At 39.8% G+C, this 72,089-nt stretch overlaps 1 long non-coding RNA gene and 1 pseudogene across 1 annotated transcript; one reads left to right on the plus strand and one right to left on the minus strand.

Moving 5' to 3' along the window:
- Window positions 1-4,790: 4,790 nt before the first annotated feature.
- LOC129658537 (uncharacterized) lies at window positions 4,791-46,762 on the minus strand. Its single transcript, XR_008717395.1, has 4 exons — window positions 46,597-46,762; window positions 36,825-36,910; window positions 21,050-21,151; window positions 4,791-4,954 (listed from the first exon to the last, which is right to left on the minus strand). It is a non-coding gene; the product is annotated as an uncharacterized LOC129658537 (long non-coding RNA).
- LOC129658536 (transcription factor BTF3-like) lies at window positions 19,338-20,190 on the plus strand (annotated as a pseudogene).
- Window positions 46,763-72,089: the final 25,327 nt, after the last annotated feature.

Raw genomic sequence — 72,089 nt, forward strand, 5'->3', positions numbered from 1 at the left:
CCATACGACCTGTGGTGAACTTTTCAAAACGTGAACTTTTAAACTATTTTGATAGAAACAGTTGACAATACCTAGATTCTAAACCTGAAAGAATTGTCTATTTATATGTGAAAAATGTTTTTATTTTTGGAGAAAGATGACACGTAGTTTTCATGAATTCAAAGTTCATATTAAGATTAGATTCCCTATGAGCATTTAGAAATACATTTGTTTTATTAGGAGCGCATTTAAAACAAAGACTAATTCTGTTTTCTCATGCAAATACAGGATAGTTACAGAGATGTAACTAAGGATTTTGAAAAATTGCTCTCTGTAAATTCATACTGAGCACGATCACTTGAGATGACATAAACATAAAGGATGAGTGATGAGAACATCTGACCATGTATTAGCACTTAATGAACAGGTGCCCAGGGCTGCAGAGCTTATCAAACAGAGAGTTTTCAGGTTGGCAGAAGAATCAAAGGAATTTAGTTCTTCCTTCCTCCTGCCTTAAGACAGTTAAGTTTCAATGTATAATATATAGTTAACTTTGATTCATTGAACTCAGTGCAGAGAAACTTGATGAATTGTACAAGCTCTTTGATTTTTTTTTACTCCTCTCATGCTTATGGGATACATGATTTCCATTTTAAATTTTATTCTGAATTATTTTCAAACTTTCATAACCTTCTGTCTCTAGGATGTTTTTTAATCCCAGATCATACTTTAAAATTTTTGTCTCTTTTATATATGCATTTTTTCCCCTAGAAAAAGAGACAGTGAGACATAAGGAAGCAGTTAAGTATTATGTTCTGAATATTGCAACTCAACTAATTTACCTGCACATATGAAAAACTGAAATAAATAACAGTGATAGAACTTTTATCAACTTGGACCTAAAACTGGAGTTAATTAAAAAATCATTTATGTCCTGGCTATTGTAAATAGTGCTGCAATGAACATTGGGGTACATGTGTCTTTTTGATTTATGGTTTTCTCAGGGTATATGTCCAGTAGTGGCATTGCTGGGTCATATGGTAGTTTTATTCCTAGATTTTTAAGGAATCTTCATGCTGTTCTTAAAGTGGCTATATCAATACACACACTCAATGAAATACTACTCAGCCTTAAAAAGGAATGAAGTTGAGTGAGTTGGACTAAGGTGGATAAACCTAGAGCCTGTTATACAGGGTGAAGCAAGTCAGAAAGGGAAACACAATTATATATTACCATACATATATGGAATCTAGAAAAATGGTACTGATGGAGCTATTAGCAGGGCAGGAATAGAACCGCAGAGATAGAGAACAAACTTGTGGACACAATATGGGAAGAAGAGGGTGAGACAAATTGAGAGAATAGTATTGAAACATATACAGTACATATATAAAACAGATTGCTAGTGGAAAGTTGCTGTATAACAAAGGGAGCTTGACATGGTGCGCTCTGACAGTCTAGAGGGGTGGGGTGCAGAATGAAGTGGGAGGGAGGTTCAAGAAGGAGGGGATATATATGTATATGTATATATACTTATGTCTGATTCATGTTGTTGTATGGCAGAAACAAATACAATGCTGTAAAGCAATTATCCTCCAATGAAAAATAAATTTTAAAAAGTCTAGTTTTCAGATAATCAATGTTCTGTAAATCTGAAAAGTTCACTTTAAACTAGCTTTTGGATATTTAAAATATAAATGTGTAATATTATCTACTTTCCCCTCCACCTTAACTGAAGTATAATTGACAAATAAAAATTACATATATTTAAGATGTACAACTTGATGTTTTGATATACATACATGTGGCAAAATAGTCACCATGATCAGTTACTGAAGGACAGGGGAGCCTGGTGTGCTGCAGTCCATGAGGTCGCAAAGAGTTGGATATGACTTAGCAGCTGAGTAACAACAACAAATCACCTCACATACTTAGCGTTTTCTTTTCTTTTTTTCCCTAGTGTGGGGAGAACACTTAAGATTTACTCTCTTAGTACATTTCAAGTATACAATATATTAATAGTACTGCTAACCAGAGTCATGTTTCTGTACATTAATCAACTCTCTTGAATAACTGAAATTCTGTACCCTTGACCCAAATTTCCTCATTACCCCCTCTACCGGTCTATACTCTCTGCTTCTACAAGTTTGATTATTTTCAATTTCACATGTATCAGTAAGTGAGATCATGCAATATTTGTCTTTTTGTGCCTGGCTTATTTCACTTAATATAGTGTCCTTTAGGTTCATTCATGGTGTTGTAAATGTCAGAATTTCCTTTTTTGAAAGGCTGAATATATATATATATATATATATATATAGTTTATTACATTTTGTTAATTCATTGATCTTTTCCATACAGCTAAGCTGTATTCCTAAGACACTCATGTTAGGAAACATGTGGCTAAGCTCCGGCAAATGCTAGATGATATGAAGGCAGGAAATTATGTACGTAAGTTCTAGGAGGCCTAGCAATAAAAATTTCCATAGAGATTCTCCATCCTTCTTCCATGGCACACTTGGAGGGAAGCCTCATGTTGAAGATGGTGACATTAAACAAAATAATTCTGGGTCTCTGAATAGTCATGCACAGAAGAGAATTCTCCCCTGCCACAGACAATCACAAAGGTACGTAATAAATTTTAATTGTGTTCAGTTGAAATGTGGGTGTTGCAGCCTGTCCCGATTAATGTAAGGACTACTGACAGCAGAAGCAGTATAACGAGCAGCTAAAGTATTGAGTTTCAGCATCACACAGCCTGGGTATACACTTTAGTTTGTTTCTTACTGTCTGTAGCTCTACAGAAATCACTTAATATCTTCAATTTCTTAAGGCTAATAGGGAGTGGATTAGGAATGGTTAACTCATTACAGTTGTTAAGATAATGAAGTTCTTAAAAATTTGAGCTATTTTTACTATTTCATGGTTGCTTCTAAATTTCTAAATTATTATTAGTCAGTTGTTTCCAAGTTTTTCTTTATGAACATAAAACATAAAACCCTAAATCTTCTAACTGAATGCTATTAGTGTATATAGGATGTGCTGAAATATATAATGAATGATAAGGGAAGTAACTGTTTTCAAGCTAGTAGTCATACAGACAGTGCCCAAGTCATATTTTACAGAAATACACACTAGAAAATTAATGCTATGAAATTCATCTTCTGGAGAGAATAACATAGTAGCATGCATCTCTAGTCAGAGTTAATTAGATGTTTCAGTTACCACAGGAATCACAGTAATAAGCTTTATCAGCATTTTTTGCAGAGTAATAAATAATACTCATTAAAATTTTCAGATATCTCCTGTACAGTATTCAAATGTCATTCTTCATCATGATTATACGTGACATACTTAAAAATATTTTGTCAGCCTAAAGATTTATTGTAGTTAAAACGTTTTAAGATAATTTTTCACAGTTAAACTAAAGATTTTAGGATCTATGTAAAAATCAATACTGCAGAAGATTGCTTACAGATATTATCCAGGTGGCGCTAGTGGTAAAGAACCTGCCTGCCAATGCAGGACACATAAGAGGCACGGGTTTGATCCCCGGATCCCTGGATGGCAGTTTGATGCCTCCTGCCAATGCAGGAGACATAAGAAGCACAGGTCCCCTGGAGTAGGAAATGACAACCCACTTCACTTCACTTTCCAGGATTTGCCTGGAAAATCCTACAGACACAGGAGCCTGGCAGGCTACAGTCCATGGGGTCACAAAGAGTTGGACATGACTTAAGTGACTTAGGACACAGCACACACATGATACATGGTCCATCAGCACAAGAGTAGACATTATATTTCACTATGGGAGGAGGGTTCAGGATGGGGAACACATGTATACCTGTGGCAGATTCATTTTGATATTTGGCAAAACTAATACAGTTATGTAAAGTTTAAAAATAAAATAAAATTAAAAAAAAAAAAAGCTGAATTCTACTATAACTTTTAAAACTTTAAGGCTCTATAATCTGCTAAACATTATCTGTCAGTAAACTCTGAGGATTTCAGGATATTTATCAAGTAAATGTGTAACTACAAGGTTTCCAAGAAGTTTTTAAGAACATCTTCAGATGGACTTTTTCCCCTAAGTGAAACGACTGACTAGCTGGACAAATGCTGCTAACTGGAAAAGCTGCTGACGGGTACATCGGCTTTTATCATACGAGTTCTTTGAGACCGAAATCCCCTAAACCAAAAGTTTAGAAATGATGAATTAACATACGCAATTTTTATTTGATTTTGTTTGTAAAATGATGGAAAAAATAGTGAAGAATGTAGACAGTAAACAGACTTTAGAGCCCTAATTTATCTTCCTCCAGCCTCCTAAATCATTTAGGTATACTGTTTAATTTTAGGCTATGATTTATGTGTTTAAAGGGATTCTTTACCAGAGAGGTTTTGGGGAGTTGTTTTTCTATTGTAGTAAGAACATATCCTCACAGATGTGAAGAAATTGGAAATCCTGTACACTGTTGGTAGGAATGTAAAAACGGTACAGCCACTATGAGAAACAGCATGGAGCGCCATCAAAAAAAAAATTAAAACTATATAATTAGAAATTTTTAATTAAAAAAATTAAAATTATAGAACTATAATGTGATCCAGCAATTCCACTTATGGGTATACACCCAAAGAAAAGGAGGTCACTATCCACTATCTTGAAGAGATATCTGCACACCCATGTTCACTGCAGCAATTTTTACAATAGTCAAGATATGGAAGCAACAACCTAAATATCCATCAACAGAAGAAGGAATAAAGAATGTGTTGCGTGCGTGCTCAGTCACGTTCAACTCTTTGTGACTTCATGGACTGTAGCCTACCAGGATCCTCTGTCCATGAGATTTTCCAGGCAAGAAATACTGGAGTGGGTTGTCATTTTCTTCTCCAGGGGATCTTTCCAACACAGGGGTTTAACCCACATCCCCTGCATGGGCAGGCGGATTCTTTACCACTGCGCCCCATGGGAAGCCTGCAAAGAAAATGTCTGATTTGTACACACACAAACACACACACATACACACATATATACACACAATGGAATATTTATTTATCCCTGAAATTTATATATTTATTTATTATTTATCCCCAAAGAAGAAGGAAATCTTGCCATTTGTAACAACATGAATAAATCTGGAGGATATTATAATCAGTGAAATAAGCCAGTCACAGAAGGAAAAATGCTGCATGATTGCCCTTATATGAGATATCAAAAACAGTCAAATTCATAAAAGCAGAACACAGAATGTGGTTGCCAGAATCTGGGAGGAGGGGAACTCGGGAGTGGGTGTTCAAATGATACAAAGTTACACAAGGTGAACAAGATTTCCCGATCTAGCTGCTCTAAAACATAGTGCCTACCATTAGCACTGCTGTGTTGCACTTAAAATTATCAAGTGGATAGGTCTCATATTAGAGATTTTTTTTAAATGGGGATGAATTACAGCAGTTGAAATTCGTTGAGTTTCCAAGCTTATTTCAAAAAGACAGTGGGAAGCTCAGTAGTTCTTGGACGTTCCTTGCTTCAATGAGCAAGTGAGGAGTATCCCCCAAAGTGTAATATATTAATATTTTATGGGACACCTACTTAAATCTCTGGCAATTGTAATAATTATTAACAAATCATCACGATGTGTCTACAATGGACATGGTGGAGCTATTTTATCCCTTAAAAGGTGGTAAATAACATTTAGTCTCAGGAACAGCAATAAATTCATTATTGGTGCTAGCAATCTTCTGAAATTTTCAAATATTTTTATAATATAGAACTTTTGCTTATAATTCTGAATGAGATTTTCTAAAACCTGTGCTTAGGATAAACAGTTCTAAAGGATATCTGAGAAAATAGTGCTTTTTTGTAATCAATAAGTTAAAAATAACTATGCTCAAGAGACTCTACATGAGATCTAAAATATATTTTAGCATATTTAGAGTGCTATGTTTTCCCACGTGTGTGTGTGTGTGTGTGTGTTAGTTGCTCAGTCATGTCCAACTCTTTGTGATCCTATGGACTGTAGCCTGCCAGGCTCCTCTGTCCATGGAATTCTCCAGGCAAGAATACTGGAGTGGGTAGGCCCTCCCTTCTTCAGGGGATCTTCTCCAACAAGGGATTGAATCTGGGTCTCCTGCATTGCAGGCAGATTCTTTATCATCTGAGCTACCAATCTATTTATCTCAGAATTGCTCAAATTTACTTGTCACAGAGTCCTTTCAGGTTCCCACAACAATATTAATATCAAATGGAACTAGTTTCCATGGCACAAATTTTGGAAGTCTCTGATATATAAAGAGAGCATTATCCATTTTCCTACTAAATTTTATTACTGAATAATTGACTAGTTACCTGTCCAGAAGTGAAATATCAGGTACATAATAATTATCACCTTGTCACAATTCAGCTTCTACCTCTGATGATTCATCAGAAAGTTTTAGCTATGAATTCAAACATTATTATTAATTTTTGGTAAAAATCTATTATTTAATGTTAACTAAGAATTTACAATGTTTCTATAAAATATACATCTTGTAATTATAAATATGAAGTTGGTTTTTTAAAATAATTTTAGCATCAAAAAGGAAAGATTTGTCCTGGCTATTTCTTTCATGATTTATCCTAAATAGTCTAGTCTCTTGAAAATATAAGCAGAACTATCTCTGACATAAATCTCAACAATATATTTTTTGACCCATCTCCCAGAATAATAGAAATAAAAACAAAAATAAACAAATGGGATCTAATTAAACTGAAAGGTTTTTGCACAGCAAAGGAAACAATAATCAAAACAAAAAGAAAACCCATAGGTTGGAAGAAAATACTTGCAAATGATGTGACCAACAAGGATTAATCTCCAAAATTTACAAAGAGCTCATGTGGCTCAATATTCAAAAATAATCTAATCAAAAAATGGGTAGATGACCTAAATAGACATTTCTCCAAAGAAGACATACAAATGGCCAAGAGGCACATGAAAAGATGTTCAACACTGATAATTATTAGAGAAATGCAAATCAAAACTACAATAAGCTATCCCCTCACACCAGTTAGAATAGCCATCATCAAAAAATCCACAAACAATAAATGCTGGAGAGGCTGTGAAGAAAAGGGAACCCTCTATGCTGTTGGTGGGAATGTAAATTGGTAGAGCCTCTATGGAAAACAGTATGAAGGTTTCCTTAAGAAACTAAAAATGGAGCTGCCATATGACCCTACATTCCCACTCCTGGGCACATATCAGGAGAAATACATGGTCAGAAAGGATACATGAATCCCAGTGTTCACTGCAGCACTGTTTACAGTAGGCAAGATGTGGAAGCCACCCACATGCCCATTGACAGAGGAATGGATTAAGAAGATAAAGAAGTAGTAACAGAATACTACTCAGCCATTAAGAAGAATGAAATAATGCCAATTGTAGCAACGTGGATGGATCTGGAGATTGTCATACTAAGTGAAGTAAGTCAGACAGAGAAAGAAATATTTTATGCTATCACTTATATGCAAAATCTAACTTAGTTGCAGGGCAGGAACAAAGACGCAGATATAGATAATGGATTTGAGACACAGTGAGGGGAGGAGAGGGTGGGGCAAAGTGAAAGAGCAGCATTGACATATATGCACCATACACAATAACACGTGTAAAACGGATAGCTGGGGGGAAGCGACTGTGCAGCACAGGGAATTCGGCACTCCATGATGGCCTAGAGGGCTAGGAAAGGGCAGGGTGGGAGGGAGGCTCGCGAGGGAGGGCCTATATGTATACTTATGGCTGATTCATGCTGTTATACAGCAGAAACCAATACAACATTGTAAAACATCCTCCAGTTAAAATAAATTAAAAAAAAGAAATGAATTTATTAAGAAAACAGAGACTCACAGACTTAGAGAACAAACTTTTGGTTATGGGGGAGAAGGAAAGGATGGGGAGAAAGCATAGTTAGAGAGTTTGGGAATGACATGTACACTTTGCTATATTGAGGGTGGATAACCAGCAAGGACCTAATGTATAGCACAGGGAACTCTGCTCAATATAATGTGGCAGCTTGGATGGGAGGGGAGTTCGGTAGAGAATGGATACATGTATATATATGGCTGAGTCCTTTTGCAGTCCACCTGAAACCAACCCAACATTGTTGTCTATACTCCAATATAAATTGAAAAGTTAAAAAAATAATTTAGCCTCTCTTTCATTGCTTTTGCATGTAGGAAAGCACTTAACATTTCTGTTAACTATTAATGAAACTGTGTTCCTCTACTAAATTCTTTTCTTCATCATCCTTCATTTCTATTTCTTTTCCAATCCTCTTATTTCTTATAAGGAGTGATGAGCAGGATTCAGGTTTTTCAAGTGTAGAAGTATATGTTTGTACATGGGTGGAAATATATATATATTTTTTCCTTTCCAAAGTCCCAACTATATCCCAGCTGTCATGCTTCATTGAAAGTTTAACATAATATTCTCAGTCAATCTCTGATTCATTTCCTGGGCTCTAACAGAAAGCTCAAATTCCATTACACTGGAATTAAGGTTTGGATATTTTTTCTTGGATGAATTATATGCTATTACATACACTAAATTTCATTATATTTTCAAAATGTTAAGTCTACTAGCAATTTTAATTCACAAGAGAAATAAGAAAGAGTCTTTCAAGTATGTCTTTTAGTATCCCATTAGGCATGAACATTATATTTTTTAATATTTCAGAAACTACTAATTCTCTTTGGAAAATGTTCACATTTCAGTTTACCAACAATCTTTTATTTAGTAATTAAAGAAGTATGATATAGAACTCTCTTGCTTCTAATTTCTTATATAACATTCTTATAAATTTATGCACATATTTTATACAAAGTTTTAACTTGATATGAGAATATGTTAAATTTATTGATTTGTTGTTGATATTGTTCTCACATCTTAAATTCTTAGCACAGTTATATTCAGCCTAGAATTTTTTCTTAGTAATTAAACCACTTTCAAATTTGTTTTAATTCTTCTGGTTGAATATAAAAAGTCTGTAATCATTTAACCTTATCCCTATTTTAACAAATTCACCAATAGAATGTCCCAGTATCTGCAACACATGAGCAAAAAGAAAAAAAAAAATGTATGGGCTCAGGTCTTTATGCTCATGGCTGAGCAACAGGACTTTGGGATGACTTGTAATCAGTGACGGAAGATGCCAGATGTGCCATTAGTCTAGCAGCCACTGTTAATGACAGAGGCGGGTGTTGGTATTTATCAACTGAGGCTTTCTAACTGCCAGTCTCATGAGTCAGAGTAAATCCGCACCTGTTCAGGAAATACGCAGAGAATCACAGAGCTAGGAACATGTTCACGTTCGAGGTCTCAAGTGACTATGTGGCAAGCTTACTTCATTTGCATTTTAGCAGCATGCATTTCTCTGGGAGATATATATGCTAAGAAAGGTGATGAAGGAATAGAGGTTTTTGAAAGGAACTCATCAAGGTAACCAGGAAGGTTATTGTGAATGCTTCTGTAAATTGCTTCTTTACAATGGCTCTTTACTCAGAAGGATCTGAATAGGTGGACACTGCTGTTGTCTGCCTCCTAAATAAATCATTATATATCTGAAAAGAAATGCATTCACTTTTTTTTGCTTTTACTGGAAACAAAAAACTTTCAGGCAAATATTAAGATTTAAAAGCTACATCAGAGTAAAATAACGACTGCAGTCTCTCCAATTCTTCATGATTATTTTATCCAATTTGATATACTCTTCACAAGAAGAGTATATCTTTGCTACCTTGGGGACATGTTCAGGCAGCTACATGGTATTACAGTAGTATGCCTCAGGCCACGAGTATCCTGAATTTAGTTTGAGCATTAAGGACAAGTCAAAAGTCATGGAAAGAAATGTTGTAGAAAATATACAATAAAAATAGTTGCAAGACTGAAAGCATAACAAAAATACATGGGAACATCTGTTAAATTGCAACTTCAAATTACAACTTCGAAACAGAAAACTAACAGAGAGGGTTTAAAGCATGGTAAAGTGATTCTTTAAGGTCCTTGCTCCATTGTTATATTGGAAACACATTGGAAATCTCTGAGGGACTTACTGATAGTACAGATGCCTGTATTCATGTAAGACTTACTGAATCACAATCTGACAACCCAGGGGCCCAGGAACATGTATTATCACAAGTCCCATAGACAGTTTTTATGCTTATTAAGGTTATGAGACAATAATACAGGGTAGTTGGAAAGGATATTTTGAGAGTACATATTAAAAAGGAATCATTGATTTTTTTAAAATTTTATTTTATTTTTAAACTTTACATAATTGTATTAGTTATGCCAAATATCAAAATGAATTAGAAATCATCTGCATAGTTTATATAAACTTTTCTGTCATCTCTGTCCAACATAAGAATATGAAAAAGTAACAAAAGATGTTTAATTCTGTTTTGTTTCGTTTTTAAATACATACTGGGTTCACTCAATCCAATGATCAGGGTTGGGAGTGAGTGGAAAGGCTATGCTTTATTCACATTAGGCCCAGTGAGAGAAGATGAACTTTATTCTGAGCTCTAAATCCTCAGCTTTAAGAATGAGAAATTAGCAGAAAGTGGACAGAGGTTCTACTACTTTCTGTTCAGTTCAGTTCAGTAGCTCAGTTGTGTCTGACGCTTTGTGACCCCATGAACAGCAGCACGTCAGGCCTCCCTGTTCATCACCAGCTCCCGGAGTTCACTCAAACTCAAGTCCATTGAGTTGGTGATGCCATCCAACCATCTCATCCTCTGTTGTCCCCTTCTCCTCCTGCCCTCAATCCCTCCCAGCATCAGGGTATTTTCAAATAAGTCAGCTCCTCACATCAAGTGGCCAAAGTACTGGAGTTTCAGCTTCAGCATCAGTCCTTCCAATGAACACCCAGGACTGATCTCCTTTAGGATGGACTGGCTGAATCTTCTTGCAGTCCAAGGGACTCTCAAGAGTCTTCTCCAGCACCACAGTTCAAAAGCATCAATTCTTCAGCATTCAGCTTTCTTTATAGTCCAACTCTCACATCAATAGATGACTACTGGAAAAACCACAGCCTTGACTATATGGACCTTGTTGGCAAAATAATGTCTCTGCTTTTTAATATGCTGTCTAGGTTGGTCACAACTTTCCTTCCAAGGAGTAAGCATCTTTTAATTTCATGGCTGCAATCACCATCTGCAGTGATTTTGGAGCCCAAAAAATAAAGTCAGCCATTGTTTCCACTGTTTCCCCATCCATTTGCCATGAAGTGACAGGACCAGATGCCATGATCTTCGTTTTCTGAATGTTGAGCTTTAAGCCAACTTTTTCACTCCCCACTTTCACTTTAAACAAGAGGCTTTTTAGTTCTTCTTCACTTTCTGCCATAAGGGTGGTCTCATTTACATATCTGAGGTTATTGATATTTCTCCCGGCAATCTTAATTCCAGCTTGTGCTTCTTCCAGCCCAGCATTTCTCATGATGTACTCTGCATATAAGTTAAATAAGCAGGGTGACAATATACAGCCTTGACATACTCCTTTTCCTATTTGGAACCAGTCTGTTGTTTTATGTCCAGTTCTAACTGTTGCTTCCTGATCTGCATACAGGTTTCTCAAGAGGCAGGTCAGGTGGTCTGGTATTCCCATCTCTTAAAGAATTTTCCACAGTTTATTGTGATCCACAAAGTCAAAGGCTTTGGCATAGTCAATAAAGCAGAAATAGATGTTTTTCTTGAACTCGCTTGCTTTTTCAATAATCCAGCAGGTGTTGGCAATTTGATCTCTGGCTCCTCTGCCTTTTCTAAAACCAGCTTGAACATTTGGGAGTTCATGGTTCACATATTGCTGAAGCCTGGCTTGGAGAATTTTGACCATTACTTTACTAGCGTGTGAGTTGAGTGCAATTGTGCGGTAGTTTGAGCATTCTTTGGTATTGCCTTTCTTTGGGATTGGAATGAAAACTGACCTTTTGTAGTCCTGTGGCCACTGCTGAGTGTTCCAAATTTGCTACCACTTTACTTTATCCATTTGTCTGCTAATTAATCTTTTAATTAGGCTCAACTTAGGTCAACAATTCCTATTGTACATAGAAAAATTCTAAGGTCCTTAAGAATAATTCTTCTGCAAACTTTACAAAATAAAAAGGGAAAAAAGCTAATGGTTCATATTCCAAATACATCACAACATTTTGGGGATTTGAAATATGTTATTATCAAAACTGTACCTTTTCTACTGTTTGTGTTAGTTTTATTATCAATACAGTGATTGACAACTTTGGTTATACAGTGGCCCATATTAGAACTCTTAGAATCACCTTTATTTCCTCTCTTCTCATTCCCTCATAATCAACCAACTAGTTGCCCAATTTAGGAAATTTCACACATACTTCATACGTCTTTGATCTGTCACCTCCTCTAAGTTCTACTACTACTGCCTTGGGAGCTGAAGGCAGCAATGCCCTTTACTTGATTGCTGTTGTTTTTTGTTCAATCACTCAGTGGTATACGACTCTTTGTGACCCCCATGGACTGCAGCATGCCAGGCTTCCCTGTTCTTCACCATTTTCCAGAACTTGCTCAAAATCACCTCCACTGAGTCAGTCATGCCATCCAACCATCTCATCTTCTGTCATCCCCTTCTCCTCCTGTCCTCAATCTTTCCCAATATCAGAGTCTTTTCCAATGAGTCAGTTTTTCGCATTAGGTGGCCAAAGTATTAGAGCTTCAGCTTCAGAATCAGTTCTTCCAATGATTATTCAGGATTGATTTCCTTTAGTATGGACTGGTTGAATTTCCTTGGTGTCTAAGGGACTCCCAAGAGTCTCCTCCAGCACCACAATTCAAAGGCATCAATTCTTTAGTGCTCAGCCTTCTTTATGATGCAAATCTCACATCTGTATATAACTACTGGAAAAACCATAACTTTGACTATACGGGCCTTTGTAGGCAGTGATGTCTCTGCTTTTTAATACTGGAGCATTATTTTAAATGTTTTCTCATTCTTCATTCTGGACATCTTCTAGCAAATTCTGTAAACTGATATTCAAGATACTCTTCTAAATGAAGGACTGAAGATGTTGCTTACCTATAGAAAAACACTCCCTGGCTCTTACCTTCATTTAAGATCATGTCCAGAACTTCTTAGTATGGTATGTCTTTCCACAACCTGCCTTAGCATATATTTTCAGTACTTCTAAATATGCCAGAAAATTTGGAAAACTTAGCAGGGGCCACAGGACTGGAAAAGGTCAGTTTTCTTTCCAATCCCAAAGAAAGGCAATACCAAAGAATGCTCAAACTACCGCACAATTGCACTCATCTCACACGCTAGTAAAGTAATGCTCAAAATTCTCCAAGCCAAGCTTCAGCAGTATGTGAACCGTGAACTTCCAGATGTGAACAGCTGGTTTTAGAAAAGGCAGAGGAACCAGAGATCAAATTGCCAACATCTGCTGGATCATTGAAAAAGCAAGAGAGTTCCAGAAAAACTTCTATTTTTGCTTTATTGACTATGCCAAAGCCTTTGACTGTGTGGATCACAATAAACTGTGGAAAATTCTAAAAGAGATGGGAATACCAGACCACCTGACCTGCCTCTTGAGAAACCTGTATGCAAATCAGGAAGCAACAGTTAGAACTGGACATGGAACAACAGACTGGTTCCAAATAGGAAAAGGAGTATGTCAAGGCTGTATATTGTCACCCTGCTTATTTAACTTATATGCAGAGTACATCATGAGAAACGCCGGGCTGGAAGAAGCACAAACTGGAATCAAGATTGCCGGGAGAAATATCAATAACCTCAGATATGCAGATGACACCACCCTTATGGCAGAAAGTAAAGAGGAACTAAAAAACCTCTTGATGAAAGTGAAAGAGGAGAGTGAAAAAGTTGGCTTAAAGCTCAATATTCAGAAAGCTAAGATCGTGGCATCTGGTCCCATCACTTCATGGCAGATAGATGAGGAAACAGTGGAAGCAGTGTCAGACTTTACTTTTTTGGGCTCTGAAATCACTGCAGATGGTGATTGCAGCCATGAAATTAAAAGACTCTTACTCCTTGGAAGGAAAGTTGTGACCAACCTAGATAGCATATTCAAAAGCAGAGACATGACTTTGCCAACAAAGGTTCGTCTAGTCAAGGCTATGGTTTTTCCAGTGGTCATGTATGAATGTGAGAGTTGGACTGTGAAGAAAGCTGAACACCAAAGAATTATGCTTTTGAACTGTGGTGTTGAAGAAGACTCTTGAGAGTCCCTTGGACTGCAAAGGAGATCCAACCAGTCCATCCTAAAGGAGATCAGTCCTGGGTGTTCATTGGAAGGACTGATGTTGAAGCTGAAACTCCAATACTTTGGCCACCTCATGAGAAGAGTTGACTCACTGGAAAAGACCCTGATGCTGGGAGGGATTGGGGGCAGGACGAGAAGGGGAGGACAGAGGATGAGATGGCTGGATGGCATCACCGACTTGATGGACATGAGTTTGAGTGAACTCTGGGAGTTGGTGATGGACAGGGAGGCCTGGCATGCTGCAATTCATGGGGTTGCAAGGAGTCAGACATGACTGAGTGACTAAACTGAACTGAACTGAAATATACCAGAGGAATAGAGGAATATACCTCTATTCCACAAAAAGTTGAAATGTACTGTATTGTAACCTAAAGAAACTCCTGTAGTTTTCCAAACAAAGATGGTATATCAGGCTTTTTGCCACAGGGGTCCTCATAGTACTTGGGAGAAACTGACCCTGCTGGTCAGTTGTCAAACAATGGAGCTATAATTTTCTCCAGCAGAAAGAATTTTATTTCTTGGTGTTTTCCCATTCAACATCTGTATTAACAGGAACACTAAGAAATAAATTGAGGTCACAGGGAACTAGAAGATAAGCATTTAGATGACAAAATATTGATTTTTTTCAAGGCAAAAGTGCTTTTATAAAAAAGTAAATAAAACTCTATGTGGATAATTTACAAATGAAATATGTGAAATTGGCTTTTTTTAAACCATATATTGATTTGATGTTTATAAACACTTTTGCTTGGCAATACAGTGTGATCTCTGCTTGATCTTCATGAACTACAAAAGGACATAACTACCCAATTAAATTTAAGTGAAACATTATTTATGTCAGATTAGCAATTATGAGAGGAGCTTCTTTGTTAAGTTTGAATGCAACATTTGCTAAAATGGAAGTACTTTATATCACATTAAGTTTATTAATTTTATTTGTGTCTGATGAGAATTATGAGAAAAGCTTTGCTTATATAAAGACACACCTGTACATTACAGTACTTAAATGGAAGCAATGTAAAACATAGTTGACATTTATGTAGTACTTGCTATATACCAGATCCTGTGTCTTTGATAATTGTCATTTGATCAAACTTGGTGAGTTACTGTCTTTATTTATATAAAATCTATAATTTATGACTCTTAGAAATACATATTTTACATTTCTCTAGAAAGTAAAAGATAAAAACTTAAAACATAATATTTTAGGGACTTCCCAGGTGGTCCAGTGGCTAAGACTGCAAGCTCCCAATGCAGGGCGCCTGAGTTGGATTCCTGGTTGGGGAACTAAGATCCTACATGTGCAACTAAGACCCAATAAATAAATATGTTTAAAAAAAAAAAAGAAAGAAAATTTAAGGTACTCCAAAAAAAATTTTTTAAAAAATAGATAAAATATTTTAGAAACTAGTTCTGCAAGTTACAGATTGGGAGGAAATCTTTACAAAACACAAATCTAATAAAGACTATTACTCAAAATACACAAAGTGGTTGCAGAGGTTGGAGTGTGAGGAGAGATGAAGAGGGAGGGCACAGTGGATTTTTAGGACAGTGAAAATACTCTGCATGACACTGTAATGATGGATGCATGTCACTATGAAAAGTGAAAGTGTTAGTCACTCAGTAATGCACAACTCTTTTGTGACCCCACGGATTGTAGCCCACCAGGCTCCTCTGTCCATGGAATTCTCCAGGCAAGAATTCTGGAGTGGGTAGCCATTCCCTTCTCTAGGGGATCTTCCTGATCCAGGGATCAAACACAGGTCTCAGGCATTGCAAGCGGATTCTTTACTGTCTGAGCCACTAGGGAAGCCCACATGTCACTATATGTTTCTTCAAACTCACAGAACACAAGATAACAAAAAACATAATATAAGCGAATTGTAACATATCAACACTGGCTCATCGGTTGTAGCATTGTACCAACTAGTGAAAGATGCCAATAGTAGAGGGGCCTCCATGTGTTGGGGCCAGAGTAATATGGGAACTCTGTAATTTTTGCTTAATTTTTCAGTAAACCGAAAATTGTTGTAAAAAATAAAGGTTATTAACTAACAAAATTAGTCCCAAGGCTAGTAACAAAAGAGATATAATACTTTAACACTTTTATACACTTAATTTTTCTGTTCTGCTTCTTAGTTAACTGAGTGAATTAGATAATAAATTTCTCCTAAGCAACATAAGCCCATTTCATTACTGTCCACTGCACATTCTTAGCTGCTTGAGAGCCATCTCTTACTGGTCCATCTAACTTGGGGTTAATCCTCTGCTTGCTTCATTTAAGTGCCCCAGAGGCCAACAGATATAAGGGTGACAGCAAAGTACTAGAACTTGGCAGCTTTCAATATTCATTTCAAAAGTATACTAAATACTCCTCTCGAGTGTTATAATACTACCCTTCAGATGCCTCACTGAAGATTCTTTGGAGCTGATTCTAAGAACAGTCTCTGGGAGGAGGAAGAAGCACCTGGCTGGAAATGCTCTCATGGGGAGTATCATGACAGTAGCCCCGCGTCCCTGTGGGGCTTTATTAGGAAGGCCTGCCGATGTATTGGCATTCGCTCTTCAGGCAGTTATATGGTGATGTTCACATGCTTAATGTGAAGTGCGATAGAATAATTGGTGTTACTAGAGCTAAGCTATGAAAACAAAGAAGGTTTGGTAAACATATTTTTAAAAAATTGAAGCCAGATTAATTTCTAAATTGTTTGATTCTGAGATGAATTTTTTATATTCATGATAACATTATTAGAATTGCAACTAATGTAAATGTTTAAGGAATTACTAGATCAAACATACTTTTAAATTAATTAATAATATAATGCACAAACATTTACCTGAATATTTTGGTTCAAAACACACACTAAAAGAGTTTTAGACTGAGGTTTTACAATTTAAGGATATATTAATATATTTCTAGGGTTATAGGCTGTTTGATTTAACTAGGAAGTACAATTTTTGTTATGATAGGCACTGAAATTTCAAACTGAATTTAATGTGTTGAGGGCAATTCTCAAATATGTACAGTGGCAATAAATATTCCATTAGGATAATTATGAGTAAATGAGAATTTTTTGAGCTATTATCAAGGGCAGGATTTTAATATCAAGATTTTAAGTATAAATGAAATGAAATGAATGAAAAATGCCTCAGCTCCTGGTCTCATGGACCTCTCTACTGGGCCACCTGAACGTCCCTGTGACATGGCCAACTGGCCTCCATCAGAACAAGTAACTGAAAGCAAAAGAGAAACCTCTGACACAGCATATCATCACTTCTAACATAGTCTAGTAGGTATATAGACTGACCCTGGTACAAGTTGTGAGGGAAACACAGGCGGCGTGAATTCCAGAAGGCAAGGATCATTGTGGGTCATCTTGGAGGCTGGCTACCACATGACTAAATGGTTTGCATTTGAAATAATTGTGCAGTCTTTGGAATAAACTATAGCTAATCCAGCGGTTAGTGATAGCTGAAAGCACATGGCACTCGGTGTACATAATGACACTCTATTTCACACTTTACAATAATATAGACTTACGGACATAGTGAGAAGGGGAGAGAGGGTGAGATGCCTGTTGTGAGTGACTTGGAAACTTACATTACCATATGTAAAATAGATAGCCAATGGGAATTTGCTGTATGTCTCAGGAAACTCAAACAGGGGCTCTGTATCAACCTAGAGGGGTGGAATGGGGAGGAAGATTGGAGGGAGGTTTGAAAGGGAGGGGACATATGCATACCTATGGCTGATTCATGTTGAGGTTTGACAGAAAACAACAAAATTCTGTAAAGTAATTATACTTCAATTAAAAAATAAATAATTAAAAATAATAATAATATAGTAAACCTTGAAGATGAAAAACTAAATACAGTTTGTAAATTTAAAGTAATCTCCTTGGATTTATAGGGGCTTCCTTCATAGCTCAGTTGGTAAAGAATCCGTGTGCAATACAGGAGACCCTGGTTCGATTCCTGGGTCGGGAAGATCCACTGGAGAAGGGATAGGCTACCCACTCTAGTATTCCTGGGCTTCCTTTGTGGCTCAGCTGGTAAAGAATCCACCTGCAATGTGGAGACCTGGGTTCGATCCCTGGGTTGGGAAGATATGTTGGAGAAGGGAAAGGCTACCCACTCCAGTATTCTGGCCTGGAGAATTCCATGGACTACATAGTCCATGGGGTCGCAAAGAGTCGGACACGACTGAGCGACTTTCACTCACTCACTCACTCACTCCTTGTACTTTTACATAGTATTGACAATGCTGGTATTTATTAAAGGATACACTTTTCATTAGGAAATTAGTTGAGAACATCAACTCACTTCATGTACCATAGAGCTCTCAGAAGACTGTGTATTTAAATTGTTGTTAATCTACACTATGTAGAAGTTTAGAGGTGACAGGCTTCAATTAATGTCCTTCTATGATTCTTCCACTTCGGTTCTGAAGTTTCTAATTTCACCTCAAAATTATCCTCAATCACAGAAAGGAGAAACTCTAATTACAGATAGATAGATTTTCTGCCAGGCTCATTCAGCAGAATGTTTTACATACTTAAGAGCAAACTGACTTTGCCCAAAGAAAGAAAGGAAGTCTTAATTATCACCTTTTAAAAAACAATACTGAGATATTAAAGGGTTGTGGAAGAAGGCATTATGAGTATAAAATTTATTTTGATTTCTGGGGTGATATATTTCACGACAGAGCCCACTTACTATCATTTAAACTCTTCCTTTAAGTCATTATTGAAATTTACTTTCAAAATCGTATTTGACGGTAGAACCTGTAACATTTTACACAAGCAATCTATTTCATATTCACTCATTTATGACTCAAACCACTGGCCCTCCAGACCAAATTGCTTAACTGCACTCTTCACCAGTTCAACACCAAAGTCTAGTTGAAATTTGAGTCTCTGAACACATTTAAACACTTAGTGATTTCAGAATTATATTTATTCCCTGTCCTTACACTCATATTGATTTGGTAAAACATATCATGTTTATAACTAAAACAAAAAGATGAATGTCCCATAGAGTTTTGGGGAGATTCAAGAAATATAAGTGTAAAGTTGCTCTAGCTGCCATCTTTCGTCCCTGCCTGTGTGCGCCTAACCTCAGCTGGTCTGCCCGAGACCACCTGAGCGCCAACCCTAGTCCCCCGCGCGGCCCCATTTCTGCTCCAACAAGATGAAAGAAACTATCATGAACCAGGAGAAACTCGCCAAACTGCAGGCACAAGTGCGCATTGGTGGGAAAGGAACTGCTCGCAGAAAGAAGGTGGTTCATAGAACAGCCACAGCAGATGACAAAAAACTTCAGTTCTCTTTAAAGAAGTTAGGGGTAAACAATATCTCTGGTATTGAAGAGGTGAATATGTTCACAAATCAAGGAACAGTGATCCACTTTAACAACCCTAAAGTTCAGGCATCTCTGGGAGCAAGCATTTCACCATTACGGGCCACGCTGAGACAAAGCAACTGACAGAAATGCTCCCCAGCATCTTAAACCAGCTTGGTGCCGATAGTCTGACCAGTTTAAGCAGACTGGCTGAAGCTCTGCCCAAACAATCTGTGGATGGAAAAGCACCACTTGCCACTGGAGAAGAGGAGGATGATAAAGTTCCAGATCTTGTGGAGAATTTTGATGAGGCTTCCAAGAATGAAGCAAACTGAATTGAGTTAACTTTTGAAGAAGATAAATCTTGAAGAAGTTACTGGGAGCTGCTATTTTATATTATGACTGCTTTTTAAAATTTTGTTTATGGATCTGATAAAATCTAGATCTCTAATATTTTTAAGCCTAAGCCCCTGGACACTGCAGCTCTTTTCAGTTTTTGCTTATATACAATTCATTCTTTGCAGCTAATGAAGCTGAAGAAGCCTAAGAATAAAGTTTGAGACAAAGATAAATAAAATTCTTTGCCTAGTATATGGTTTTATTTTTTATTTCATTGATACCAATTTGTACACAGAAGGCAAAATTGTTTATAGAAAGCTAATCATGGCATGTAATATGACTGATAATCATGAATGGAATCTGATTAAAGATTTAAATGACAGTAAAAGGAAAAAAAAAGAAATATAAGTGTAAAGTTAAGAAGAACAAATGTTTAGTAAATATTATTCTTATATATTTTAATTACAAATTAAAAGATTTTAATTACAAATCTCTGCTATACTATACTAGTCTCTATACTAATTGAGTACATGCAAAAAGCATTGTGTAAAAACTGCAAAAATGTGAAAATGAGGCATTAACTTAACTACAATATTTAAACAACAGGGGAAAAAAACCACTTTGGAGGAGCTGGGTGAAAGTAGAGATTAGAAAGGGAAGTGGCAAATAACTGATCATGAAACAGAGAGAGAAATATAAGAACACTGTGGAACCCAGGAAGGAATCTGAGGTATGAAGAAAGTGGAATTCAGTCACTATGCAGTTGTAAGGCTTCTGTAGCAAAATGAATAATTACTCCCACTTTGAATGATCAGCTTTGCATTTTAACTTTTACTCCTATCATAAAATCTAGCTGACTCACTCAGTGCATGTGTGGTGTGTTTTCTCACAGGACAAGCCACAGGACACACTTATCTGTCCCCAAATTCCACTACACCAATTGTCCTGTCCTTTTAAACACATACCTATATGTTCTGTAGAAATTCACAAAGGCACAGTTTCTGTTCCCTAGATTATAAATTTGCTCCGAAAAGAAGCTTTATTTTAATTTATGGTATTCAATCAATATTTCCCTCTAGGTTATCAGTCAAAACATAAAGAAGTTACTCACTCAGTTGTGTCCAACTCTTTGTGACCCCGTGGACTGTAGCCCACCAGGTTCTTCTGTCCATGGAGTTCTCCAGGAAAGAATACTGAAGTGGGTTGCCATTACCTTCTCCATCAAAACAATAGAACACAAAGTTAAATTTTAATTTCAGATAAGCAACAAATACTTTTTAATATAAGTATATCGCATAAACTATATTTTTTGTTTATCTGAAATTCAAATTTAAATGGCATCTTGTATTTTTATTCCATGCTATATATATATATATATAGAGAGAGAGAGAGAGAGAGAGAGAGAGAGTTGGTTTTGTTTTTTTTTTGGAGGGAATGACAGTAACTTGCTGTTATTGATTTACCAAATGGTCCAGAACAATAGCATTTAAAAAGTGCCTACAGTGAATCAGTCACTGGTTTCTGTAAAGAAGATAAGGGACAAAAAAAAAAAAAAAAAAATACTAGAGGGACAAAGCAAGTGAAAATATTATTCTGTCTTTCTCTTATATAATTCAAAACTATCACTAAGCTATAAGACTTTAGGGAATCCAGTAAAATTCTGATTTTCAATATATTGACTACAGTGTTTTAAAATGAACCATCAAATGTCATTTTTGCATAAATATTTTTTTCTTTCTTATTTTTTTCCCTATCCCACATTTGTAGGAGCTCTAAAGTTGAGCCTGCTCTGATTATACAGTAATTCATTACTGCACACAGAATAGAGTAAGATATCAATGATTTTATGATGAATGAATAAAGGAAAGAATGAACAAAGATGGGATCTAGTAGAGGAAATAGTGATACAATATCTTGTTAAGATACAAGAGAGAATGTAAATTCTGAACTATAGATACAAATGAAATGCATGGAGACCAACGGGATTTCATAATGCACGAGTATATTAAGAGGAACAGGAAAATTTTTGACAGGAGACCATGGGACAGGAAACACAGGATGACTATGAGCTCTTGTACTAGACTATTAGATTATTAACATAGGATTGCATTTTCATGTTTTGGTTTCAGTATCTAAAACAGTGTTTGGTGCATTTTTAGTAATAAAAATCTATTTAGAAAGTACAAAAAGAGAAAAGAAGGAAGGAAAGAATGAAGGGAGAAAGGAATGGAAGAAAAAAAGAAGGAAGAATATAAATAGTAATTGTTGGGGACGTGTAGAGATAGGAAACTGTATTAAAAGTGTAGAGCAAAGAATAGGGTATATTGAAAAAAATATAAAAATAGAAATGAAATTGGGTCAAGAATAGGAAGAAATTTGAAAGCAATGGTAAACAAATATTTTAGTTTTTTAAAAAATTGTTATGGTATTACAATAAATCATTTGGATGATTTTTAGGACAAGTTTATGGAGAATGTATTAATATTAAGAGACTTTTTGAGCATCTATTCCTAAAGAAAAAACACTGACATCCCCAGTAGATGCATACCGTACGTATGTACATAGAGGGCTATAAAAATATTCTATATGTTGTAAAACATACATTTAAGCATAAATTTAAATGAGATAAAAGGAACATAAGAAGTCACGGTATTGGTCTCTTGGATTAATGAGATGATCTATTGGGTCATCGTGCTCTTCCCTCAGGATGTGAGCATTTCATGTGGCAGATTTTCACACGGAAGTACTGTCTCTCATACCATTTACATAAATTGATTTTCTAACTACACCCAGGACAAGAACTGTGCATTTCAGCTTCTATGATTTTGTTCATGTCATTTCCCTTCTAAAATTTAAATGTGTCTAGCTGAAGTCTATTTATAAAATAAAACCTTCCTTATGAACCTCATAGTAAGTGACTTTTTTCTTATGAACAGTAGATAGTTTTCTGGCTTATCCAAATATTTGTTACTTAGAATAAGCTGTCTTAAATTAAATTATATTAAACAGGTTGTGTTGTTTTTGTGTGTGAATATGCCACATATTTCCATTAAATAGAAATCTTTATTCTAGGGCAGGAATTTTTAATACATTTTTTGTTAAGTCTATAGACTGATAACCCAGTGCTTTATTTACTAAAGACTTACTGTTTGACTGCAGTAAACAATAAAAGCATTTGTAACTCTCCTTAGTAATTCCTTCATAGATGTTTCATTTGGGGTTCTAGAGTTGAAAGACAAGCTGACTAAAATAAAGCAAAATCCAAATGAAAGACAGAAAAGAGAGTGATTCTGACTCAGGAAGAGACTGTTACAGCATGAATCTCATGAAACATTGTATTATTTTCTGTTCTATGTCACACGCGGAAGATTACAATTTTTATAACACAAACTATGAAGGGCTGATTTTTAGACACTTTGGCTATAACCTTGATTGTATTCTACATGACATGCATTCCTGTAACCAAAAGTTGAAAAAGGGGAGCTTCACCAAAAAAGTGAGTGTGGATGCTGCGAAGGTATTAATACAAATGTGTCACAAACCATATGAAACAAACCATGAAGACACATTGTCTACCTAAAGATGATAATTCTGAGATTACAAAAAACATCTACATGATGGTAGAGCCTCTGAGCTAGAAGATTTGAAAAGTCACCTGGTCTCTAAATCTCCTGCAGATGGGGTAAAGCCCCCAGACAGTTTAATCTCAGTCCCTACCTATGGATAAGAACTCTTCAGTTCAGTTCAGTCGCTCAGTCATGTCCGACTCTTTGCAACCGCATGAATCGCAGCACGCCAGGCCTCCCTGTCCATCAGCAACTCCCGGAGTTCACTCAGACTCACGTCCATCGAGTCAGTGATGCCATCCAGCCATCTCATCCTCTGTCATCCCCTTCTCCTCCTGCCCCCAATCCCTCCCAGCATCAGAGTTTTTTCCAGTGAGTCAGCTCTTCGCATGAGGTGGCCAAAGTACTGGAGTTTCAGCTTTAGCATCATTCCTTCCAAAGAAATCCCAGGGCTGATCTCCTTCAGAATGGACTGGTTGGATCTCCTTGCAGTCCAAGGGACTCTCAAGAGTCTTCTCCAACTCCATAGCTCAAAAGCATAAATTCTTTGGTGCTCAGCTTTCTTCACAGTCCAACTCTCACATCCATACATGACCACTGGAAAAACCATAGCCTTGACTAGATGGACCTTTGTTGGCAAAGTAATGTCTCTGCTTTTCAATATGCTGTCTAGGTTGGTCATAACTTTTCTTCCAAGGAGTAAGCGTCTTTTAATTTCATGGCTGCAGTCACCATCTGCAGTGATTTTGGAGCCCAAAGAAATAAAGTCTGACACTGTTTCCACTGTTACCCCATCTATTTCCCATGAAGTGATGGGACCAGATGCCATGATCTTTGTTTTCTGAATGTTGAGTTTTAAGCCAACTTTTTCACTCTCCTCTTTCACTTTCATCAAGAGGCTTTTTAGCTCCTCTTCACTTTCTGCCATAAGGGTGGTGTCATCTGCATATCTGAGGTTATTGGTATTTCTCCGTGCAATCTTGATTCCAGCTTGTGCTTCTTCCAGCCCAGCATTTCTCATGATGTACTCTGCATAGAAGTTAAATAAGCAGGGTGACAATATACAGCCTTGACATACTCCTTTTCCTATTTGGAACCAGTCTGTTGTTCCATGTCCAGTTCTAACTCTTGTTTCCTGACCTGCATACAAATTTCTCAAGAGGCAGGTCAGGTGGTCTGGTATTCCCATCTCTTTCAGAATTTTCCACAGTTTATTGTGTTCCACACAGTCAAAGGCTTTGTTATAGTCAATAAAGCAGAAATAGATGTTTTTCTGGAACTCTTTTGCTATTTAGATGATCCAGCGGATGTTGGCAATTTGGTCTCTGGTTCCTCTGCCTTTTCTAAAACCTTAGCTGAGCGATTTAGAGGGGTCAGGATGTGTCTGAGGGGGAGGAGGCAATGAGACTCAAGCCCCTAGGTATCTCTACCATCACACTCCACTCTAATTTACAAACCAGGAACCCAGACTTTCATTTAACAGTACCACAGCTGAGCATAAAACTCTGCTGCCTAGTGGCCACTTCATGTAAAAACTTTAAAAATCTGGCCCTGAGGGGCAATGAAGAGTCAGCAGGACTACCTGGCTATATTGGTAAAGAACTTGCCTCCCAGTGCAGGAGACATAAGAGATGGGGCTTCGATCCTTAGGCTGAGAAGACCCTATGGACAAGGAAATGGCAACCCACTCCAGTATTTCGGCCTGGAGAATGCTATGGACAGAGAAGCTTGGCGGGCTACAGTCCATAGGGTCACAAAGAATCGAACAAGACTGAAGTGACTTAGCAGGCACCTGGCTGTCAATGACAGTTGACCCAGGAAACGTCCCGAGATAGGAATTAGAGAAAATATTCAAAACAGGCCACATATCAGGGTCCATTTTGAGTGATAAGTTTTACTCACACAGTTTATTTAAAAAAAAAAAAAAAGGAAAAGATGCTCCATATTAGTAATTCTTAGGAAAATGCAAATTAAAACAATGACCAGATTCACCTGGCACCAGTCAGAAGAGACAGCCTCAAAAAAGTCTCCATCAGTCCCTGTGGGAGAGAGCAGAGAGAAAACAGAAGTCTCCTGCAGCCGGTAGAAGCGTAAGTTGCTAAAGATCACAGTGAAGACCAGAGAAAGGGGCCCCATAAGATTAAAAACACAGCTACCCTATGATCGGGCAGTCACACACCTGGCTGTATATCTGGAGAAAACCACGCATCAGAAAGACACATCCAGCCCCGTGTTCAATTTAGCACCATTTTCTTTTTTTTTTTTTTTGAAAGTAGCTCAGTTGTGTCTGACTCTTTGCGATCCTATGGACTATACAGTCCTTGGAATTCACCAGGCCAGAATACTGGAGTGGGTAGCCTTTCCTTTCTCCAGCGGATCTTCCGGACTCAGGGATTAAACCCAGGTCTCCTGCATTGCAGATGGATTCTTTACCAACTGAGCCAACAGGGAAGCCCAGGAACACTGGGGTGGGTAGCCTATCCCTTCACCAGTATATCTTCCTGACCCAGGAATCGAACCAGGGTCTCCTGCATTGTAGGAATATTCTTTACCAACTGAGCTATCAGGGAAGCCCCTAGCACCATTTAGAACCCCAAATATATGGACATATGGAAGCAATGAAAATATCCACCCAATGTGGAATAGAGGAAAAAAGTTGCACGCCACACATACGATGGAATATTACATTGCCAGCTGCCGCGACAATGATGCATCTATGATCATACTTAGGAAGTCAGCTGGACAGAGAAAGACGAGCATACAATCTCACATACAGGTGGAATTTCAACATCAATAGGAATGAAATAACTTCTGAAACTCACAGGCACAAGTATCAAGCCAATAGTTACCAAAGGAAAAAGGTCCAATGGAAGGATCTCTTAGAAGCTTCAGAGTGACATGTAGACCCCAACGTTTATGTATTACGTAGATAATCAACAAGCACCCACTGCATGGGCAAGGCACACTGTATTCAACCATCTGTAATAACCACTACAGAAAAAAATATTTGAAAAAGGAATAGACAGGTGCCTATGTATCCCTGAGTCAGGCTGCTGTACACCTAACACCAAGAGAGTATTTCCTCCTCAGCTGAAGAAAAAAATAAATAAAACTGAAAAGAGGGGGTTGGGGGGTGGCTTGGTGGTAAAGAATCCCCGTGCCAATGCAGGACACACGAGTGCCACCTCTGATCTCAGGTGCCCCCACATGCAGAGGAGCAACTAAGCCTGTGGGCCACAAGCGTCGAGCCTGTGCTCTAAAACCTGGAGCCACAGCTACTTAGTACACGGCTCCAACCACCTAAGCACCTGCGCCCTGAAGCCGGTGATCAAGAGAAGCCACTGCAGTGAGAAGCCTGGGCGCCCTGACCAAAAAGTAGCCTCCATTCTCTGCAACGTGAGACAAACCTGTGCAGCAACGAAGATCAGCAGAGCCAAAATAAAGACACAAATAAAATTTAAAAGAGAAAATGAAACTGAAAAAATAAACGTTTCTAATATGCCCCTCAGGCCTCTGGGAGCTGGGCTGGTGTCACACCCATGGAGCCTGAGCAGCCCTGGTCCCAAGACTGGACAGGAATGGGGACAAGGAAGCTGGCAAGATGTACCAGCAAATGAACCCCTGCTTGAACCTGTACTGCCTAGTCCCCTTTCCATGAAACCACAACAGCCAGATTGACACAGGCCCAACTTCAGGTAAACCAAGCTTAGTGCCCCCCCAAAATTGCTCCATTCCCGAGCTGGAGAGCTTTGAAAATTCTCCTGGTCTCCTCGTCTCCTGGTGGTGGGGTTCCCACCTCCAACCAGCTTCCTTGCAGTCTCGGTACTACAAACAATATCACCCACAGTGGAGCTGTTTGAGGGCATCGGGGTTATTCTGGGGCAAGACGACAAAGCAAGAAGTAATGATACAAAGCCCTTGTGTGTGTCTTCTGGCACCTTCCAATCTAATGTACAAACAGGAAATGACTTTCAGGAAGGCTCCTGTTGCCCTATAACCAAAGTGGGGCATGAAGAAATGCAAAGTGGTCCTTAGGGGCCCTTCAGGGCTTCCCGGGTGGATCAGTGGTAAAAAAAAATCTGCCTGGCAAATCAGGAGATGAGGGTTGCATCCCTGGGTCAGGGAGATCTCCTGGAGTAGGAAACGGCTACTCACTCCCATATTCTTGCCTGGAAAATTCCATGGGCAGTGGAGCCTGGTGGACTACTACAGTTCATGGGGTCACAAAGAGTCAGACACGACTGAGTGACTGAGCAAAGGGGCCTTTCAGAGTCAAGAGGCCTGAGAAGCTGTCAATGACAGCTGCCCTCAAGCAATGTCCTGAAATAGTTCATGGAAAAGAAATTTAAAACATGGCCAACTATTAGAGGTCCATTTCAAGTGGTAAATTTTCCTCGCACTGTTTGAAGGGAAAAAAGGAGAGGAAAGGATGCTCCATACTAGTGATGATTCAGGAAATGCAAATCAAAAATGACATCAGACTCACCCTGCACCAATCAGAAGGAACAACCTCAAAAAGTCTACAAGCATCCCTGTGGGATAGAGCAAAGAGAAAACAGAAGTTTCCTGCACTGTTGGTAACGATCACAACGAGGGACAGAAGAAAGGGTCCTTGTAAGAGCATCAGTAGAGCTGCCCTATGATTGGGCAATCCCACACCTAGCTGTATCTCTAGACAAAACCAGACATAAAAAGACACATCCCACCCGGGGTTCAATGCAGCTCTGTTTAGAACAACCAACAGATGGAAGCAATGAAAATATCCACTGGAGTGTGGAATGGAGAAAGAAGTTGTGTGTCACATGTACAATGGAATATTACTTAGGTAAAAAAATGAGGAAACGCTGCCAATTGCAGCAATATGGAAGCACTCAAAGGTGTTCATACTTAGTAAGTCAGTCGGACAGAGAAAGACAATGAGCATATGATATTACTTATAGGTGGAATTTAAACATCGATAAGAATGAAATAACTTCTGAAACAGAGTCATGGAAATCCATAACAGTTACCGAAGGGAAAAGGCTAAAGGGAGGAGTATTTAGAAGCTTAGGATTGACACAATGACACCGCTGTATATGTATCATGTATATATTCAGTAAGCACCGACTATATGGGCAGGGCACTGTACGCAACCTTCTGAAACAAACTCCTTTGGAAATAAAATATGAAAAGAAAAACCAGGTGCCTATGTACCACTGAGTCAGTCTGCTATACACCTAAAACCAACACATATTGTAAATTCTTTCCACCTGAATCAAAGAAAAAAAAAAATTAAAAAACTAAAAAGGAAGGACTTCTCTGGTAGATCAGTGGTAAAGAAGCCCCTTGCCAATGCAGGAAACAAGAGTACCCCTTGAACTGAAATGATCCCACATGCCAAGGAGTAATACATCTGTGAGCCACAACTGCTGAGCCTGTGTTTTAGAGCCAGGAGCGGTAATTCATAGCCCATTAGCCCCAACAATTGATGCCCCCGGGCCATAAGCCCTCATTTCACAGGAAGAGAAGCCAGCACAGTGAGAAGATGGGGCACCGCAACTGAAAAGTTGCCCCCTTTCTCCGCCAAGAGAGAAAAGCCTGAGCAGTAAGGAAGATGGAAAAGAGCCAAAAATAAAGGCATAAATAAATAAATTTTAAAGAAGAAAATAAACTGAAATTAGAAATGTTTCGAATATTCCCCGCAGGCTATGGGAACTGGGCTGGAGTCACATCCATGGAGCCTGAGCAGCCCTGGTCCCGAGGCCGGACGGGAATGGGGACGAGGAAGCTGTGGAGGACGCGCCAGCAAAGGAGTCCCTCCTTGGACGCGCAGTGCCTAGTCCCCTAGAGATGAAACCACACTATCCAGATCAAACCAGGCCCAGCTTCAGCAGAATCAAACTTTCTGCACCCCCAGATTGCTCTATACTCAGGGGTAGAAGAGGTTTGGAAAGTCACCTGGTCTCCTCGTCTACTGGTGGCGGAGTTCCCACTTCCGGCCAGCTTCCTCTCAGTCCCGGCACCACTAACAAAGGCACCCACAGCCGAGCGGATTGAGGGCATCAGGATTATTCTCGGTAAGACGCTAAAGCGAGGAGAAGTAACGAAAAACAAGCCCTTGGGTGTGTCTCCTGGCACGTTCCACTCTAACTTACAACCCAGGACACTGGACTTTCAGGAAGGTGCCTGCTGCCCCCGTAAGCAGAATGGGGCATGAAGAAATGCTGCCTCTTCGTGGCCATTTTCTGGAACTACAGCTTCAAACCTGGCCCTTAGCGGTCCTTCAGAATCCTTGAGGCCTGTGAGGCTGTCAATGAAGCTGCCCTCCAGCAATGTTCCCAAATAGGTAATGGAAAACAAATTTAAAAGAGAGCCGACTACAAGAGGTCCATTTCAAGTGGTAAATTTCCATCTCACTGTTTCAAGGGATAAAAAGAAAGGAAAGGCTGCTCCATATTAGGCCAGATTTTTGTGTGTTTGTTTTGGGTGTTAGTCGCTCAGTGGTGTCCGACTCTTTATGACCCCATAGACTGTAGCCCACCAGGCTCCTCTGTCCATGGGATTTCCCCAGGCAAGAATACTAGGGTGAGTTGCCACTCCCTTCTGCAGGGGATATTCCCGACCCAGGGATCAAACCTGGATCTCCCTCATTGCAGGCAGACCTTTTACTGTCTGAGCCACTGTGCTGAGCTCTGCTGTGCTAGAGAAAGATCATGAGCATATTATCTCACTTATATGTGGAATTTCAACATTGATAGAAATGAAATAATTTTTGAAACAAAATTTGAGTTATAGAAATCCAGTTTATAGTTACCAAGGAAAAAAGGCTAAAAGGAGGGATATTTTAGAAGCTTCGGACTGATATAGATACCCATGTATGTGTCATGTAGATAATCAGCAAGCATTTACTATACGGACAGGTCACTGTACTCAACTCTCTGTAATAACCTCTATTGGAAAAAAAATTGGAAAAAGAATACACTATATATCACTGAGTCAGGCTTCTGCACACCTAAAATAAACAATGTATTATAAATCCTTTCACTGTAAATCAAAGGAAAAAACTAAATGCAAATACGACAAAACACAGTAAAAGTGGGGTTTCCCCAGTGTCTCAGTGGTAAAGAATCAGTCTGACAATGCGGGAAACATGGGTCCAATCTTTGAGCCTGTGTTCCAGAAGCCGGGAGCCACAACTCTTTAACCCATGAGCCTCAATTATTGAAGCCCCCCTTCCCTTAGAGTGTGTAGCCCACAATAAGGGAAGCCAATGCAATGAGAAGCCTGGAAAGCCTACTGCACCTAGCAAGTAGCCCCTACTCTCTGCAACCAGAGAAAAGCCCACATAGAAACGAAGACCCAGCAGAACAAAAATAAAGAGACTAGTAAATAACATTTTTAAAAGAAAATACAACTGAAATAGAAATGTTTCGAATATTCCCCTCAGGCCACTGGGAGCTGGGCTGGTGTCACATCCATGGAGTCTGAGCAGCCCTGGTCTCAAGGCTGGATGGGAATGGGGCCAAGGAAGCTCCCGAGGACGTGCCAGCAAAGGAGCACCTCCTCGAACCTGTAGTGCCTGTCCCCTTGAGATGAAACCTCAATATCCACATTAACTCAGGTCCACCTTCAGCGGAACCAAGCTTATTGCGCCCCCAAATTGCTCAATAGTGGAGGTGGAAGATCTTTAAAAAGTCACCTGGTCTTTTCATCTTCTGGCAGTGGGATTCCCACCTCGAGCCAGCTTCCTCACAGCTGAGCTCTGTGAGGATGTTGGGATTATTCTGGGGCAAGGAGATGAAGCAAGAAGAAGAAATGAAACACAAGCCTTCGGGTGTTTCTCCTGGTATGTTCCACTCTGATTTACAACCCAGGACACAGGACTTTCACAAAGATTCCTGTTGCCCCTGGAAACGGAATTGGGCATGAGGAAATGCTGCTGTTGTGTGGCCGTTTTCTAGAACTATAAGCCTGGTCTTTGTGTTAGTCCCTCAGGCCTGAATTGGGAAAAGAGTACATCAAGGCTGTATATTGTCACCCTGCTTATTTAACGTATATGCAGACTACATCATGCAAAATGCTGGGCTGGATGAAGCACAAGCTGGAATCAAGATTGCCAGGAGAATAACCTCAGATACGCATCAATAACCTCAGATACACATATGACACCATCCTTAAGGCAGAAAGCAAAGAAGAACTAAAGAGTCTCTTGATGAAAGTGAAAGAGGAAAGTGAAAAAGTTGCCTTAAGACTCAACATTCAGAAAACTAAGATCATGGCATCCGGTCCCATCACTTCATGGCAAATAGATGGGGAAACAATGGAAACAATGACAGACTTTATTTGGGGGGGGGGGCTTCAAAATCACTGCAGATGGTGACTGTAGCCATGAAATTAAAAGACACTTTCTCCTTGGAAGGAAAGCTATGACCAGCCTAGACAGCATATTAAAAAGCAGAGACATTACTTTGCTGACAAAGGTCCCTTTAGTCAAAGCTATAGTTTTTCCAGTAGTCATGTATGGATGTGAGAGTTGGACTATAAAGAAAGGTGAGCACAGAAGAATTGATGCTTTTGAACTGTGGTGTTAGAGAAGACTCTTGAGAGTCCCTTGGACAGCAAGGAGATCCAACCAGTCCGTCCTAAAGGAAATTAGTCCTGAATATTCATTTGAAGAACTAATGCTGAAGCTGAAACTCTGATACTTTGGCCAACTGTTGTGAAGAACTAACTCATTGGAAAAGATCCTGATGCTGGGAAAGATTGAGGGAAGGGAACTACAGAGGATGAGATGGTTGGATGGCATCACTGACTCAAGGGACATGAGTTTGAGCAAGCTCCGGGAGGTGGTGATGGACAGGGAAGCCTGGCGTGCTGCCGTCCATGGACTCTCAAAGAGTAGGACATGACTGAGCAACGGAACTGAACTGATCTCAGTCCTGTCCGACTCTTTGTTGACCCCATGGACTTTAGCCCACCAGACTCCTCTGTCCATAGAATTCTCCAGGCAAGAGTACTGGAGTGGGTTGAATTCCCTTCTACAGGGGATCTTCCCAACCCAGGGATCGAATCCTGGTCTCCCACATTGGAGGCATATTCTTTATCATCTGAGCCACCAGGGAAGCCTCTAACAATTTCAAACCTGGTCATTACAAGCCCTTTAGAGTCAAGAACCTTCAAGGCTATCAGTGAAGTTGCCCTCAAGCAACGTCCTGAAATAGTTAAAGGAAAACAAATTTAAACCTGGGTTGACTATTAGAGATCCATTTCAAGTGGTAAATTTTGGTCACACTGTTTACAGGGAAAAAAGGAGAGGAGTGGATGTTCCTTATTAGTAATGAATAGTGAAAGCAAATGAAAAGCACCACCAGACTCACCTTGCGCAAATCAGGAGGGACATCCTCAAAAAGTCTACAAACTATCCCTAAAACAGAAGTTTCCTGCACTGTCAGTGGAAGCATAAACTGGTAATAATTATAAAAAGATCAGAAGAAAAGGCCCCTGTAAAACAGAGCTACCCTATGATCAGGCAATCCCACACTTGGCTGTATCTCTATTGAAAAGACACATCCAGCCCCATGTTTAATGCAGCATTGTTTGGATCCCCCAACATATGGGAAGCAACAAAAATATCCATCCAATGTGGAGTGGAGAAAGTAGTAGTGTTCCACATGTACAGTGAAGTATCACTAGGTAAAAAAAAGGAGGAAATACTGTTTTGCAACATGGATGCACCTATAGCTGATTCTACTTAGTAATTCAGTCAGACAAACACAAACAATGAGAATGTTATGTCATTCATAAGTCGAATTTAAACATCAACAGTAATGAAATAACTTCTGAAATTGACTCACAGTCACAGAAATCAAGCTTAGAGCTACCAAAGGAAAAAGATCAAATGGATAAAAAGTTTGTATTGACATGTAGACACCAATGTGTGTGTCTCACGTAGATATTCAGCCTGCACCTACTGTACGGACAGGGAACTGTACTCAACTCTCTATAATAACCTCTAATGTAAGAAAATTCGTAAAAGAATAGACAGGTACCTGTGTATCACTGAATTGGGTTGCTCTACACCTAAAAGCAACACAATATTGCAAATCCTTTCCTCCTCAATGGAAGAAAAAAAAATGGAAAAAAAATAATCTGAAAAAGAGGGTCTTGCATGGTAGCTCTGTGGTAAAGAATCCCCGAGCCAAAGCAGGAGACATTGGTCCGATCTCTGATGCAGAATGAATGATCCCACATACCCAGGAGTAACTAAGACCCCAGGGAACACTACTGAGCCTGTGCTCTAGAGCCTGGAGCCACAACTACCTAACCAGTCAACCACCACAACCGAGGCCCCTGGACCCTAGAGCCCATTCTCCACAATAAGAAAAGCTGCCGCAATGAGAAGACTGGACACTGAATATGTCAATTAAAAAGTATGACATCACCCATTCTCCACAACTAGAGAAAAGCCCACCCAGCAACAAAAGTCCAGCAGAGTAAAAAATAGAGACATTAGTAAGTAAAATTTTGAAAAGACAATAAAACTGAAATAAAATGTTTGGAATATTTCCCTCAAGCCTCTGGGTTGGTACCACATCTGTGGAGCCTGAGCAGCCCTGGTCCCAAGGCTGGACAGGGACAGGGCCAGGAAGCTGGCAAGGACATGTCAGCAAATGAGCCCCACTCTGGTCCTGCAGTGCGTGGTCCCCAGAAGTAAAAGCACAATGTCTAGATCAGTGGCAGGTACAGTTTCAGCTAAACCAGGCTTACTGTGCCCTGGAATGGCTCAAACCCCGGCGTGAGAGAGGTTTGGAAAGTCACCTGATGTCCATGGGGTTCCTACCTCCAGCCAGCTTTCTCCCAGTCCTGTAAAAACCACAGCACCCATACTGAGCCATTTGAGGGTGTCAGAATTATTCCGGGGCAAGAAGACAAAGCGAGAAGTAATGGAACACAAGCCCTTAGGTGTAACCCCTGGCACATTCCACTCTAATTTACAACCCAGGACACAGGCCCTTCAGGAAGACTCCTGTTGCCACTGTAACCAGAGTGGGGAACTGGGAAATGCTGCCGCCTTGTGGCCATTTCCCAGAACTACAACCTCAAACCTGGCCCTTAGGGGCCCCTCAGAGTCAAGAAAGAGGCCTGCTAGGCTGTCACTAAAGCTGTCCTCAAGCAATGTCCAGAGTAGATAATGGAGAACTAATTTAAAACAGAGCCAACTGCAAGAGGTCCATTCCAAATGGTAAATTTTCATCACAGTTTGATGGGAAGAAAAGGAGAGGAGAGGATGCTCTTTATTAGTAATGATTGGTGAAAAGAAAATCAAACCACCACAGACTGAGCTCACACCAGTCAGAAGAGACTTTCTCAAAAAGTCTACAAACACTCCCTGAAGGAGAGAGCAGAGAGAAAACAGAAGTCTCCTGCTGTTGGTGGAGGTGTAAATTGGTAATGATCCGTATAAAGACCAGAAGAAAGGATCCCTGTAAAACTAGAAACAGAGCTACCCTGTGATCAGGCAATCCAACACCTAGGTGCATATCTGGAGAAACCATACGTCCAACAGACACATCCAGCCCCGTGTTCAATGCAGCATTGTTTAGAAAGCCCCACATATGGAAGCAACGAAAATATCCATCCAATGTGGAATGAAGAAACTAGTGTTCCACACGTACAGTGGAATACAACTCAGTGGAAAAGATGAAACACTGCCAGTCGCTGCACCATGGAGGCACCTAAAGATGGTCATAACTAGTAAGTCAGTCGGACAGAGAGAGACAATGAGCATTATCACTTACAGGTGGAATATACACATCCATAGAATGAGTTAGCTTCTGAAACAGATGCGGTCACAGAGGTCAAAGCTTAAAGTTACCAAAGGAAAAAGTTCAAAAGGAAGGATATTATAGAAGCTTCTGACTGGAACACACCCTAATGCATATGTATCACTTAGACAATAAACACACACCTACTGTATGCTCAGGGCACTGTACTCAACTGTCTGTAATAACCTCTACTGGAAAAAAAAAATTGAAAAAGAATAAACAGGTGCATATATATCACTGAGTCAGGCTGCTCTCCACCTAAAAGCAACACGATATTGTAAATCCTTTCTCCTCAATTGAAGAAAAAAATGAATTCATATAAAAATAGAAAAAGAAAACTGAAAAACGGGGGGCTTCCCTGATGGCTTAGTGGTAAAGAATCCCCAAGCCAATGCAGGAGACACCTGTCCCATCCCTGAACCAAAACGATGCTACCTGCCCAGGAGCAACCAAGCCCATGCATCTATTAAGCCCATGCTCTGGAGCCTGAAACCATGACTACTTGGCCAACCTGTTGTGACCCTGATGCCCCTGCAGCCTAGAGCCCCTACTCCACAGTAAGAGAAGTCAGGGCAATGAGGAACCTCCACTAAAAATAGCCCCTGCTCTCTGCATTGGGAGAATAACCTGCATAGCAAGGAAGATGCAGCAGAACCAAAAAATAAATCAACAAATACATAAAAAGAGAAAATAAAACTGAAAAGAGAAATGTTTCCAATAGCCAGCTCAGGCCTCTGGGAGCTGAGCTGTTGTCACATGCATGGAGCCTGAGCAGCCCTGGTCTTAAGCCTGGACGGGTGTGGGGCCAAGGAACCTGTGGAGAATGTGCCAGCAGATGAGCCCCTCCTGGACCTGTACTGCCTGCTCCCCTCGAAATGAAACCACAATATCCAGATCAACACAGGCCCCGCTTCAGTGAAACCAAATTTCCTACACCCCAAAACTGCTCAACCCCCGGGGTGGAAGAGGTTTGAAAAGTCACCTCGTCTCCTTGTCTCCTAAGGGTGGGGGTCCTACCACCAGCCAGCTTCCTCCCAGTCCTGGCACTACAAACAACAGTACCCACAGCAAGCCTTGTGAGGGCGGGGGGTAATTCTGCGGCAAGAAGACAAAGCATGAAGTAATGAAACACAAGACCTTCTGTGTGTCTTCTGGCACTTTCCACTCTAATTTACAACTTAAGCCACAGGACTTTCAGGAAGGCTCCTGGTGCCCCTGTAATCCCCTGTGGGGCATGAGGAGATGCTGCCGCCTCGCGGCCGTTGTCTGGAACCACAACTTCAAACCTGACCCTTAGAGGCCCTTGAGTCAAGAGGCCTGAGAGGCTGTCAATGAAGTCGCCCTCAAGCAATGTCCCCAGACAGGTAATGGAAAAGAAATTTAAAACAGAGCAGACTCCTAGAGGTCCGTCTCAGATAGTAAATTTTGGTTACTCTGTTTAGAGGAAAAAAGGAGAGGAGCAGATGCTCCATATTAAGATTGGGGAAAAGCAAATGAAAATCAACACTATACTCACCGTAGACCAGTTTGAATGGACATCCTTAAAGAATTTCCAAAAAATCCCTGCAGAAGAGACTTCAGAGAAAACATAACTTTCTTGCACTGTCGGAAAAAAGTGAAAGTGAAGTGAAAGTCGCTTGGTCATGTCCAACTCCTTGCAATCCCATGGACTATACAGTCCATGGACTTCTCCAGGCCAGAATACTGGAGTGGGTAGCCATTCCCTTTTCCAGGGGATCTTCCCAACCCAGGGATCAAACCCTGGTCTCCCTCATTGCAAGTGGATTCTTTACCAGCCGAGCCACCAAGAAGCCCTGTACTGTTGGGGAAGTGTAAAATGCTAAGGATCAAGATAAAGACGAGAAGAAAGGGTCCCAAATAGAGCTACCCCATGATCAGGCAATCCCACACCTGACTGTGTCTCTCTTGAAAATCAGACATTGAAAAAACACATCCAGCCTGTTGTTCAATGAAGGACTGTTTAGAATACACAACATACGGAAGCAATGAAAATATCCATTCAATGTGGAATGGAGACAGAAGTAGTGTTCTACACACACAATGGAATATTACTCAGGTAAAAAATAAAATGAGGAAATACTGCCAGCTGACGCAACATGGATGCAGCTAACGATGATCATCCTTAGTAAGTCAGTCAGACAGAGAAAGGCAACCAGCATATGATATCCCTTGTAAGCGGAACTTCAACACTGATAGGAATGAATTAACTTCTGAAACAGATACCCAGTCGCAGAAATCAAGATGATAAGTACCAAAGGAAAAAGGTCAAAAATTGGGATATTTTGGAACCTTCAAATTGACAAGTAGACACTGATGTATATGTCTCACAGAGATATTCAGCAAACACCTACTATATGGACAGGGTACTGTACTCAAATGTCTAATAAAATCTATCAGAAAAAATCTGAAAAGAATAGACAAGTGCACAGTTACCAATGAATCAGGCTCCTCTGCACCAAAACAATATTGTAAATCTTTTCCTCATCAGTGGAAGTAAAAAGATAAACTGAATTCAAATAAGACAAAATACCGCAAATGAGGGGCTTCCCCAGTGTCTCAGTGGTAAGAATCAGTCTGACAATGCGGGAAACATGGGTTGCCTCCCTCAGCTGGGATGACCCAACATGCAGAGGAGCAATTAAGCTGTTGGGTCACAACTAATGAGCCTGTGTTCTGGAACCCTCGAGCCGAAACTGCTTAACCCATGAGACCCAATTACTGAAGCACCTCCCCCCACCCTAGAGTACACAGTCCACGTAAGAAAAGCCACCACAAAGAAAAGCCTGAACACTGCAGCCAGAAAGTAGCCCTTGGTCTCTGCAACTAGAGAAAAGTCCATGCAGCAGTGAAGAACCAGCAGAGCCAAAAATAAAGACATTAGTAAAAAATTTTTCAGAAGAAAATAAAACTCAAATAGAAATGTTCTGGATATTCCCCTCAGGCCACTGGGAGCTGGGCTGGTGTCACATCCAGGGAGCCTGAGAAACCCTGGTCTCAAGGCTGGACGGGAATGGGGCCAAGGAAGCTGGTGAGGATGTGCCAGCAAAGGAGCACTTCCTTGAACCAGCAGCGCCTGTCCCCTTGAGATGAAGGCTCAACTCAGGTCCACCTTCAGCGAAACCAAGCTTACTGCACCCCAAAACTGCTTGAGGTGGAAGAGGTTTTCGAATTCGCCTGGTCTCCTTGTCTCCTGGTGATGGGATTTTCCCCCACCTCCAGACAGCTTCCTCCTAGTCCTCGCACTACAAACAACAGCACCCACAGCCAAGCTGTTTGAGGGCTCCAGGATTATTCTGGGACAAGAATATGAAGCGAGGAGAAGTAACATAACACAAGCCATTGAGGGTGTCTCCTAGCACATTCCACTCTAATTTACAACCCGACACAGAACTTTCAGGAGGCTCCTGTTGCCCCTGGAAGCAGAGTGGGGCATGAAGAAATGCTGCTCCCTTGTGGCCATTTTTATGAACTACAACTTCCAAACCTGGTCCTTAGGGACCCTTCAGGCCTGAAAAGGCTGTTGATCAAGCAATGTCCCGAACTAGATAATGGAAAACAAATTTAAAATAGAGTCGTGGATTAGAAGTCCATTTCACCTGGTAAAGTTTCGTTGCACTGTTTAAAGTAAGAAAAGGAGAGGAGCCGATGCTCCTTATTAGTGATGACTGGGGAAAAGTGAATGAAAAGCACCACCAGACTCACCTTGCACCAGTCAGAAGGGACTTCCTCAAAAAGTCTACAAACAATCCTTGAGGGAGAGAATGGAGAGAAAACAGAAGTCTCCTGCACTGTTGGTGGAGGGGTAAATTGGTAATGATCACTATGAAGCCAGAAAAAAGGATCCGTGGAAAAGTATAAATAAAGCTACCATATGATTGGGCAGTCCCACACCTGGCTGTACCTCTGTGGGACATGAAAAGACACGTCCCACTCAGGGTTTAATGCAGCACTGTTTAGGACTCCCCAACATATGGAAGCAATGAAAATATGCATCCGTTTTGGAATGAAGAAAGAAGTTGTGTTGCACGTGGAAGCAATGAATATATGCATCTGTTGTGGAATGAAGAAAGAAGTTGTGTTGCAGGTGAATAATAGAAAAATGTATGCATGCATGCTCAATCACTTCAGTTGTGTCCAACTTTTTGAGATCCCATGGACCGTACTCTGCCAGGTTCCTGTCCATGGGATTCTCCAGGAAAGAATACTGGAGTGGTAGCCATTCCCTTCTCCAGGAAATATTCCCTTCCCAGGGCATGGAACCTGAGTCTCTTGATTTGCAAGCAGATTATTTATTGTTGAGCCACCAGGAAAGCCCTACTATGCAATAATACTCAGCTAAAAAAGTGAGTAAATACTGCCAGTTGTTGAAGCATGTGTACACCTAAACATGATCACATTTAGTAAGTCAGTCAGACAGAGAAAGACAACAAGCATATGATATCACTCATTGGTGGAATTTAAGCATCAATAGGAATGAAATAACTTCTGAAACAGACTTAGAGTCACAGAAATCTAGCTTATACTTAACAAAGGAAAAAAGTCAAAAGGAGGTATATTTTGGAAGTTTCAGATTGACACGTAGACACCAATATATATGTATCCCGTAGATCATCAGCAAGCACCTAATGTATGGGCAGGGCACTGTACTCAACTATCTGTAAAAATCCTCTATTTGAAAAAGAATAACCAGATGCAAATGATTCACAGAGTCAGGCTGCTGTACACCTTATAAAATATTGTATTGTCAAACCAACACAATATTGTCAATCCTTTCCACCTCAATCCAAGAAAAAAAAAACATTAAATAAAAGCAAGCAAACAAACAAAAAAACTGAAAAAGAGGGACTTTCTTGGTGAGTCAGCAGTAGAGAATGCCCCTACCAATGGGTCGCCCCGTAACCAAAATGTTCCCACATGCCTAGGAGTAAGCAAGCCCTTAAGCCACAACAACTGCGCTGTTGATTGAGAGCCAGGAGCCTCAACTATGGAGCACACTGGCCCCAACAACAGCTGAAGTCCCTGGATGCTAGAGCTCATACTTCACAATAAGAGAAGCCACCCCGATGAGAAGACCAGGCACTGCAGCTAAAAAGTAGCTCACCCTCTCTATAAAAGCGGAAAAGCCAGAGCAGCAATGAAGACCGAGCACAGCCAAAAAGAAAGACATGAATAAATAGAATTAGGGAAAAGCGAATGAAAAGCACCACCAGACTCACTTCCCCCCAGTCAGAAGGGACATCCTCAAAATGTCTACAAAGAATCCCTGAGGGAGAGAAAGGAGAGAAAACAGAAGTTTCCTGCACTGTCCGTGGAAGTGTCAATTGGTAATGATCATGATGAAGACCAGAACAACGACAACAACAAGACTCCTGTAAGAGTACAAATAGAGCTACCCTAGAACCAGGCAGGTGGCTCAGATGGTAAAGAATCTGCCTGCAATGCAGAGACCCGGGTCCAGTCCCCGGGGAGGGAAGATCCCCTGGAGAAGTGAATGGCAACCCACACAAGTATTCTTGCCTGGAAAATTCCATGGACAGCACCATTTAGAACCTCCAACATATGGAAACAAGGAAAATACCCATCCAATGTGGAATGAAGAAAGAAGTTGTTGCACATGTATAATGGAATATTGTGTGTATGTGTGGTTAATCACTCAGTCATGTCCAACTCTTTGGGAGCCCATGACGGTACCCTGCCAGGCTTCTATGTCCATGGGATTCTCCAGGAAAGAATACTGGAGTGGGTAGCCATTTCCTTTCCAGGGAATCTTCCCTACCCAGGGATGGAAGCTGAGTCTCTTGCATTTCAAGCAGATTATTTATCATTTGAGCCACCAGGGAAGCCCCACAATGGAATATTACTCAGCTAAAAAGGTGAGTAAATACTGCCAGTTACTTAAGCATGCATACACCTAAACACGATCACATTTAGTAACTCAGTCAGTCAGAGAAAGACAATGTGCATAGGATATCACCCATTGGTGGCAGCAGGAATGAAATAACTTCTGAAATAGATTCAGAGTCATGGACCCAGCTTGTGCTTAACAAAGGAAAAAGGTCAAAAGGAGGTATATTTTAGAAGCTTTGGACTGACATGTAGACACCGATGTATATGTATCACACAGATCATCAGCAAGCACCTAATGTATGGGCAGGGTACTCAACTGTACTCAGCTGTGTAATAACCTCTGAAATAAATTCTAGAAAGAATAACCAGGTGCATACGTATCACTGAATCAGGCTGCTGTACACCTTATAGAATATTGTATTGTCAAGCCAGCACAATACTGTCAATCCTTTCTTCCTCAATTCAAGAAAAAAAAAAAAAAAGTGAAATAAGAACAGGAAAAAAAAAGAAATCCCTGAAAACGTGGGCTTTCATATCTCAGTGTTAAAGAATGCCCCTGCCAATGCAGGAGACACGGGTCCTCCCAAAACAAAATGTTCCCACATGCCCTGAAGTAAGTACGTCTATAAGCCACAACAATTTTGCAATTGCTAGAGAGGGTGGAGCTGCAGTGTAGAGCTCACCATTCCCCAAAACTGAAATCCCTGGACCCTAGAGCCCATACTTCACAATAAGAGAAGCCACAGCAATGAAAAGATGGGGCACCCCAGCTAAAGACTACACCTGCTCTGCCCAAAGGGAGAAAGGCCAGAGTGGCAACGAAGACCCAACAAAGCAAAAAATAAAGACATAAAAATTTTTTAAATGAAGAAAATGAAATAGAAATGTTTCAGATATTCCCCTCAGGCCTCTGGGAGCTGGACTGGTGTCATACTGATGGAACCTGAGCAGCGCTGGTTCCAAAGTTGGACTCTAATCGGGCCAAGGAAGCTGGCAGGGATGCACCCATCTAAACAAGCCCCACTTTGGAACTGTATTCCCTGTTCCATTCAAATTAAACTACAACAATATCCAGATCAACACAGGCCCAGCTTCAGCCAAACAAAACTTCCCGCACCTCCACATTGTTTGACCTCCAAGATTGCCGGGAGAAATATCAATAACCTCATATATGCAGATGACACCACCCTTATGGCAGAAAGTGAAGAAGAACTAAAGAGCCTCTTGATGAAAGAGAAAGAGGAGAGTGAAAAAGTTGACTTAAAACTCAACATTCAGGAAACTAAGATCAAGACATCCGGTCTCATCACTTCATGGCAAATAGATGGGGAAACAGTGGCTGACTTTATTTTTTTGAGCTCCAAAATCACTGCAGATGGTGATTGCAGCCATGAAATTAAAAGACGCTTACTCCTTGGAAGGTAAGTTATGACCAACCTAGACAGCATATTAAAAAGCAGAGATACTACTTTGTCAACAAAGGTCCATTTAATCAAGGCTATGGTTTTTCCAGTAGTCATGTATGGATGTGAGAGTTGGACTATAAAGAAAGCTGAGTGCCGAAGAATTGATGCTTTTGAACTGTGGTGTTGGAGAAGACTCTTGAGAGTCCCTTGGACTGCAAGAAGATTCAGCCAGTCCATCCTAAAGGAGATCAGTCCTGGGTGTTCACTGGAAGGACTGATGCTGAAGCTGAAACTCCAATACTTTGGCTACCTGATGTAAAGAGCTGACTCATTTGAAAAGACCCTGATGCTGGGAAAGATTGAAGGCAGGAGGAGACGACAGAGGATGAGATGGTCAGATGACATCACTGACTCATTGGACATGAGTTTGGGTGAACTCCAGGAATTGGTGATGGACAGGGAGGCCTGGCATTCTGCGGTTCATGGGGTCACAAAGAGTTGGACACGACTGAGCAAGTGAACTGAACTGAACTGAACCAGGGTCAGAGAGGTTGGAAAAGTCACTTGGTCTCCTCATCTCCTAGCCGTGGGGTTCCTCCCTCCACCCAGCTTTCTTGCAGAACCTGCACTACAAACAGCAGCACCCATAGCCAAGCTGTCTAAGGGCGTTGGAATTATGGAATTATTCTGGGGCAAGAAGACGAAGTGAGAAGTAATGAAACACTGGCCCTTGCATGTGTCTTCTTGCACATTCCACTCTAATTTACAACCCAGGACACAGGAGTTTCAGGAAGGCTCCTGTTGTCCCCGTAACCAGAGTGGGGCATGAAGAAATGCTGCTGCCTCGTGGCCATTTCCCCGAACTACAATTTCAAACCTGGTCCTTAGGGGCCCTTCAGAGTCATGAGGCCTGTGAGACAGTCAATGACAGCTGCCCTCAGGCAATGTTCCGAAATAGGTTGCTTATTCAGGTCACTGTGACATTACTAGATGGGATCCCCTCACCAGGCCAATTAATAATGCCTGCTCTGACTCTGGCCATAAATTTGAGCTTTTTTCTATTGGAGAAGGCAATGGCAACCCACTCCAGTACTCTTGCCTGGAGAATCCCATGGACGGAGGAGCCTGGTAGGCTATAGTCCATGAGGTCGCTAAGAGTCGGACACGACTGAGCTACTTCACTTTCACTTTTCACTTTTATGCATTGGAGAAGGAAATGACAACCCACTCCAGTGTTCTTGCCTGGAGAATCCCAGGGACGGGGGAGCCTGGTGGGCTGCCATCTGTGGGGTCGCACAGAGTCGGACACGACTGACGCGACTTAGCACATTGTTGTTGTTCGGTCCCTAAGTCATGTCTGACTCTTTGCAACCTGATGGACTGCAGCACATGAGGCTTCCCTGTCCTTCAATGCTCAAAGTCATGTCCATTGAGTCAGTGATGCCATCCAAACATCTCACCCTCTGTTGCTCCCTTGTTCTTCTGCCCTCAATCTTTTCCAATATCAGGGATTTTTCAAATGAGTTGGCTCTTCAAATCAGGTGACCAAATTATTGTACCTTCAGTTTCAGCATCAGTCCTCCCAGTGAGTATTCAGGCTTGATATCCTTTAGGATTGACTGGTTCAATCTCCTTGCTGTCCAAGGCACTCTCAAGAATCTTCTCCAACACCACAATCTGATCTGTGGTTCCTCTGTCTTTTCTAAATCCAGCTTATACATCTGGAAGTTCTTGGTTCATGTGCTGTTCATTATCCAATGTGCTACTGAGGAAGAGTGGAGAAATAGCTCCAGAAAGAATGAAGAGGCAGAGCCAAAGTGGAAGGGACACTCTGTTGTGGATGTGTCTGGTGGTGAAAGTAAAGTCCGATTTTGTAGAGAATAATACTGCATAAGAACCTGGAATGTTAGGTCCATGAATCAAGGTAAAAAAGATGTGGTCAAGAAGGAGATGGCAAGAGTGAACATGGACATTTTAGGAATCGGTGAATTAACATGGACAGGAATAAAAGAAAATGAAGTGAAAGTGTTAGTCACTCAGTCATGTCTGACTTTTTGTGACCCAATGGACTATAGCCCACCAGGCTCTTCTGCCCATGGGATACTCCAGGCAGGAATACTGGAGTAAGTAGCCATTCCCTTCTCCAGAGGATCTTCCCAACCCAGGAATCAAACCCAGGTCTCTAGCATTGCAGGCATATTCTTTACTGTCTGAACCACCAGGGAAGTCCCTTCCCTGGACGGGAATGGGTGAATTTAATTCAGATGACCATTATGTCTACTACTGTGGGCAAGAATCCATTAGAAGAATTTGAGTGGCCCTCATAGTCAACAGAAGAATCCAGAATAGATAATGGAAAACAAATTTAAAGCAGAGCTGACCACAAAAGGGTCATTTCAAGTGGTAAAATTTTGTGGCACTATTTTAAGTGAAAAAGAAGAAGAGGAACAATGCTCCTTATTAGTGAGGCTTAGGGAAAAGCAAGTCAAAAGTCCCATGAGACTGACCTTGAACCAGTTTGTAGGGAAATCCTCAAAAGTCTAAAAACACTCCCTGCAGGAGAGACTGGAGAGAAAACAGAAGTCTCCTGCACAGTCAGTGGACGTGTGAATTGTTAATGACCACAATGAAGATCAAGAAAAAGGGTCCTTGTGAAACTACACGACAGAGCTACTCTATGATTGAGGAACCACACACCTGGCTGTATATCTGGAGAAAAGCGTACATCAAAAAGACACATCCAGCCCATGTTCAATGCAGCACTGTTTAGAACATGCAATATATGGAAGCAACTCAAGTATCCATCCAATGTGGAATGGAGAACTGTGTTCCACATGTACAGTGGAATAGTACTCAGCTAAGAAAATGAGGAAATGCTGCCAGTTGCTTCAACATGGATGCACCAAAACATGATTATAACTAGTAATTCAGTTGGATGGAGAAAGACAATGAGTATATGATATCACTTATAGGTGATATCAATAGGATATTAAACATCAACAGGAATGAAATAACTTCTGAAACAGACTCACAGTCAGTTACAGAAGTCACACTAAAGTTACCAAGGGAAAAAGTCCAAAAGGAGGGATATTTTAGAAGCTTCCAACTGACTTGTACACACCAATGTACATGTATCACTTAGATAATAAATGTGCACCTACTGGATGCACAGGGCATTGTACTCATTGTCTGTAATAACTTCTATTGGAAAAAAATTCAAAAAGAATAGACAGGTGCATATATATCACTGAGTCAGGCTGTTCTACACCTAAAAGCAACACTATATTGTAAATCCTTTCTCCTCAATTAAAGGAAAAAAAAAAATTTTAAAATAGAAGGGAATAAAAAAAAAAAAAAAAAAACTGAAAAAAAGGGCTTCCCTGGTGGCTCAGAGGTAAAGAATCCTCAAGCCAATGCAGGAGACTCTTTTCCCATCCCTGATCCGAAATACATCTACCTGCCCAGGAGCAACCAAGCCCAGGCACCACAACTACAGAGCTTGTGCTCTAGAGTCTGAAACACAACTACTCAGCCAACCTGCTGAGAAACTGAGCCCTGCACCGTAGAGCCAGTGCTCCACAGTAAGAGAAGCCCCTGCAAGGAGAAACCTGGGCACCGCCACTAAAAATAGCCCCTGCTCTCTGCAATGAGAGAATAACCTGCAGAGCAAGGAAGATGCAGCAGAATCAAAAATAAATCAACAAATAAAATTAAAAGAAGAAAATAAAACTGAAAAAGCAATGTTGCAATATTCAGCTAAGGCCTCTGGGAGCTGGGCGGGTGTCACATCCATGGAGCCTGAGCAGCCTTGATCCCAAGGCTGGATGGAATGGGGCCAAGGAAGCTGGCAAGGATGTGCGAGCGAAGAAGCCCCTCCTTAGACCTGTATTGCCTGCTCCCCTCGAGATGAAACCACAATATCCAAATCGACGCAGGCCCAGCTTCACCTAAACCAAGGTTAGTGCACTCCAAAATTGCTCGACTTTCTGGGCTGGAGGCGCTTTGAAAAGTTACCTGGTTTCCATGTCTCCTAGCGGTGGGGTTGCCACCTTCCGGCCAGCTTCCTCCCAGTCCTGGCCGTACAAAGGACCGCATCAACATCTGAGCGGTTTTGAGGGGAGTGGGATTATTCTGGGCAGCAGAGGAAGGAAGATGAAGGATTGAAATACCAGCCTTTGGGTGTATCTTCTAATTTACAAGCCAGATGTGTGTGCGTGCATGCGTGCGTGCGTGTGCGTGTGCGTGTGCGTGTGTGTAGAAATGCTGCCGCCTTGTGATCGTTTTCTGGAACAACTTAAAAACTACTGAGTGGCCCTATCCACTCCAGTACTCTTGCCTGGAGAATCCCCTTGGACAGAGCCCGGCAGGCTACGGTCCATGGGGTCGCATGTAGTCAGACAGGACTGAGAGACTTTCACACTTTCACTTTCAGGGGCCTGTAGGAGTCAATGATGATTAAGAGGCTGTCAATGACAGCTGCCCTCAATCAATGTCCTGAAATAGGTACTGGAAATCAAATTTAATACTGGGCAAGGGTCAAGATGTCCATTTCTAGTGGTAAATTTTCCTTGCACTGTTTAAAGGGAAAAAAAGAGAGGAAAGGATGCTCCATATTAATATCCATTAGGGAAATGCAAATCAAAAGCACCCCCCAGTCTCACTTTGCCTCAGACAGAAGGGACATCCCCAAAATATCTACAAACAATCCCTGCAAGAATTGCAGAAATATTGACAGAATATATAAATTGGTGGAAATATGAATTGGTAATGATGGCGATTAAAAACAAAAACAAAAACAAAAACAGAAGCAAGGGTCCTTTAAATCTACAAACAGATCTACCCTATGATTGGGCAATCTTGGAGAAGGCAATGGCACCCCACTCCAGTACTCTTGCCTGGAAAATCCCATGGACGGAGGAGCCTGGTAGGCTGCAGTCCATGGGGTCGCTAAGAGTCGGACACGACTGAGCGACTTCACTTTCACTTTTCACTTTCATGCATTGGAGAAGGAAATGGCAACCCACTGCAGTGTTCTTGCCTGGAGAATCCCAGGGACGGGGGAGCCTGATGGGCTGCCGTCTATTGCGTCGCAGAGTCGGACACGACTGAAGCGACTTAGCAGTAGCAGCAGCAACACTCCGCTGCGTATATGGGCAAATCCTACATAGACAAGACACATCCACCCATACGTTCATTGCAGCACTGTTTACAATCCCCAAGACACGAAAGCAACAAAATGTCCATCCTCTGTATTTTGGAGAAAGATGTTGTGTTCCATATGTACTTTGAAATACTACTCAGCTAAAAGAAAATAGGAATAATGCCAATTTCTGTGACATTCAGGGTCGAAGTGAGGATCAAAATAAATGCAGTCAGCGAGAAGAAAAATGTAAACAGCATATGTTATCGCCTTTTGCTGGAATCCAAAAATTGATACCAATGAACTGATAAAAAGGCAGAAAAACACTAAGACATAGAATTAAACTAACGGTTAACAAAAGGGGAAGGTAGAATGAGGGATAAATAGAAGCTTGGGATTGATACACACACACACATACATATATGTGTATGTATAAACATCTAAAACATAATTGATATATATCAATTGGGATTTACATATATATATTTGCATGTGTACATATATAAAACATAATTAGCAATCTCGGTCTAGAGAAGGTACTCTATTCAACACTGTCAGTTCAGTTCAGCGCTCAGTGGTGTCCGACTCTGTGACCCCATGGACTGCAGCATGCCAGGCTTCCCTGTCCATCACCAACTCCCAGAGCTTGCTCAAATTCATGTCCTTTGATTTGGTGATGCCATCCAACCATCCCATCCTCTGTCCCCTCCTTATCCTCCTGCCTTCAATCTTTCCCAGCATCAGGGTCTTTTCTAATGAGTCAGTTCTTCATATCAGGCGGCCAAAGTATTGGAGTTTCAGCTTCAACATCAGTCCTTCCAATGAACATTCAGGACTGATTTCCTTTAGGATAGACTGATTGGATCTCCTTGCAGTCCAAGGGACTCTCTAGAGTCTTCTCAACACTACAGTTTAAAGCATCAATTCTTTGGTGCTCAGTTTTCTTTATAGTCCAACTCTCATATTCATACAGGACTACTGGAAAAACCATAGCTTTGACTAGATGGACCTTTGTTGGCAAAGTAATGTCTCTGCTTTTTAATGTGCTGTCTAGTTTGGCCACAGCTTTTCTTCCAAGGAGCAAGCATCTTTTAATTTTATGGTGCAGTCACCATCTGCAGTGATTTTGGAACCCTCCAAAATAAAGTCTGTCACTGTTTCCATTGCTTCCCCATCTATTTGCCATGAAGTGATGGGACCAGATGCCATGATCTTAGTTTTCTGGATGTTGAGCTTGAAGTCAGCTTTTTCACTCTTCTCTGTCAATTTCATCAAGAGGCTCTTTAGTTCTTCTTCACTTTCTGCCATAAGGGTGGTGTCATCTGCATATCTGAGGTTATTGATTTCTCCAAGCAGTCTCGATTCCAGCTTGTGCTTCATCCAGCCCAGCATTTCTCATGATGTATTCTGCATATAGGCTAAATAAGCAGGGTGGCTATATACAGCCTTGGTGTACTCCTTTTCCTATTTGAAATCAGCCTGTTGTTCCATGTCCAGTTCTAACTGTTTCTTCTTGACCTGCATACAGATTTCTCAGGACGCAGGTCAGGTGGTCTGGTATTCCATCTCTTTCAGAATATCTTCTGCTTCTGTTAGGTCCACACAGTTTCTGTCCTTTATTGTGCCCATCTTTGCATGAAATGTTTCTTTGGTATCTCTAATTTTCTTGAAGAGATCTCTAGTATTTCCCATTTATTGTTTTCCTCTATTTCTTTGTATTGATCACTGAGGAAGGCTTTCTTATCCCTCTGTGTTATTATTTGGAACTCTGCATTCAAATGGGTATATTTTTCCTTTTCTCCTTTGCCTTTGGCTTCTTTTCTTTTCTCAGCTATTTGTAAAGCCTCCTCAGACAACCATTTCGCCTTTTTGCATTTCTTTTTCTTGGGGATGGTCTTAATCACTGCCTCCTGTACAATGTCGTGAACCTCCATCCATAGTTCTTTAGGCACTCTCTCCATCAGGTCGAATTCCTTGAATCTTTTTGTCACTTCCGCTATATAATCATAAGGGATTTGACTTAGTTCATACCTGAATGTTCTAGTGGTTTTCCCTTGTTTCTTCTATTTAAGTCTGAATTTGGCAATAAGGAGTTCATGATCTGAGCCACAGTCAGCTCCTGTTCTTGTTTTTGCTGATTGTATAGAGCTTCTCTATCTTTGGCTGCAAATATAATCGATCTGATTTCAGGATTGACCATCTGGTGTTGTCCACGTGTAGTCTTCTCTTGTGTGTACTCAACACTGCAATATCCTCTGTTTGTAAAACCCCCCCAAAAATAGATTGGTGTACATGTATCAGTGAATCATGTTGCTGTACACCTAAAACAAACAGAACATTGTTGATCAACTATATCCCAACAGAAAATCAAAATGAAATTAATACATAAATAGCAAATCAGAAGTAATGAGTATCATATTCTCATCCTGCTTTGTGATTTGGTCTGATGTCACATCCCTGTTGCCCTTGCTCCCTTGGGTCCCAAAGCTGGGCTGTAATGGTCTACAAGGACGTGTCACCTCCCACTAGTGAGGAGGACCATTGTGAAAATATCTACAAATAATAAATGCCTGAGAAGTTGTGGAGGAAACAGAGGCTGCCAGCGCTGTTGGCAGGAATGTAGAATGGTATAAGTCCTGGGTAAACTATATGAAGATTCATCAAAAATTGTAGGGAGAACTACCATTTGATTCAGCATTCCACTTCCGTGTCATTACCCGAAGAAAGGAGAAGTACTAATTTCAAAAGATATATGCACCCCAAGGCTCATCACAGTACTATTTACAATAGAAGAAATATGGAATCAGTGTGAGCGCCCATCAGTAGATGAATGGATAAAGAATGTGATATATTTATGTATTACATTATATGTAATAGAATATTACCTATCCATTAGAAAAAGACATCTTGCAATATGTCTCAACATGGTAGGACCTAGATGGTATTATTCTAAGCGAAACAAGTCAGAATGTGAAATACTAATGCTGTTTGAGTTCACTTTTTTATAGAACAAAACAAATCAGAAAACATAAAACAGCAACAGATACACAGATGCAGAGAATAAAGTAGTGGCTTCCAGAGAGGAGAGAAATAGGGAGATGAGCAAAATAGGTGAAGGGGATTTAGAAGTACAAACCCCCAGTTATAAAATAAGGAAGTCATGGGATTTAATGTAGAACATGTGGGATACAGTCAACCTGTATTATAGAAACTTTGTATTGTGATAGATGGTAACTAGATTCTTAGTAGTGATTATTTTGTAGTGTTTAAAAATACCGAGTCACTATGTTGCACACTTGATACTAATACAATATTGTAAGTAAACTATATATCAGTTTAAAATGTAAAGTTTAACTAATATTTCTCAAACGTGCTATTTTTTTCTTTTAGTGTGGAGAACTATAGAACACTTATTTCAGACAATTTATTTCAATGATATTTTAAAAACTAATAATAATCAGTTAAGGGCTTGAAAAGAGATAGAAAATAGATATAGTTAGATCTAGCTATATTTTTTTTAATAAATACCCATCACTGGAAAAAAAACACAAAATTTCTGAGTACAAAACAAAAAGATCTCATAAGTTGAAACATTCATAATATTTTAATGTCTGTAAATATTTGAAGGAGTGAGGGGAATGGTAAAGGACATACTTGTTTCTGAGACATGTGCATATGAAGTTAAGTCTATAGAGATCTGAGGTTACAGAACTTTATATTAATACTAGAAGGTGTAAAACCTGTTTGGTTGAAGTAAATACTGAAATAAAATATTTAAATTGGACAATGCTTCATTTTTTCTGAGTTTATCCTTGAATGGCTAGAAATTCATTTGTGTCCTGTTTTATTCTCAAGTAATCAAATTTGAAACTTTGAGGTCCTTACAGTTCTCTTGTGAATTATGGAAATAGAAAATAGAAAGAAATATGAATTATATACATATTTATTTATTTTTGGTATATTTATACAATGTCCCTAGTTTAAAATTTTGGGGTGTATCATTATGCAATGAAAGTCTTCCTTGTCTTATTTAGATATGATATGACTGACAGAATTAGAGGGATACTGGAGAAACTACTATATATTGGCACTTAAAAAATCTTTGCAAAAGTTTATTTTTCTTTTTTTAACTAAAGACATTGGCTTAATCCCATGGCTTAGTAGATGCCAGTTGGTCTATCAAATCTCATAAGATGTTTTGGGACTAAATGTCTTTTTTCCTAACTTAAATAGATATTCAGACTGAAATGTGCATACAGATTTCATGGTGCTTCCACTTAAAATCCACATTTCTGTGTCCATCTCTAGAGATTCTAATTCAGTGGTCTTCAGGGGAACTTGGGAATTTACATCTTTTTGTGAAATAGCCAAGAAGATTTTGATACAGGTAATCTAGACATCACACTTAAAGAAATACCACTATCTGACTTACGACTTTCCCTTGATAACCAATTCTTCCCCCTCTTCCTCCTCATGATGGTGATGAGGATAATTACACCTATCCTATCCTATACACCTGTGCACCTACTGAGAGCTCCTCCAATCAACTTTTCATAATTTTCCCAGATGGGAGAACAGTGATAAAGAAGATCCAATGCTGTTTACATATTACTGCAAACTGATTTTTATAATAGAATATCTGCTCTTAGCTGCATCTCCCAAACCTTAGTTCTACTGATTGTTAGTGGATGCTCTACATGAAACATGGTCAAGTACATATTATATGACAATACTTTGCCTTTGATTAGAGAGTTAGAGACACACACCCACACACAAAATCATGTAGCTGTGGTTTAAGCAGGCTTCCCATGATTCTGACTCTGAAACCTTATGAATAAAGGACAACTGTTAATATCTTGCAGAAATACTGTTTGTTGCAGAGAGTTAAACCTCATCTTGCTCTCTTGCCAAACCTAGTATCTTTGCAACAATTCAAACTACTGCTTTGGTCTAAAAGTACTCTCTTTGGCATGCTTTAAGCTTCCATGGAGTAAGATTAGTCAGAAATGGCAGTGCCAATAGCAGCTAAGAACAAAGTATATTCCAAACTAAATCTGATTATAGGGACTAAAGGATTTTCACATGGCTAAAGATGATGACAGGTGCAGGGAGTATAAGAGATCCTTCCAAATCCCCCTTTTTATACAATTTGGAAATAAAATCAGGTAGATTTTCAGTAAAAAAGAGTTCAGAGTTTAGTGGATGAAATCAACAATACATAAAGTCACACTTAGAGACTGTTAGTATAGACTGGACCATGGTCAAATAAACTTCATAAGTATATTTGAATAAAGGTTCATTTTTCATCATAGGGTCTTGGAAAACAATGAATAGGAAAAAATTGTCTATGTGCTCAGTGTTCAATGGAGAGAGAATATTTTGTCAATGACCAGGAGTAATACTATCTGGCAAGTTTGTGTCTTTCAGAAGTTGTTTAGAATCATTCACATTCCTAGTGCTGGTTCCTTGGATCACAAGCAAATTTCTGTTTTAGTTTTCATGTAATTCTGCCATAAAGAACACATATTTTGATCATGGCAATGTATACATTCTGGTCAGAATAAAGCAATAATTCTTATTGCAAATGAATAAATTGGTATTCTGGTTTACATTCCAGTCTCTCATCAATTTAGAGTAAGTTAGCATCCCCAAGTCTGATCACATCTGAGGAACTACACAATTGATTTGCAGGCAAAGAAGTTTCAGTGAAATTTAGACTGCAATGAAATCACCTCTTAAATGCTACCTGAGAGATTTTTGGTAGACCAGTACAAAATACTTGCTGGGGAAATCCCCTTGTTTTCTGTTTGCTTCTCTTCAAAATGCAACATATTCAATATAATATTTTAATGAGGATACTAATCTTGTTTTGAGTGAGGGTATTTTTCTTGTTTTGAGAAGAAGAAAGTAAATTTAGTTTCCCCCATTTGCTATTAGCTCCATGTTTATTATGCTTTACAAAAGGGATTATTCACTTAAGAATTGGTGTCTTCCTTCATTGCATTTTTTTTTTCTCAGAATACTGGCAAAATAGAGGAATAAATGGAAGTTACTTTGGATGAATATCTTAGACTCTGTTCTTAAATCTTGCAAATGCAATTCTCAGTGTCCCTCATTCAGAGTCACCAGGTAAACTTGGCTCATTCATGCAGGTCCAAATGAAATCCATTGGGACTGAGGCTGCAGAGTAAGTGTTCAACTTGCAAGTTCTCCCTGGACCTTATTTTCACCCAGTGGAAATATATGTAGTTATCACAGTAATTGTAATGCAAATTAAAGTGTGTATAACTTTTTAATACTTTCAACAGTGAGTTCCTTGTGGGGACTTCCTGAATGAGATAAAAAAGTTTCTTCTGCCTTTTTTCCCTCCCTCTAATCCAACATTTGCAATATTATAAATTAAAAGATTTTAGCACATATTACAAAATATTAATCTCTCATATTTTATAGGAATTAGTAAAATCTCCTCACATATAAATACATAATCTCAAAGCTGTCTTTATCTTCTCACACATGTCAATTGAAAGACTATTTCATAGTCTCTCTTTTATCAATACTTTTTATTGTAGTTTCTGTTATTTTTTTTTTTTTAAGAAATATCTGCCTCCCTAATTTTCTAATGTACATATCTTAAAACTGGGCAATGGAGACTTTTTTCTCTTTACTTCTCTTAACTGAGTTAATGGTAAATATCACTAGAGTATTAATCAGTTCCTGTAGCACAGAGACTTGTCTATAGAGCAATTTAAATTAACTATTACCCTATGCTGCTGCTGCTGCTCCAGCTAAGTTGCTTCAGTCGTGTCCGACTCTGTGCGACCCCATAGACAGTAGCCCACCAGGCTTCCCTGTCCCTGGGATTCTCCAGGAAAGAACACTGGAGTGGGTTGCCATTTCCTTTTCCAATGCATGAAAGTGAAAAGTGAAAGTGAAGTCGCTTAGTCGTGTCCGACCCTCAGCGACCCCATGGACTGCAGCCCACCAGGCTCCTCCGTCCATGGGATATTCCAGGCAAAAGTACTGGAGTGGGGTGCCATTGCCTTCTCTTTATTACCCTATAGCTTTTCTAATAGACAGGGATACTCTTAATCTCCTCCTATTCCCTACCAGATCTCTGGAAAGATAACATGTTTTATTTCATGTCAAAATGTACATTCGTTGTTTTCTTATGCCATGTTATAAGTAACTAAATTTAAGTGGAATGAAAATTAATGTTTACTAGAGTCAACACACCCATTTACATATTAAAACAAATATTTATAATCAGCTGCAATGCTTGTCAGAATTATTTATTTTGCCATAATCAGGTAAAACACTTGGGATACTTGCCAGTTGAAAATTTTCAAAAATCCTTTTTTTTTAGTCTCATTTAGCATGGTTTCTTTTTCACTGTAAAAAATTACTACCCTTTTAAGAAATGAGGGGATATTAAAAAATCAATAGTTAGACCACACAAATAATTCATGACTTACTTTGAAATGAATCAGGAGACTATCTCTTTCATATGAACTTTGATAGGTATTTACTGGGTACTCATTTCAGGCCAAGTGCTGAGCATGACAGTAGGCTGGACATCCATTAATTGATCATGGTCAAATGGTTTCTAAAAACTACTGGAGGAGTCAGATAATCACATAATTATTTATACCATTATTAATTACAAGGTCCCTTGGAATAAGCATCTATTAACTTTGTAAGAACTGACAAACAAAAGTATGATTAGAGATAACGTTATATGAAGATAAATGTCATTCTATGAGACTTTAAGTTTCAGGGAGTGATCCATGCATATAGAAAATTTATTCATTGTTGTTCAGTCACTAAGTCTATAAAAAGATACATGCATCCTAATATTCACTGCAACACAATTTACAATAGCTAGGACATGGAAGCAACCTAAATGTCCATCAACAGAAGAATGGATAAAAAAGATGTGGCACATATATACGATGGAATATTACTCAGTCATGAAAAGAAATGAGATAGAGATATTTGCAGAGACATGCATAGACTTATGCAGAGTGAGACTGCCATGCAGAGTGAAGTAAGTCAGAAAAAGAAAAACAAAATTGTATAATATCTCTTATATGTGGAATATAGAAAAATGGTACGGATGAATGTATTTGAAAAGTGAAAATAGACATGCAGATATAGAGAACAAACTTATGGGTACCACGGTGGGAAGGGGGATGGGATGAATTGGGAGATTGGAACTGACATATATACACTACTGTGTATAAAGTAGATAACTAATGAGAATCTACTGTACAGCACAGGGAACACGATTCAGTCCTCTGTGGTAACCCAAATGGGAAGGAAATCCAAAAAAGAGGGGATATATGTATATGTATAACTGATTCACTTTGCTGTACAGCAGAAACTAATGCAACATTGTAATGCAAGTATATTCTAATAAAAATTAATTAAAATAATAAGTTAATTACAATATTCTATTGTATAAATATATGACAGCTTGTTTACTCATTTCCTGTTGGTGGCTACCTGAGCTGTTTCCAATTTTGGCTCTCATGGACATTTTGTATATGCTTAGTTTTATTTCTTTTTATTTCTTAAAAGTCAGACTTTATTCCAAAGAGATTGTATCACAAACTTAATAGTTTTAAAAATAACGCTGCCTGTAAGGATAGAGAAGGACTTGGCAATAGGTAAAAGTAGATAAGGGAAGACAAATAAAATGCTGGAACATTATTGGGACCAGTGGAAATAGAGAAGAGTGAATATAATTAAGATCCATTTAGAAGATAGAATAAAAAAGAATTCATAGTGGATATGATTTGAGGGGAGAAGGATGAATTAGTTAAGTTTCAGGCATGAACAAATGGTCGATGGAGGTGTGATTTGCTAAGAGGGAAAGCACTGAGTGGGTACCAGGTTTAGAGGTAAAATCCTGAGCCCCATTTTGAACAGGTGCAGTTTAATGTGACTGTTTTCTCTCTTGGAAAAATGATTAGCCAATTTGTTATAATTTATATACTTTGAGAATCAGGAGAAAAATAAAAAACAAATGCAAACCATTTTGAAAATGGAAGTGTTAGTCGAGTCAGTTGTTTCTGACTATTTGCCACCCCATGGACTGTAGCCCCCCAGGCTCCTCTGTCCATGGACTTCTCCAGGCAAGAATACTGGAGTGGGTAGTTATTTCCTTCCCCAGGGAATCTGCCCAACACAGGGATTGAACGCGGGTCTCCTGCATTGCAGGCAGATTGTTTACCATCCGAGCCACCAGGGATGCCTGCAACCCATCTTGCTAAGCATCAAATAAACTTGTGTTTTCTAAACTTACCCTTTCCTTGAACTAAAACACTAAATAGTATATCTTCACTTATGATTTACTCAAGAAAAGAGAACATAGATTTCTATTATCTGTTCAAGAAAATTGGAGATACAAAGGGAACATTTCATGCAAAGATGGACACAATAAAGACAGAAATGGCAAGGATCTAACAGAAGCAGAAGAGATTAATAAGAGGGGGCAGAATACACAGAACAGCTGTACAAAAACAGTCTTAATGAGCCAGATAACCACGATGGTGTGGTCACTCACCTAGAGCCAGACATCCTGGAGTGTGAAATCAAGTGGCCTTAGGAAGCATTACTATCAACAAAGATAGTGCAGGTGATGGAATTCCATCTGAACTATTTCAAATCCTAAAAGATGATGCTATTAAAGTGTTGCAGTCAATATGTCAGCAAATTTGGAAAACTCAGTAATGGCCACAGGACTGGAACATTTCAATCCCAAAGAAGGGCAATGCCAAAGAATGTTCAAATTACTGTAAAAATGCACTCATTTCACATGCCAGGAAGATTATGCTCAAAATCCTTCAAGCTAGGCTTCAGGAGTATGTGAACTTCCAGATGTACAACCTGTTTTTAGAAAAGGCAGAGGATCCAGAGATCAAATTGCCAACATATACTGGATCATAGAAAAAGCAAGGGAATTCCAAAAGAAACATCTACTTTTGCTTCATTGACTATGCTAATGCCTTTGTGTGGATCACAATGAACTGTGGAATATTCTCAAAGAGATGGGAATATCAGATAATCTTACCCTTCTTGAGAAACCTGTATGCAGTTCAATAAACAACAGTTAGAACCTTACATGGAACAATTGACTGGCTCAAAATTGGGAAAGGAGTACTTCAAGGCTGTATATTGTCACTTTGCTTATTTAACTTCTGTGCAGAGTACATCATGCAAATATCCAGGCTGGATGAATCACAAACCAGTATTATGATTGCAGGGAAAAATATCAATAACTTCAGAATGCAGATGATCCCACTCTAATGGCAGAAAATGAAGAGGAACTACAGAGCCTCTTGAGGAGACTGAAATATGAGAGTGAAAAAGCTGACTTAAAACTCAACATTCAAAAACCTAAGATCTTCCAGTACCATCCAGTACCATCCAGATGGCATCCAGTACCATCACCTCATGGCAGATAGAGGGGGAAAAAATGGAAACAGTGACAGATTTCATTTTCTTGATCACCAAAATCACTGCAGATGGTGACTATAGCAATGAAATCAAAAGACACTTGTTCCTTGGAAGAAAAGCTATGACCAATCTAGACAGTGCATTAAAAAGCAGAGGCATCACTTTGCTGACAAGGGTCCGTGTAGTCAAAGCTGTGGTTTTTCCAGTAGTCATGTATGCATGTGAGAGTTGGACCATAAAGAAAGCTGAGCGCCGAAGAATAGATGATTTTGAATTGTGGTGCTGGAGAAGACTCTTAAGAGTCCTTTGGACAGCAAGGAGATTAAACCAGTCAATCCTAAAGGAAATCAACGCTGAACATTCATTGGAAGGACTGATGCTGAAGCTGAAGCTCCATTTGGCCACCTGATATGAAGAGTTGACATATTGAAAAAGACCCTGAAGCTGGGAAAGACTGATGTCAGGAGGAGAAGGGAGAGACAGAGGATAAGATTTCTGTATGGCATCACTGACTCAATGGACATGAATCTGAGCAAACTGTGAGACAGTGGAAGGCAGAGGAGCCTGACATGCTGCAATCCATGGAGTAGCAAAGAGTCAGACACAACTTAGCAACTGAATAACAACATTTAAATTATATTCATGTCAATACCTTGGAATGTATGACTTTTGCTTGAAAAAAATCACAGCACTTTTACTGGACAAGGAGATGATGTATTACAAAAGACTTAAGTAGGATAAATGAATGGATATGATATGGTACAATATTTTCACAGATGGTTGCAATCACTTTGGGAAAAGCTTGGATTCATGTTCATCTATATAAGCTGCTTAGAATAATTCAGATGTAATTCAAAAGTAAGTTTACCGGTAATTTAAATCACTAAGCTTATAAACAAACACAAACAGTAATTATAATTTTTTTTAAGGTGCTGCAGAACTAAAACTCTCTAAACAATTAAGTAAAACCTTGAAAGAAACTTTTAAAGATCTTTGTAATTTGTGTTTTGCTCAAAAATAATATGGTCCCTTAATATTAACAAGGATTCAAACTGATTTTAGACATGATTTTAGCCGAAGCACATGGTTCCAAGTTAGTTATCCTTGAAACAAGATAATAATATTTAAAAAAATATAAGTGTTATGAAAGATATTAATAGTAAAAATGATAAATAGACTTGCTCCACATATGAAAGGGACATCTACTATCCATTTAATCAATAAATGTGTTTTTATTACTTGAATGTTATAAATGTTGAGAAAAACAATTCAATATGCATTAGCAGTCCCTAACCTCATGTTACCACCTAACACAGTTATGTAAAATAATAAGAGTTGTCATTAAAATGTAATTAAAGAATCACATTTCATGCCAAGCTGTCAACAAGCCTCATTTTGCTAAATTATCTAGATTTTCAGGACCACCTGTCTTCGGGAAGGCTTTTCATTTCCAGGAGGTCAATGAAAGGAAAGGAAAATGAAGATTTTGCCAATCACCTTGTTTATAACCCATTTGCTCCTCACTGAAGAATGACTCTGGCTTTCTTTCATGCTTTGTATTTCACTCTGATCTAGTCCTCAAAGGCTTTTTACAGCCAGGTGAAAAATCTAACTAGGAGCTGCAAAGAAAAGGGAGAACTATTTTAACAAACACAATTTAAATACTGTAAGATCCAATTTAAATACTGTAAATTTGGTAACAATTAATTTGTTTTTCTGCCCACCAAAGGCCCCTACATTTCCTTTCAATTTTTTTCTTTTTTTTTCACATTTCCTTCTTACTGTTAAATATTTCATTCTTTAGTGACTCATTGTTTCCAACTTGCTAATGTGAAGTCTGATAACATATAAGTTTTGATTAGAAAGATTATATTAAGTTTCTAATGATCTACATGTATATTATATTTAAAAATAAATAATACTAAATGGGTTATTATATATAAGAATTGATGCTAAGAGAAGAACCCTGGCTTACGTCGAAAAATAATCTGTAGTGACTGACTAGTCAGTGTTTTGCTTTGTTTCTTTTTTTTCTCAGTATAGTTAGAGATTTATTGGCATTTGGAAAGTAAGTACTTACACTTACTAAATCACACATCATAGTTTTCCTTTAAATTTCTTAAAATGGTACATTTCTTATGGAAATGCAATGTAGGACAGTGGTTAAAACTCATTGCCAAACTGCTTGTTTTTTTTTTTAATTATTTTTTAATTGGTGGAAAATTGCTTTACAATTTTGTGTGGATTTCTGCCATACAACAACGGAAATTAGTCATATATGTATGACTGATATATATATATATATTTATATGTATACATATGATGTATGTGTATATATATATATATATATATATATTTATATATCTTCCCTCTTAAACCTCCCTCCCCTCCCACCAACCCACCTTTCTAGGTCATCACAGAGAGTCAGTGGGCTCTCTGTGTTATTTAGCAACTTCCCATTAACGATCTATTTTACACATGATAGTGTATATACGTCAATGCTACTTTCCCAATTCGTCCCACCCTCGCCTTCCCCTGCCGTGTCCACCAGTCCATTCTCTAGTAGCTTCATAAGTACCATCTTTCTAGATTTCATATATATGGTCTGTCTAGTCAAGGCTATGGTTTTTCCAGTAGTCATTACAGATGTGAGAGTTGGACTATAAAGAAAGCTGAGAACAGAATTGATGCTTTTGAACTGTGGTGTTGGAGAAGACTCTTGAGACTCCCTTGGACTGCAAGGAGGTCCAACCAGTCCATCCTAAAAGAGATCAGTCCTGTGTGTTCATTGGAAGGACTGATGCTGGAGGATGAGATGGTTGGATGGCATCATCAACTCAATGGACATGGGTTTGGGTAGATTCGGGTAGGTGGTGATGGACAGGGAGGCCTGACGTGCTGCAGTTCATAGGATCACAAAGAGTTAGACATGACTAAGCGACTAAATTGAACTGACACGAGATTTGTTCTTCTCTTTCTGAGGCTCTAGGTTCTCTCACTACAACTGATTCAAATGTATCCCTTTTTATGGATGATAGTATCAGTTCAGTTCAGTTGCTCAGTCATGTCTGACTCTTTGCAACTCCATGGACTTCAGCACACCAGGCTTCCCTGTCCATCACCAACTCCTGGAGCTTACTCAAACTCATGTCCACTGAGTCAGTGATGTCATCCAACCATTTCATCCTCTGTCGTCCCCTTCTCCTCCCACCTTCAATCTTTCCCAGCATTAGGATCTTTTCCAATGAGTCAGTTCTCACATCAGGTGGTCAAAGTATTGGAGTTTCAGCTTCAGCGTCAGTCCTTCCAATGAATATTCAGGATGATAATATTCTACTGTATAAATGCACCACAACTTCTTTATCCATTCATCTGTTAATGGACATGTAGGTTGCTTTCATGTCTTTGTTACTGTAAATAGTGCTGCAGTGTACATTGGGGTACATGTGTCTTTTAAAATTGTGGTTTTCTCATAGGGCTTCCCAAGTGGTTCAGGAGGTAAAGAACCTGCCTGCAATTCAGGAGACCCAGGTTTGATTCTGGAACAAATTCCCTAGAGAAGGAATTTGCTACCCATTCCAGTATTTTTGCCTGGAGAATTCCATGGACAGAGGAACCCGGTGAGCTGTAGTCCATAGGGCTGCAAAGAGTTGGACGTGACTGAGTGACTAACAATAACTAACTAACTGGGCATATGGCCAGTGGTGGGCTTGCTGGGCCACATGTAGATTTATTTCTAGTTTTTTAAGGAATCTCCCTACTCTTTTCCATAATGGCCATATCAGTTTTCTCCCCATCCTCTCCAGAATTTGTTTGTAGACTTTTAGATGATGGCTACTCTGAGTGGTGTGAGGTGATACTTCACTGTAGTTTTGATTTGCATTTCTCTAATAATGAGCAATGTTGGGCATCTTTTCATGTGTTTATTGCTAGTCTGTATGTCTTCTTTGGAGAAATGTTTGTTTAGCTCTTCTGCCCAGTTTTTGATTGGGTTGTTTGCCTTTCTGATATTGAGTTGTATAAGCTGCTTATATATTTTGGAGATTAACCCTTTGTGGCTCCATTTGCAATTATTTTCTCCCATTCTGAGGATTGTCTTTTAATCTTATTTATAGTTTCCTTTGCTGTGCAAATGCTTTTAAGTTTTATTAAGTCCCATTTGTTTAATTTTGCTTTTATTTCCATTAATCTAGGAGGTGTATCTGAGAGAATCATGCTGCCATTTATGACAAATAGTGTACTACCTATGTTTTCCTCTAAGAGCTTTATATTTTCGGGCCTTGCATTTAAGTCTTAATCCATTTTGAGTTTACTTTTGTGTATGGTGTTAGGAAGTGTTTTAATTTTATTCTTTTACACGTTGCTGTCCCAAACTGCTTGGATTTGAATTGCAGCATTTTCACTGAATTTTCACTGGTTTTCACCCTGGTAGCTCAGCTGATAAAGAATCTGCCTGCAATGCAGGAGACCTCAGTTCGATTCCCAGGTCAGGAAAATCCCTTGGAGGAGGGCATGGCAATTCACTCCAGTATTCTTGCCCAGGGAAATCCCATGGACAGAGGAGTCTGGCGGGCTACAGTCTATTGGGTTGCAAAGAGTTGGACATGAATGAGCAACTAGGCACACAAAAATGACTTTGGGCAAGTTACTTTATATCTCTGTAATATTGTTGCAGAAGGGGAACCCCTTCCAGGACCCTAGAATGGGCTCTTGTCTAACACTTGGAAATGAATTGTCCAAGGACACACATGTGCTGACAAAGCAAGAGACAAAGCATATCAGTAAATAAAGGATATCATAGTCATCAGGATTGTAGCCATGCAGCCACCACCCAAGGTGAGCTGGTGAGCCCTTAGGGAACTTGGGAAGGAAACAAAGAATACCTCTCATCTATCAGCCACCAGACTGCAGCCACTCTGCAAGGTGATCCCTGAGGAAACTCGGGATGTGAAAACACAGGATACTGAGATAACTGAGGTGCTTCAATCTTCCCATACATAGAAAAGTGCAAAATTTCTTAACTTGGGATTTCTGGTTTTCTTTAATTAACAGTAATCTTTTGATGTTCTGACTACCTGCCCTTCGCTAAAAAACTTCTATATATCCTCACTCTCCTCCTTACTTCCTCAGAGATGGAGATACAGGGTTACTGGAGATACTGCCTTCCAGACTTGAAGTCCTAAAAATTCCTGATTAAAAAATATGACTCTCAACTTTCAGGTTGTGACTATATTATTTTTTTAGTTGACATAGATCAGAAGGCCATCACTTCCTCAGCCATAGTTGGAAATACATTTCCTTGGGCATATCAACCCGAATGACACATTCAGGTGGGCAAAATGGAATTCACCTTGGGATCAAAGAAGAGCTGGGGATAAATCTGAAAATGGAGTTGAAAGCGTGAGGGCTCCCAGATGAGGGGAATCTGCCCATGAGAAAGCAAAAGATTTTGGTTGTTGTGGCTAGTGAGTGTGTGAATCAATGGAATCCACAAATGAAGGTTACTTTAAAATTGGCTACTATTAATATATACTGTGGTGTTGGAGAAGACCCTTGAGAGTCCCTTGGACTGCAAGGAGATCCAACCAGTCCATTCTGAAGGAGATCAGCCCTGGGATTTCTTGGGAAGGAATGATGCTGAAGCTGAAACTCCAGCACTTTGGCCACCTCATGAAAAGAGTTGACTCATTGGAAAAGACTCTGATGCTGGGAGGGATTGGGGGCAGGAGGAGAAGGGGATGACAGAGGATGAGATGGCTGGATGGCATCACTGACTCGATGGACGTGAGTCTGAGTGAACTCTGGGAGTTGATGGACAGGGATGCCTGGCGTGCTGTGATTCATGGGGTCGCAAAGAGTCAGACATGACTGAGCGACTGAACTGAACTGAACTGAATATATACCTAGCACCCTGCTAAGCACTGGTAAAATAATGTAGAATATGCTGAAGTACCAGGAGTTGCCCTCCAGTGGAGGGAACAGACATATAAACAAAATTACAATATAATTTAGCAAATGCAAACAAAGAAGTCTGCAGAAGGAGGTTAACTTCTTTAGGCAGCTTGCTCAAAGTTATATAACTAACTCCTTATACAGATGGCCAAGAGGCCCATGAAAAGATGCTCAACATTGCTATTAGAGAAATGCAAATCTCCACGCAAATGCAAAAATACAATGATATATGATCTCAAACCAGTCAGAATGGTCATAATCAAAACTCTACAAACAATAGATGCTGGGGAGGGTGTGGAGAAAAGGGAACTCTCCTACACTGTCTGTGGCAATGTAAGTACGACCACTGTAGAGAACAGTATGGAGGTTCCTTAAGAGATTAGAAATTGAGCTACTGTATGACCCTGCAATTCCACTCCTGGGACTATATCTGGAACTATATCCTGAGCATATATCCAGAGAAAAACATGGAAGGATACATGCACCCCAAACATCAGGCGGCACTGTTTACAATACCCAAGACATAGAGGCAATCTAAATGTTCACTGACAAATGAGTAGATAATGAAGCCGTTATTATGGACTTTACTCAGCCACTAAAATGAATGAAATAACACCATTTTCAGCAACGTGGATGGGCCTGGAGATTATCACACTAAGTGAAGTAAGTCAGACAGAGAAAGACAAATACATGACATTGCTTCTAGGAAACTAAAAAAATTATACAAATTAGTTCAGTTCAGTTCAGTTGCTCAGTTGAGTCCAACTCTTTGTGACACCATGGACTGCAGCACACCAGGCTTCCCTGTCCATCACCAACTCCCAGAGCTTATTCAAACTCATGTCCATTGAGTTGGTGATGCCATACAACCATCCCATCCTCTGTTGTGCCCTTCTCCTCCCACACTCAATCTTTCCCAGCATCAGGGTCTTCTCCAGTGAGTCAGTTCTTTGCATCAGGTGGCCAAATTATTGGAGTTTAAGCTTCAGCATCAGGCCTTCCAATGAGTATTCAGGACTGATTAGCTTTAGGATGGACTGGTTGGATCTCCTTGCAGTCCAAGGGACTCTCAAGCGTCATCTCCAACACCACAGTTAAAAAGCATCAATTCTTCAGTGCTCAGCTTTCTTTAGGGTCCAACTCTCACATCCATACGTGACTACTGGAAAAACTATAGCTTTGACTAGACGGACCTTTGTTGGCAAAGTAATGTTTCTGCTTTTTAGTATGCTATCTAAGTTGGTCACAGCTTTTCTTCCAAGGAGCAAGCGTCTTTTAATTTTATGGCTGCAATCACCATCTGCAGTGATTTTGGAGTCCCCCCCCAAAAATAAAGTCTGTCACTGTTTCCATTGTTTCCCCCACCTATTGCCATGAAGTGATGGGACTGGATGCCATGATCTTAGTTTTCTCAATGTTGAGTTTTAAGCCAGCTTTTTCACTCTCCTCTCTCAATTTCATCAAGGGGCTATTTAGTTCTTTGCTTTCTGCCATAAGGGTGGTGTCATCTGCATATCTGAGATTATTGATATTTCTCATAGCAATCTTGATTTCAGCTTGTACTTCATCCAACCCGGCATTTCACATGAGGTACTCTGCATATAAGTTAAATAAACAGGGTGACATATACAGCCTTGATGTACTCCTTTTCTTATTTGGAACCAGTCTGTTGTTCCATGTCTGGTTCTAACTGTTGCTTCTTGACCTGCAAACAGATTTCTTAGGACACAGGCCAGGTGGTCTGTTATTCCCATCACTTTCAGAATTTTCTACAGATGTTGTGATCCAAACAGTCAAAGGCTTTGGAATAGTCAGTAAAGAAGAAGTAGATATTTTTCTGGAATTCTCTTGCTTTTTCGATGATTCAAAAGATGTTGACAATTTGATCTCTAGTTCCTCTGCCTTTTCTAAAACCAGATTGAACATCTGGAAGTTCACAGTTCACGTACTGTTGAAGCCTGGCTTGAATAATTTTGAGCATTACTTTACTAGCATGTGAGATGAATGCAATTGTGTGGTAGTTTGAATTCTTTGGCATTGCCTTTCTTTGGGATTGGAATGAAAACTGTCCTTTTCCAGTCCTGTGGCCACTGCTGAGTTTTCCAAATTTGCTGGCATATTGAGTGCAGCACTTTCACAGTATCATCTTTTAGGATTTGAAAAAGCTCAACAGGAATTCCATCACCTCCACTAGCTTTACTTGTAGTGATGCTTCCTAAGGCCCACTTGACTTCACATTCCAGGATGTCTGGCTCTAGGTCAGTGATCACACCATCGTGGGCATGAAGATCTTTTTTGTACAGTCCTTCTGTGTAATCTTGCCACCTCTTCTTAATATCTTCTGCTTCTGGTAGGTCCATACCATTTCTGTCCTTTATTGTGCCTGTCTTTCCATGAAATATTTCCTTGATATCTCTAATTTTCTGGAAGAGAACTCTAGTCTTTCCCATTCTATTGTTTTCCTCTATTTCTTTGCATTGATAATTGAGGAAGGCTTTCTCATCTCTCCTTGCTATTCTTTGAAACTCTGCATTCAAATGGGTATATCTTTCCTTTTCTCCTTTGCCTTTTGCTTTTCTTCTTTCCCCAGTTATTTGTAAGGTCTCCCCAGATAACCATTTTACCTTTTTGCATTTATTTCTTTTGGGGATGGTCTTGATCACTGCGTCCTGTACAATGTCATGAACCTCCGTCTATAGTTCTTTAGGCACTCTATCAGTTCGAATTCCTTGAATCTTTTTGTCACTTCCACTGTATAATCATAAGGGATTTGACTTAGTTCATACCTGAATGGTTTAGTGGTTTTCCTAGTTCCTTCAATTTAAGTCTGAATTTGGCAATAAGGAGTTCATGATCTGAGCTACAGTCAGCTCCTGGTCTTGTTTTTGCTGACCGTGTAGAGCTTCTCCAACTCTAGCTGCAAAGAATATAATCAATCTGATTTTGGCATTGACCATCTGGTGATGTCCATCTGTAGAGTCTTGTGTTGTTGGAAGAGGGTGTTTGCTATGACCAGTGTGTTCTCTTGGCAAAACTCTTTGCCTTTGACCTGCTTTGTTTTGTACTCTAAGGCCAAAATGTCTGTTATTCTAGGTATCTCTTGACTTCCTACTTTGCATTCCAGTCCCCTATAATGAAATGGACATCTTTTTGGGGTGTTCTAGAAGGTCTTGTAGGTCTTCATAGAACTGTTCAGCTTCAGCTTCTTCATCAAAACTGGTTGGGGCATAGACTTGGTTTACTGTGATATTGAATGGTTTGCCTTGGAAACAAACAGAGATCATTCTGTCGTTTTTGAGATTGAACCCCCATACTGCATTTTGGACTCTTTTGTTGACTATGAGGGATACTCCATTTCTTCTAAGGGATTCTTGCCCACAGTAGTAGATATAATGGTCATCTGAGTTAAATCCCCCCATTCCAGTCCATTTTTGTTCACTGATTCCTAAAATGTTGACATTCACTCATGCTATCTCCTGTTTGACCACTTCCAATTTACCTTGATTCATGGGCCTAACATTCTAGGTTCTTATGCAATATTGCTCTTTATAGCATCAGATCTTGCTTCCATCTCCAGTCACATCCACAACTGGGTGTGGTTTTTGCTTTGGCTCCATCTCTTCATTCTTTCTGGAGTTATTTCTCCACTGATCTCCAGTATCATATTGGGCACCTACCGACCTGGGAGTTCATCTTTCAGTGTCCTATATTTTTGCCTTTTCCTACTCCTCATTGGTTTCTCAAGGCAAGAATAATGAAGTGGTTTGCCATTTCCTTCTCCAGTGGACCACGTTTTGTCAGAACGCTTCATCATGACTTGTTCATCTTGGGTGGCCCTACATGGCATGGCTCATAGTTTCACTGAGTTAGACAAGACTGTGGTCCATGTGATAAGTTTGATTAGTTTTCTGTGATTGTGGTTTTCATTCTGTCTGCCCTCTGGTGGATAAGGATAAGGGGCTTAGGGAATCTTCCAGATGGGAGAGACTGACTGAGAGGGAAACTGGGTCTTGTTCTGATGGGTGGGGCCATGCTTAGTAAATCTTTAACCCAATTTTCTGTTGATGGGCAGGGCTGTGTTCCCTCCCTGCTGTTTGACTTGAGGCCAAATTATGCCACGTGGAGGTAATGAAGATAATGGAGACCTCCTTCAAAAGGTCTGGTGCACACACTGCCAGGCTCAGTGTCCCTGACCCTGCAGCAGGCCACTGTGGACTCACACCTCCGTTGGAGATTCCTGGACATTCATGGGCAAGTCTGGGTCAGTCTCTTGTGGAATCACTGCTCCTTTCTCCTGGTTCCTGGTGCACACAAAGTTTTGTTTGTGCTCTCCAAAAGTCTATTTTCCCAGTCCCATGTAAGTTCTGGCTGCTCTATGGTGGGGTTAATGGCAACTTCCTCCAAGAGGGCTTGTGCCATACACAGGTCTGCTGCACCCAGAGCCCCTACCTTTGTGGCAGGCCGCTGCTGACCCGTACCTCCACAGGAGATGCTCAAACACTCAAAGGCAGGTCTGGCTCAGTCTCTGTGGAGTCTCCTGGTGTGCACAAGGTTTTGTTTGAGCCCTCCCAGTGTCTCTGGCGGGTATAGACTATATAGAGCTATATAGTGATTCTAAACCTGATTTCACCCCTCCTATCATCTTGTTAGGCTTCTCCTTTGTCCTTGGACATGGGGTATCTTTTTTTCATGGGATTCAGCATTCTCCTGTCAACCATTGTTCAGCAGCAAGTTGTAATTTTGGAGTTCTTGCAGAAGACGAAGAGCCCATGTCCTTCTACAAACTTATGGTGACCAGGGGGAAGGGTTAGGGAGGAGGCTCAGATTTAGAGTTTTGGATTGACATGTACCCACTGCTATACTTAAACAGATAACCAACAGGGGCATACTGTATAAGTACTGTATAGGAATGCTGCTGTATGTTTTGTAATAAATAGAAAAAGAATTTGAAAAAAAGAATATGTATATGTATAACTGAATCACTTTGCTGTACACCTAAAACTGATAAAACATTGTCAATCAACCACTCCAAAAGGAAAACAAACAAACAAACCAAAAACCCAAACACTAACTCCTATCATGAAGGGAAGAGAAAGTTTACTTTTCCTTTGGATAAAGCTACTTAGGAAATCCCCTTCATGGATCACAGTCTTGTCATGGCAAAGGGGCTTGGGTAACTCAATGAAGCTATGAACCATGATGTGCAGGGCTACCCAAGACAGACAGGTCACAATGAAGAGTTCTGACAAAACGTGGTCCGCTGGAGGAGGGAGTGGCAAACCACTTCAATATTCTTGCCAGGAGAACCCCATGAAACTATGAAAAGACAAAAAAACAAAAAGAAGACATTGAAAGATGAGTCCCCCAGGTTCAAAGGTATCCAATATGCTACTGGGGGAGAGCAGAGGACACTTACTAAAAGCTCTAGAAAGAATGAAGCAGCTGGGCCAAAAGTGGAAACGATGCTGGTGGTGAAAGTAAAGTCCGATGCTGTAAAGAACAATACTGCATAGGAACCTGGAATGTTAGGTCCATGAATCAAGGTAAATTGGATGTGGTCAAGCAGGAGGTGGCAAGAGTGAACACTAACATCTTAGGAATCAGTGAACTAAAATGGACAGGAATGGGCAAATTTAATTCAAATAACCATTATATCTACTACTGTGGGCAAGAATTCCTTAGAAGAAATGGAGTAGCCCTCATAGTCAACAAGAGTCAGACATGCAGTACTGGGGTGCAGTCTCAAAAATGACAGAGTTATCTTGGTTCATTTCCAAGGCAAATCATTCAACATCATAGTAATCCAAGTATATGCCCCAATCACTGATGCCAAAGAAGTTGAAATTGACTGGTTCTATGAAGACCTATAAGACCTTTTATAACTAAGACTAAAAAAAGATGCCCTTTTCATTTAGGGGATTGGAACACAAAAGTAGGAAGCCAATAGATACCCGAAATGACAGGCAAGTTTGGCCGTGTAGTACAAAGTGAAGCAGGGCAAAGGATAACAGAGTTTTATCAAGAGAATACCCTGGTCATAGCAAACAGCCCTTTCCAACAACACAAGACAACTCTACACATGGACATCAGCAGACAGTCAATACTGAAATAAGATTGATTATATTCTTTGTAGCTGAAGATGGAAGAATCTCTATATGTTCAGCAAAAATAAGGCATTGGAGTGACTATGGCTCAGATCATGAACTCCTTATTGCAAAATTTAGGCTTAAATTGAAGTAGGGGAAACCACTAGGCCATTCATATATGACCGAATATCTGAAATCAAATCCTTTATGATTATACAGTGGAAGTGATGAAGAGATTCAAGAGAACAGATCTCATAGACAGAATGCCTGAAGAACTATGGTCAGAGGTTTGTAAGATTGTACAGAAGACAGTGACCAAAACCATCCCAAAGAAAAAGGAATGCAAGAAGGCAAAGAGGTTGTCTGAGGAGACTTTACAAATAGCTGAGGAAAGAAGAGAAGGGAAAGGCAGGGGAGAAACAGAAAGATATATCCAACTGAATGCAGAGTTCCAGAAAATATCAGGGATAGATAAGGATTTCTTAAATGAATAATACAAAGAAATAGAGGCAAACAATACAATGGGAATGACTAGAGATATCCTCAAGAAAATTAGAGATAGAAAGGTGACATTTCATGCAAGGATGGACATGATAAAGGATAGAAATAGTAAGGACCTAACAGAAGCAGAAGAGATGAAGAAGAGGTGATAAGAACACACAGAAGAACTATACAAAAATGGTCTTAATGACTGGGATAACTACTTTGGTGTGGTCACTCATCTAGAGCCAGAAATCCTATAGGTGAAGTCAAGTGGGCCTTAGGAAGCATTACAACAAACAAAGCTAGGGGAGGTGATATAATTCCAGCTGAGCTACTTAAAGTCCTATAAGATGATGCTGTTAAAATGCTGCACTCATTATGTTGACAAATTTAGAAAACTCAGCCGTGGACCACAGGACTGCAAAAGTTCAGTTTTCATTCCAATCCCAAAGAAGGGAAACACCAAAGAATGTTCAAACTACCTTACTATTTTGTTCATTTTACATGCTAGCAAGGTTATGCTCAAAATATTTCAAGCTAGGCTTTAGCTGTATGTGAACTGAGAATTTCCAGATGTAGTTGGGTGTTGGGTGTTAAAGAGGCAGAGCAGTCAGAGATCAAATTGCCAACTTTTGTTGGATCATGGAGAAGGCAAGGCAATTCCAGAAAAACATCTACTTCTCCATTGACTACGCTAAAGTCTGTGTGGGTCACAACAGACTGTGAACAATTCTTAAAGAAATGGGAGTACGAGACCATCTTACTTGTCTCCTGAGAAACCTATACAGGTCAAGAAGCAATAGTTAGAATCGGACATGGAACTATGAACTTGTTCAAAATTGGGAAAGGAGTATGACTAGGCGGTATATTGTCACCCTGCTTATTTAACTTCTATGCAGAATATATCATGTAAAATGCTGAGCTGGATGAATCACAAACTGGAATCAAGACTGCTGGAAGAAATATCAACAACCTCAGATAGGCAGAGAATACCACTCTAATGGCAGAAAGAGGAACTAAAGACACTCTTGGGGGTGAAAGAGGAGAGTGAGAAAGTTGGCTTGAAACTTGACTTTCAAAAAATTAATATCATGGCATCCAGTCCCATCATTTCATGTCAAACAGAAGGAAAAAAGTGGAAGCAGTGACAGATTTTCTTTTCTTGGGCTCTAACATCACCGTGGACAGTGACTGCAGCCATGAAATTAAAAGATGTTCCTTGGAAGGAAAGCTATGACAAACTAGGCAGCATATTAAAAAGCAGAGACATAACTTTGCCGACAAAGGTCCATATAGTCAAAACCATGTTTTTTCCAGTAGTCATGTGCAGATGTGAGAGTGGGACCATATAGAAGGCTGAATGCCAAAGAACTGATGCTTTTGTTTTT

This window comes from Bubalus kerabau, chromosome 8 (genome assembly GCF_029407905.1).
Source record: "Bubalus kerabau isolate K-KA32 ecotype Philippines breed swamp buffalo chromosome 8, PCC_UOA_SB_1v2, whole genome shotgun sequence".
In the NCBI taxonomy this organism is placed as follows: Eukaryota; Metazoa; Chordata; class Mammalia; order Artiodactyla; family Bovidae; genus Bubalus; species Bubalus kerabau.